This window comes from Glycine max, chromosome 6 (genome assembly GCF_000004515.6).
Source record: "Glycine max cultivar Williams 82 chromosome 6, Glycine_max_v4.0, whole genome shotgun sequence".
Lineage (NCBI taxonomy): Eukaryota > Viridiplantae > Streptophyta > Magnoliopsida > Fabales > Fabaceae > Glycine > Glycine max.
In genome coordinates, this window is record NC_038242.2 from 47,335,290 (window position 1) to 47,387,517 (window position 52,228).

At 32.4% G+C, this 52,228-nt stretch overlaps 5 protein-coding genes and 1 pseudogene across 8 annotated transcripts; 3 read left to right on the plus strand and 3 right to left on the minus strand.

Moving 5' to 3' along the window:
• The first annotated feature begins 463 nt into the window (after positions 1–463).
• Positions 464–4,578, plus strand: LOC100796596 (50S ribosomal protein L9). The gene is made up of 6 exons (XM_003527364.5): positions 464–740; positions 1,634–1,819; positions 1,907–2,041; positions 2,368–2,484; positions 2,846–2,950; positions 4,222–4,578. The coding sequence occupies exons 2-6, from the start codon at positions 1,673–1,675 to the stop codon at positions 4,384–4,386; spliced, it is 669 nt and encodes a 222-aa protein (XP_003527412.1). The 5' UTR covers positions 464–740; positions 1,634–1,672; the 3' UTR covers positions 4,387–4,578.
• A 4,722-nt stretch (positions 4,579–9,300) lies between these two features.
• Positions 9,301–10,043, plus strand: LOC100796945 (protein DMP7). The gene has a single exon (XM_003526214.5). It carries the CDS (start codon positions 9,373–9,375, stop codon positions 9,895–9,897), a length of 525 nt encoding a protein of 174 aa, XP_003526262.2. The 5' UTR covers positions 9,301–9,372; the 3' UTR covers positions 9,898–10,043.
• Positions 10,044–11,402: 1,359 nt separating this feature from the next.
• Positions 11,403–26,239, plus strand: LOC100797480 (homeobox-DDT domain protein RLT2). Of its 3 annotated transcripts, none has more exons than XM_006582238.4 (18): positions 11,403–12,267; positions 12,473–12,940; positions 15,606–15,679; positions 16,009–16,434; positions 16,506–16,595; positions 16,672–16,869; positions 16,948–17,170; positions 17,612–17,712; positions 18,221–18,307; positions 18,647–18,799; positions 18,898–19,053; positions 20,523–20,732; positions 20,813–21,490; positions 21,637–22,194; positions 22,586–23,221; positions 23,370–23,474; positions 24,284–24,547; positions 25,308–26,239. In XM_006582238.4, exons 1-18 carry the CDS (start codon positions 12,153–12,155, stop codon positions 26,106–26,108), a joined length of 5,343 nt encoding a protein of 1,780 aa, XP_006582301.1. In that variant the 5' UTR covers positions 11,403–12,152; the 3' UTR covers positions 26,109–26,239. The 3 variants fall into 3 exon arrangements, with proteins under 3 accessions (XP_006582301.1, XP_006582300.1, XP_006582302.1); XM_006582237.4 differs by having other exon boundaries at positions 11,405–12,267; positions 25,305–26,239; XM_006582239.3 differs by lacking the exon at positions 11,403–12,267 and having other exon boundaries at positions 12,802–12,940; positions 16,020–16,434; positions 25,305–26,239.
• A 1,664-nt stretch (positions 26,240–27,903) lies between these two features.
• Positions 27,904–29,088, minus strand: LOC121175023 (agamous-like MADS-box protein AGL82; annotated as a pseudogene).
• A 1,622-nt stretch (positions 29,089–30,710) lies between these two features.
• On the minus strand, positions 30,711–33,916 carry LOC100797487 (dnaJ protein homolog 1). Its single transcript, XM_003527366.5, has 3 exons — positions 33,378–33,916; positions 32,488–32,939; positions 30,711–31,356 (listed from the first exon to the last, which is right to left on the minus strand). The coding sequence occupies exons 1-3, from the start codon at positions 33,540–33,542 to the stop codon at positions 30,915–30,917; spliced, it is 1,059 nt and encodes a 352-aa protein (XP_003527414.1). The 5' UTR covers positions 33,543–33,916; the 3' UTR covers positions 30,711–30,914.
• Positions 33,917–42,817: 8,901 nt separating this feature from the next.
• Positions 42,818–44,038, minus strand: LOC106799179 (signaling peptide TAXIMIN 2). 2 transcript variants are annotated; one of them, XM_026128796.2, is made up of 3 exons: positions 43,885–44,038; positions 43,626–43,789; positions 42,818–43,235 (listed from the first exon to the last, which is right to left on the minus strand). In XM_026128796.2, the coding sequence occupies exons 2-3, from the start codon at positions 43,733–43,735 to the stop codon at positions 43,112–43,114; spliced, it is 234 nt and encodes a 77-aa protein (XP_025984581.1). In that variant the 5' UTR covers positions 43,736–43,789; positions 43,885–44,038; the 3' UTR covers positions 42,818–43,111. The 2 variants fall into 2 exon arrangements, with proteins under 2 accessions (XP_025984581.1, XP_025984580.1); XM_026128795.2 differs by having other exon boundaries at positions 43,626–44,026.
• Positions 44,039–52,228: the final 8,190 nt, after the last annotated feature.

Here is a 52,228-nt window from a genome sequence, read left to right on the forward strand (position 1 = left end):
ATTATCTATTTATATTGTATTTAAAATAATTTATTTAAAAAATTCACAATTTTTAAGATTTTTAATTTTTGTGTGTGAATGCAAGATTACCCGCAAAAACCCGCAAGCTATGCGGGACGGATGCGGATTAAAAAATACATAATCCATTTAAAACATAAATTTTGTGATTATGAGTTTCACGGGATGAACTTACCCACATGTCTAGTTTTACTTGTTAAGGAAAAAAAAATATTTTTATAAAATATCCAATTAACATACTAAAATTCATTCTGAAAACACATTAACATAACAAAGATGTAACAATAATGACATTGACATTCGACATTCCATTTGTGATGACAAACAAACACTACCAAAACCAAAAGATTAGAAATGTCGTAGAAAAAAAATTAATAAGTAACAATCTAAAAAATGGTCATATCTGAGGTATAAAAAAGATATTTATAGCTTTGTTTAATTTTGAAGAACTATTCTATCTCGATGAAAATTAATTTAACAATTTCTATTCAATTAAAATTATTAATAAATAAATATGTTTAAATTAAACATTTAGATTTATACTACTAAACAACTTGCAGTGGGATATAAAGTTACTGAAAAACCCAACCTTTTTAATGTCTTTATGAACCTAAAGTGCATTCTTTAAACTCTACAATTGTGCATTTTGATAGCAGCCCTGGTGAAGAAGGTTTCAAGTTTTGAAACCCCCATACATATCCTAACCCACTTCGTTGATTACGGTAAGTCCTAATTGATCTGAAGCTATTAACAATTAAACATGTATTAGTTGAATAGTTAAGTTCATCTTCGTTGGTTGCCATCGAAACCCAACACTGAATCAAGGTCTTAATATTAATAATAATTGTTTTTGTGAATGCCATGACCCGTAAATGCTACTATTATATAATTCGACTCACATTCTACGTGGCAAGGTTTGTTCTTAGCAATTCCTCTGTGTTCTCAAAGGCCGTTTTTTTTAGTGTGTGTGTTTCACTTTTATTTCCTTTTCGGTTCCAATCTATGTTTGAGTCGTATTGTAATCATGTTGAGTCTTGGTCGATGCCTTGTATAATGTGTATGGTGGGTTGTATCTTCCTTGGATTTTATTGAACATGCCTGCCTGCCCGCCACCTGTTTGATGAAATGCTTGAACTTTTCAGAAATGAACTAGTGTGTGATATATTGGCGCTTGAATTTGTGATGCTACACCTGTTGGCTTTCTTGTTTGCATCTGAAGTAATTTAACAAAAACATGAGTTTTTTTTTTGTTATTATTGTATTGATGTTGATGTTACGGCTGAGTTTTGGATACATGACTGTTTATGTGTTCTTAAAGTGCAAGGTTACCGTAATACTATCTTTGTTTTTAGACCTGAACCTGAAATCAAACCAATAAGGCCTCAAGGTTGTTGTTGGATTGGTTTAACCATAGGTTACCCAAGGCTTTTTGGCTTCGAATTTGGTTCTTATAACATTAATAATAATGTAATACATGGAATTGCACATCACAAGAAGATCTGTTGCTATTCTTAATTTCTTATTCTTAAGAAGCTTAACCACAGTGTTTATTTTTTAAAATAAAATGAAATTTGTTGGTTTGATATTGATGGTAATTTGTTCTGACTCTTAACAGTTACAAAAGAAGTGACTGTGAATCCGAATCCAAATCTGAATGGGTTATCTTCAATTTGGCAGACATGGTGTTAGGCAGGTCCTTAGATTTAGAGATGCTAGTTGTGATAATGTTGTGGTAAACCCACTCTTATATGCTTCCCAAGGACTTCGTTACAAGAGGAAGCTCCAAGTCATCCTTACAACTGTAATTATTTATCTTGAGTTGTGATGCTTTTTTTTCTGGAATTGCATTTAATTCAATTTTCTGAAAGTTCTAATTTCCTATTTATAGGACATAGATAAGCTGGGAAAGGCAGGTGACACTGTCAAAGTTGCCCCTGGATATTTTCGCAACCACCTAATGCCCAAGCTCCTTGCTTTCCCTAACATTGATAAGTTTGCTTATCTCCTCAATGAGCAGCGCAAGGTTTTTCTTTTCATTAATCTCTGTTTTATCCATTTATATATGCTACTTCTTGGTCAATGTCGTTATTAGGTAAATTATTTCCACTTACAGTTTTCTGCATCTTACTATCTTCTGGAATAAAATTTTAAATTCTTGATATGATAATTCTGTTAGATGTTTCATCCTAAGAACAACTGCATCCTATGTATTTATTTCTGTGGTTATGTGAATGTGTGTGCGATTCACACTGTCAACATTCTATGCTTGTATACTTGGCGCATAAGCAGTCTCCATAATATTCTTCTCTGTATTCACCATTTTCCAATGTTGTGTTTTAAATGCTTCAGATCTATCAACCAACTGAAGAAGAAAAACAAGAAGATGTCACTCTAGTTAAAGAGTCCAAGGAAGATATGATGAAAGAGTATGAAAAGGCAGCATTACGTCTTGATAAAGCTCAGCTGGTTTGTAGTTTAGTGTTCAAAGCTTTTCATTGTTGTTTTAGACTATTTCTGCTATTGTTTCTGGGATAATTATTTTCTTTTTCTGGTAGAGTATTGCTTTGTATTGATTATCACTCCTTGGGGAATTGGGTTCGGCTAAAGTATAGATGAACTATTCTGGGTTTTTTTATTTTTTAAATGTATTACTTATTAAAACTTCAATTTAGACTAAATGTTTGTGAAGATACTCCCATAGTTTGTAGCTGTTAAAGTTTTAAAATAGAAATATGCATTTGATAATTTGTAATTCGATAGAATATTTTATGTTAAAACCAAGTTAATATATAATTTTAATATGGGCTTGGATGTGATGATCTAATAGGTTTTGCGGAGGTTAATTAATGTTCAAAAAGCCAAGTCACGTGAATCAAAAGAAGACCCCTTGGAGTTACGTTATCCTGTGACAAAAGATACTCTTGTGGCTGAGGTAATATTTGTTCTTTGTAGTTTAAATGTTTTTTTGATATTAGCTAAGTAACAAATTAAGAAATAAGAATATAGTCTGTAATATATGCACCTTTCTTGACATTATTCTGAGCATGGAATAGAGAATGATTCATGTTAGAATACCTGGATAATATTTTATAATATTATTACTGTATCACTGTATCTTAAAATATTCTAGAGCATACTAGATGACCTCTTGTGAATGGTTTTCATATTTCATGATTTGTTTCCTTATTTAATTATAATTGGAAGTCTAAATAGGGGCTAATACTCTGCCTTTTATTTCATCAAATGAAATAGTCTTCTATTTTCTCATTTTCTTCTATTCCTTCACCTAATACTCTTTACATTATACCAACAAGTTGTTGTTCCGAGTGGCCTTGAGCTTGGTCCCCTTAAGTTAGGTCTCGGGTTCGAGTCTTGTGGATGAAAAAACATGGTTGGGAGAAACCCACTAAAGGTGGCTAGTCAGGTTCCCCAACAGAGATTACTCGACAGTAAAATTGGTGGATACTCTACACCAATGTCATGGTGATAAAAAAAAATACTCTTTACATTACGTCTTGGATTAACTTTAGTTTACATTTCGCCTTTGGTTATAGGGTATTTATCAGTACATGTCTGTTTTAAATGCTTTGTAACCTAGGGAGTTATTATGCACAGTGACTTCTAGTTCTAGGTACTTCTGATGCCAGTCATAAGAATTTGTTTGCATTCCAAAAAAAATTACAGTTGGTGTGATGTTACTGTTCACCCTACTACTTATCTTGACATGTTAGTAAAACTAGGGATAGCTCTATTTTTTTTTTTTTTTGTAATCAATGGAAAGAGAGTTGGATGATATATATGACAATGCTGGAAATAAAGAATTTCTGTGAAAATAATCCTTATTTGCCACCCAAATATTGCTATGAACAGATGATTGTTCTCGCAGGGTGCATTGTCTCTAACATCCTTTTTTTTTATTGTCAAACTAATGAATCCAAGTTTGTTACTTTGAGGTGTTAGTATTTCTGTTGCAAATCGTATTTAATTTAACATTGGTTTCTTATCAAAGAAAAATAGGATTTAATATTTTGTGTTGCTTCAAAGTAAATGAGTGAAAAATTACTTCTTGATAAATTGTCTGAAATTACCAAAATGTATGTGCCTAATGCTAATTTCATTCTAGAAGGGTGAGCTTCACTCTTCTTTTTTTTTTTTCCTCATTATTTCTCTGGTACTGACTTTTGTATGTTGTTCTAATTTAAGGTGGCAAGACAACTTTGTGTGAACGTTGCACCTGATAACCTGCATCTTCCATCACCTCTATCCACATTAGGAGAATATGAGGTGCCACTGCGTATACCAAGGTCCATCCCGTTGCCAGAGGGCAAGGTTAACTGGAGTTTGAAAGTTAAAGTCAGGAGTAAATAAATCACTCATCTTGTTGAATTCAAGTTCACAAGGGATGGAATAGTGGTTTTATGCTAATAAATCATTAAATTGAATCCGAGGATTATAAGATTTTGACATTGCTTTTATTTATAGAAACAGAAACGCCACTCATTTAACAATGTCTCTTGAATAGTCTGTTTTTATTGAGTGGAGTCTCATGTGTTATTGACATTCCTTTGTATAAAGTTGTCTAGGTGTCAAATATATATTTTTGGTAATGGGTGGGGCTTAAAGCCCGAAAAAAAAAAAGAAACTAAGAAATATGCGGAGTCTCAACTCCTAAAGAATCAAAAAGCAGTATCTGAGACAGAAACCCTGGTGGTTGCTCAAAAATCACCAAGTCCTCCTCCAGCTCTCGACATTGATTAGCTAGCAAATCAACATAGTGATTTGCTTCACGGAAAGTATGACTGAGCTTCACATGGCAATCCTTTGTCAACATGTTTCAAATGGCAACAATGATAGTCCTCCCAGATGCACACCCCTCATTAACTCCTTTCAACACAGAAGCAACAGCTTGAGAATCAACAATTATCTCAATAAACTCCCCTATGTCGAGTTATACTAATACCCTGATACACTCCCCATAACTATGCCACAAAGGCTGGAGTTATACCTAATTTCCTAGCATTTCTCACAATCCATCTCCCCTAATCATCCATGATTAAACCACTGCATCATGATATACCATTAGTGCCTTGGACCGATCCATCAGAATTAAGCTTGAACCATCCTGAGTCAGGGGGTTTCCATTTGACCATAATCTGCTTCTTAGAAAAAGTCATGAACATTAGCCATTTGAACCATTGAATTCTTATAATTTTTCCAACTCTACAGAATAATATCCCATCGTCTAAATGGCTTAATAGTGGAAGGGTTGTGAGTCTGTCGATTAAATCTACTTCTGTTAGCTGGGTCAAGCAAATGATACCACACCAATGATGCTAAGGGACAGTCCCTCAGAACATGGATGGATGGTGGTTTCCTTAGGAATCACACAATGATGGCACCTTGGGTGGCCAGAACTCCAGCGGGTAATACGACTATTAGTGGGAAGCCTATTATGAGTTGCCTTGCCTGCCAAATGAAAATTTTAACTCTCTCTGGTGACTGAGTTCTCCAAACTTTCTTTAACACATGATTTTGATTCAAATGAAAACTTTAACTCTATCTGGTGACTGAGGAGGAATGTCTTCATGACATTACTTAATTTGAGATCAGCATTAATCCACTTGTTACCCCCCTTTCCAACTGCCCAAAATTCACCGGCAACTAAATTTGTGCACTAAGGTGTCAAATATTTTATCCGAATTGCTATTGATTTTTGTTTATCTATTAACTTCCAATCTTGGACAAAATACTCATCTTATATATCTACCTCCTTGCCAGAAAAGATGGCTTCTGCAGATCCACCTTGCTCTCCCCTTGTGCTGCTATCTCAATCAACATGTATAGCTTCATGATAAGCATCTGAGAAAGAAAATTGAACACAAAATTACAGAGTCAGAATAAATAGTACCGATAACATCATGCAATCAATGTTCTTTGCCAACCATTTGGTTTCCAATTGAAAAAGAAAATCTGCAAGTTAAATTAATAATAGCCAAACAATCAATTCCCTGACAATAACTAAATTGGGCACCTTCATTTTGAAAGAGACGGACGAAAGTAAAAATAAAATAAATAAAACCTCATCTATAACATGAGAATTATAAATATGAGATAGTAGACCAACAACTATTCTACTAGTAGCTAGTTAGTAATGTGTAAATTATATATAAAATTAATAATGCTATCCGTCCCCATGTTGGCTACATATCAATTAGTTGGTTACTATATAAGATCGATATATAGCATTGTAAGACATTTTTTGGTGGTTATGAGGTACTACAAGTCTAAAGGAGAGAAGGCGGGTTTTTGATGAAAATGGGTCATTTTTGCTAACTAAATATCATTTTGAGTTGATCTCCAAAGTATTTATTAGAGTTAGTGATTCAAGTCACATAGGATTTTGGTGGCGTCATTCAAGGACTCTCCACTTGGGTGGCGTCATTCTGCAAAGTGTCTTTAGTTCAAGTGATTAAGTGACTTATTGGCGTCACCTTGGGTGACTTCACCTAGTTAGACACGCTTCTCCAAGATAGTGAAGTTTTCTTGACTGGTGGCACCACCTTGCATGATTTCACATAAGTGGTGTTGAACGGGGTGTTTCACCCAATTCCTATTTAATAATATTTCTATTAAATATTATTATAAAGCTATAACTTTACCTATTAAAATTTTTAATTAAAACTATTTTTTCTACAAAAATAAAAATAAAAATATTATTAAATAAGAACTGAGTGAAGTCATTCAGTTTGACATCACCTGTGTGAAACCATGTAGGATAGTACCACCAAGTCAACAAGACTACACTATTTTGAAGAAGTGTGTCTCACTAGGTGAAGCCATCCAGGGTGGCGCCACCAAGTCACTTAGTCACCTTAATCGATGACACTTTACAGAGTGGTGTCACCTAAATGGAGAGGAGTTGACTAACACACCAAAATCCTGAGTGACTTATATCATCCACTCTAAAAATACTTCGGAGACCAACCAAAATGATATTTAGTTAGCAAAAATTACTCATTTTGATAAAAAAAAAACCGGGAGAAGGCCACATGATGAGTTCGTGAAAACACATGGAGGCAATACAAGGGAGAGGAAGAATCTTTTTTTTTTACTAGTTTGTAATTTTGCTTATTCTCGTCGATTTTAATTACCACGAGTTGTTGATTTGTGTTGTTGATCATGATTTTGTGAGTTGTTGATTTGTTCATATCCTTCTTTGTGATTTATTGATTTTGTTTATTGGATCTCCTTCTTTGTTATTTATTCAAAATTTCAAACCTTTTTTTTCAATAGTTTTACACAATCTCGAAATTTGTAACACCTTAGAAAGTTAGAAAATATCTTAAATCAATAATATTATATTATGTGAATGTTAATTTATATTAATAATTCACATGTGCCAAGTCAAATAGTTGCACATCATTGCTTGATGGCATTATGAGAATGACTAAAAATAATGAGCAGCAAAAGTTGAGGCATTAAGATAAAAATTGTTGAGTAATTAATACCAATCAAAAAATTGTTAAAAGACTAAAATCACTCAAAAAATTAGTGAAGAACTAAAAGTGAATTTTATAAAAGATGAATAACTAAAACATAATTTATCTAGAAATTAATTTAACATGGGATTGCCACATTTGTTTAGTATGTCACATGGTTGTCATGTTATCATTTATCAAAGAAACTTAATGAGAGGGACTAAAAACATTAATAAATAAAAAATATAGAGACTAAGACTAGCTAGCTAAAATTTTGTTCAGAGACTAAAAACATAAATCACCAAAAGTTAAGATATTGAATGCTTCCCATAAATAAGACATTTGTAGTTATATAATCTTATAATCAGTTTTTATTTATATTTATAGAAAAATATATCACAATTTAAATTTAATTTATTTAATGAAGCATTAAATAATTTAATTTTTTTATAAAACCTTTTGAACTTGATTTATTCAATAAGAACATTTAACTTAAGTAATTTTAAAAATAAATTAGGGTACTTTCTTCCCTTTTAAATCTACTTCTATATATATTATAAATTTAAATCATTATCACGAATAAGAATATTGATTTTAGAAGTTATTCTTCAACAACAATGTTTTTAGAATTTTTTAAATGATGATATTGTTAGGAGCTTTTCTTATCCTTTTATTGTTTCAAATCTATATCCTTTTTATTTTTATTTTTAAATTAAATTTCAATGTTTTTTAAACAATAATTATCAATAATAATTATATAAATAAGCTTAATTACATTTTTTATCTCTATTTTTTTTACTTTTTCGTGAATTTTACTTCTAATAAATTAATTTGACACCTTTTATTTTCAATTTTTAAAAAACTTACAAATTTTATCTTATGTTGTTGACATGATGTGGTAACATAAAAGTTAAGAGTAAAATTCACTTAAAAGTGAAAAATTATGGGTAAAATTTGTCATAAAGTGAAAAATATAGGATTGAAATTCACCAAAAAGTATAGAATTGAAGATAAAAAATGTAATAATTTTAGTATGTCACGTAAGTTCAACGATGAAAGATAAAATTTGTATTTCTTTTATAAAAAAATTAAGGATAAGATACTACAAATTAATTGATTAGGAGAAAAATTTATCAAAAAGTAAAAAAAAAAGGAGTAAATAAAAAATGCAATTAAACATATAAAATAAAACCTACGCACTTAATAAAATTAAAAAATTTATAACTTAGCACGCAAGATATAATATCCTGACATTCAAGTATAACCAAAATCTTTTAACAACGTCCCCCAAAAGTAAGAGAATAATAAGGTAACTGTTTTCAGTTATCTGTTAAAAATCCTTACCAGGAACACAATCGCATGACACAAATTAATTAAAGCAAACCTGAAAACGCCCCTAATAAAAGCAAATGGCCCTTATACCAAAACGAAAAACAAAACCTTAATTAATATTCTTACTTATATGTGTAACCTCTTTTTCTTTCCATCACCAAACATATAGCATATTTCTTACCATAAATAGCTCAATAACAATATAATATATAGTTCCATTGCAGTAACTCAAACATACGTACATTTAAAACTTTGTATTGTTGAGGGGATAACAAAGTAACAAACCACGTAAATGCTTTTCAGTTTCTTGCATATGAATTTCCTACATATATATTTAACAAAGGCTTGATCAGCACACACACGTTTCAAATACAAAACTGACAAAACATTGGAACTATAGATTGAAGAAAAAACTAAAGATTATTATTCCCTCTTTGTTTATTTCATGGATGTTCATGTGACTACTCAAGAACCCCTTTTGGAAAACGCCCCTACACCACTACTACTACCTCAAAAAACGCCCAAAACCCCAACACAAAGAACCATGAGAAAGGCATTCAAAGGCACATCACATCTGGCCAAGCTTCTCCCAACAGGAACAGTGCTAATATTCCAAACCCTATCACCACTTTTCACACACCAAGGCCAATGCCAAACCCTAACAAGCAAAACCATGACCACATGTCTCTTAACCCTTTGCAGCATCTCGTGTTTTCTTCTGTCCTTCACTGACAGCTTCAGGGATGAGAGGGGAAAAGTGAGATATGGGGTGGCCTCATTGAAAGGTTTGTGGGTTTTGGATGCTTCAATTAGGGTTCCTGTTGATGAGGCTGAGAAGTATAGGCTGAGGTTCATTGATTTCTTCCATGCTTTCATGTCGATCTTGGTTTTCTTGGCGGTCGCGCTCTTGGATGGAAGTGTTGTTAGCTGTTTTTTTCCTAAGCCTTCTGAGGAGGCCAAGGAGCTTCTTGTGACTTTGCCTATTGGGATTGGAATTGTTTGCAGCGTTTTGTTTGTTGCATTCCCTAGCCAAAGACATGGGATTGGCTTCCCTCTCTCACGTAATTAGTTTCATTGATCTATCTTGTTCATTTTTTTCTTCTTCTATGGCATGCTTTGTGTAATTCTAATAGAAAGCCTAGGAATTTTTTATTTTTTTTTGCATTTTTTGCAACCAAGTGCTGAAAGATATACCAATAGCAACAACAAAAAGTGAGGTTGAGTGAACACATGAATCACACACCATGGCATTATGCCATTGAGTTTGGTAAAAATTAACCAAATTTATTAGAAGTGTAAATAAATGGAAAGACATGTGGCTTTATATAAGATTCAAGCATGGAATACTTAAATACCTCATTTGGGTGGCTGAAAATAATTAACAAAAATTCGGGTGGTTTAATTGGTCATTTATTTCGTTGATTCAATTGTCACACATTGATAAAATTAAGTAGATCACATTTCCAGGGCCTAACAGTAAATTAATCCTAAGATGGTCTCAGCCATTTGAGCACTTTTTGTGGAAAGATCACACTCATCTTATGGAATGGAGATTCCAACAAAAGGAAAAGTCGCCGCACGTTATTCATATATAAAGGGGTGATACAGATCACCACCAATTCATTGAAGATGTCTAGACAAAAATGGCATATGCATTAATGAAATGTTGTAGATCTGCATTTCTTGACAAAAGATCGAAGCATGGTTTTAAATTGCCACACCGTGATCTGATTGTGATAACTGAGATTGCAAGCAAATGGTAATCAAACCATGTCACAATAACATACATTTCCCACATTTTTTAATTAAAATTATAAAATCACGAGTTTATATTTATTAAGAAAAAATAAAATTCAGGTAATTTCATAAGAATAATGATATTTACACACTTAATTATTTTAAAAATTTTATCAATATTTTTTTAATTTCTCTTTTCATGCTACATCACATCCTTTATCATATATGTCTTTCTTTTCTCTCGTTTTTCAATCTCTCACTAGGTCTAAGTGTCGTTGGTTGTCAAAATATATTTATCTACTTCATAAAATTGTTAACAAGTTTTAATTAATAATATGTGTGTTTGAAATAAAAACAACTTTATAACGTTTCTACGTACGATAAATAATAAGCAAATGTAGTAGTAGAATAGTGGGCAAACCGCCAAAGCATTAATCATTCAACATATTCTTTTTCTGTTTTTTTTTTTTAATGAATTATTCATCATATTCTGAATCCTTACTGTTACCGCAGTTAATTAAAAGAAGCTTCATTGATCAGAATTGGTAAAAGTAAAACTTTAAAAGCATCCACCATTGTGGACGTGTGTTTTTACCGCGGTAACAAATAATCTTAAAAAGCACGCGCGGGGCAGGGGTAAAACGACAATGCCAGTGTCGTACCGACAATGAACACAAACCATTGAAAACAAGTAACGGGTTAAGATCAAAGGATCACCACGCCCAAAAAAAACAGCAACCCCAAAAAAACGTTAGAGAGAGAAACTCCTCTACGTATTTAGAGAGAGAAACAGTTCAAAATCAAATCATCAAATCATCAATCCATACCAAATCAAATCAAATGAACAAAATCAAATCAAATGAACCACATGACACGTACAATAATAATTTATAAAACCACTATCACACACATTTGTTCGTGAATCAAAGTCACTACTTACTCATTTCCTTTCAACAGAAAAAAAGGCAACAATAACAATTCCACTCTCTAATTAATTTACAATTTCTTTTGGGCATTTTATCGAACATTGTACGATAAAACTTAAAAACTACTCGAAAAAGAGAAAAAACAAAAACAAAAAACACAATTTCGATGGCAGCGATTGGGGATGTTGTTGTTCGTAGCTTCTATTATTTCTCTTTCATTAATCAACGATCATACAATTACAATTTACAAACACCTTTTCTATTATTATTATTATTACTATTATTGTTATCGTTGTTTTTGCATAATTTTATTCTTCTTCTTCATTTTCCTCCCTAATGTCTACTCCAATTGCATTAATTATTGCTTTTTGTTGTTCCCCAAATCTAACCGTTCATCTCAATCACAGACTCTCATTTCAAGAGTAAAATTGGAACACCTTCAATTATTTCCCCTAGAGAGAGAGTGGATGAAATGTTAGAGAGAGAAACTCTGAATTCACGCGTCCAGCTACCCCTTTTGGCTCTGATTTTGCTTTCCGTGTTCTTCGAGGGTTTTTGGTTTCTGGGTTGTTTCTGATTTTGGGGTTTTGGGTTTCTCTGGAACAAAAATAGTTCAATTTTGTTGTTGGGGTTTTGTGAGTAAAAAGCTTGATATTTGTGTATGGAGGGTGTTTCTGAAGGAGAGAAGAAGAAGGAGCCAGTGGAAGGAGAGAATAAGAGCAAGCGCAAAATGAAGACGGCTTCACAGTTGGAAGTTCTGGAAAAAGCCTATGCTGGTCAGTGAAAAAAATTCAGCCATTTTTTTTGTGCACCTCTTTTGTGTGTTGTTTGTTTAAATTGTGATTCGTGGTGTGAGTTTATGTTGAAATGTGAGATTGTGTGTGTGTGTGGGGGGGGGGGGGGGGGGGGTTTGATTTGTGGTGAGAATTTATACTGAAATGTGAGATTTTGTGTAATGCGGTTCTGCATTGTGTGGTTCAGCGGAGGCTTACCCTTCGGAGGCTTTGCGGGCTGAGCTATCCGTGAAGCTGAGTCTGTCTGATCGTCAATTGCAGATGTGGTTCTGTCACCGGAGACTGAAGGACCGAAATGCCAAGAAGCTGCAAAATGATTCATCCCTTGCGGGGGCTCCGGCGGTGGGTGAGGAGGGTGTTGAGCAAGTGACAGGGGCTGATGTTGGGCGTGATTGTGGTTTAGCTTCTGGGCCATTCGATCATCTGGATTCGCGGAAAATTGTTCCTCGGCCTGGGATGACGGCCTTTCCTAGTATGGGAGCTGGATTGCCAGCAGTGGTGGGCAGCAGTTACTATGAACCACCTCAGAACATGGATGTGCTGCAAGTTGTTGCATTTGTGGAAAGACAGTTGGGGGAGCCGATAAGAGAAGATGGACCCATCCTGGGGATGGAATTTGATTCTTTGCCGCCGGATGCATTTGGTGCACCAATAGGTAAACTTGACTTTCTAATTGCAGGACTTCTAAATTTTGCCATGCCATATGTAATGATATTGCAAAAGGGTGGGAATGAGGCTATTTTATACTGTAAAAAAATATTTGTATTTTCATGCTCCTGGCTTAGTCAGGTATGAATTCCAATGAGACTGAGAGATGGGCATCTTGTTGCTAGTGCTAGTAAACATAATATATACCAATTATATTCATATAATTCACGGCTATACATGTCAATGCATAGTAAGATAAATAAATAAAAAATATATCCATTTTAATGCAAGAAAACGCGATAGTGAAATAGAAATGCAGACATACAGGCGCTACCCCGCCTGTGTTTCCGCCAGTGTACTGTGTACTATGAAGTTGATATGGATACATCATACATGCATCACTGTGTCTGCCTATGGTGTGTTGCCAACAAGGGTCGCTCGTGCAATTGGGCAATTAGCAAAATCAGCTGGTACAGAAGGCCTTGTTGCAGGTTGGAAAATGTTGTTATATAATAATGCTCAATTAATTGTTAATAATAATAATTAACAATAATATACAATAGTGCTATGATGATGATAATAATAATAGTATAATCACAACATTAACTGAAAAGTGAGGGAAATCAAACAAAGTAGTGTTGGGGAATGAACGGGAAATAGATGAGAAGCTGATACATGTTCGCAAGGGTTATTTTAATATATAGTAAATAGATAATCTTTTATTAGTTACTGCTATGTTTTAGCTTGTTCTTCTCTCTCTTCTTTGCCAATAGTCGGATCTCGTCCATTATTCATAAGCATCAATGTCATGACCAAATTTGAATCAAGATATATCCATTTCAATCAGCATCAATAATTCAATATTGATGAATGGCAAGAAAGAAAAAAAGGACAGCTGTTTTATGTATTTGAAAATAAGGGTAATACATTGTTGATTATATTGTAACTCATGCCATTTTATCCACTTCCCAGACAATGGAATGGAAATTTCCATTCCATCATGAAGTATTCAAGTATCCAAACAATGGAACAATGGAGAGTTGTTTTTATTCTATTTTGTTCCATTCCATTCCACTTTGTTTTATTATGCATTGCTCCTTACACTTAGATATTCTAATGAACCACCCTAAGGATCTTACCTGATTGTGAGTTCAAGGTTGTCAGAAAGCGAGTAATGGGCCTAACTCAACCCTAAAAAACCGGCTTATAAGGTGAGGATTGATCTCCACTTATATAGATTATCTCGGCACTATCTTTAGTCAATGTAGGACTTCAACATGTCCCTGTTTGCCCATGGCTACCCGCCATGTGGGACTTTCAACACCCCCCCTCTATTTAGGGGTGACCACAATTTAGGTGGCTTTTTTCAACATCCCCCTCACGCTTAAGGCTACCTGCTTAGAGCGTGACAAACACAGGGACCCGTTTAGGATAGGCTCTGATGCCATTTTAGAGAGTGAGTAATGGGCCTAACTCAATCCTACAAAATCGGCTTATAAGGTGAAGATTGCTCCTCACTTATATAGTTAATCTTGCAATGTGGGACTTTCAACTCACCCCCTCTATCTAGGGGTGACCATAATTTAGGGGGCTTTTTCCAACAAAGGTCATACATGATATTTGCATTGTTAGACTAGTATAGGGTATGTATGAACTGAATGAATTAACTTATTTTTGTTGCTTTTAAGTGTATGATTCCTATGGATTAATGTGCATTTAAATGGATAATTTTCATAGCTTATTAGACCAAGCAAACCTACCAGCTTTATATAGGTGAAAATTTAAATTTAGTTGCTTATGAAAATGCTCTTGTCATGCAAGTAAACTTTAACAATGCATTTGAATGAGTCAGTCTTCATCTGGATTTGATTGGGTAATTGTTCATTTTAGTTGTGGCACATTTATTGGTTAATTTGAAGAGAATGATATCTATTTAAAAGTTTTCAAAGCATTATCTCCCTTTTGATAACAGGTATTTGGCATTTTTTTGTTGTAAGTAATAGAGTGCCATAACTCACTGCATTTTGGCCCTGAGAATATGATTTTTACGGTCAGTAATCACTCGAGCTCTTCAAAGGTTTAGAAACTGAATTTGGAAATTGGAAAGGGCGCATTAGAAGTAGAACACATTTTTGTCAATGTTGTACATGAGAGAACTTTGGTTAGTGCTTGTTTTGTATGGATTTGGTTAGTTGAAGTCTTTTTTGCAGCCAATAATCACTTTTAGGCTCTTAAAAGATTTAGTTCATGTTTGATTCAACTTATTTTCTAGAGATAATCACTTTTTTTTTTTGTTAGCTTTCCAAGAGAACTTTCAAAAAAGAAGTGAATATTTCCTGAAATTAATCTTTTCCAAACATGCACTTAAGGTGCATTTTGATAAGCTTTGAAAAAGTTCTCTTATATTACAACTATTTTCTAGATTTTTTTTCCTCCCAGAGGCTACTATTTTAGCTTTTAAGAGAAGCACTAGAACACTTGTTTTACTTTCTGAAATGCTTGTCCAATATCAAGTTTTCTTTACTAGAAAATGTTTTTCCTTTGCAAAAGCACAACATATATTCTTGTCAATGTTGTGCATGCCAGATGTTTGGTAAACTTGTTTCAGTTGGCATGACTTTGTGCTGTAATTACTACTGTTGAACCCTCAGCAATATTTTCTATTATTTCAGGGATAGTGACAATGGGGCAACACAGGCAATGTGGAGGTCCTTTTGAGGCGAAAATTTATGAACAACTGGACAAGGTTATATTTCTTTTATTCTTTTTCTCTTTCTGCAGTTTCACAGTTTTAAACAAATCTTTTTGAATAATGTAGCAGTAGTACTACTTTAAAAGTCATTAGGTTACAACTGTGGTTTGTACTAGTGCATGCTTGGTTCAGCTTACTATAGAGAAATAATCACTTTTTTTTGTTACTGGTTAAATATTGTACCAAGCATGCTACTAGTTAAATATTCTATTTCATTTGTATCTTGATTATCTCCTTCGTTTGTTGTAATTATATACCTTATCTAGGTGAAAAACATATTTTATATGCATATTTATGGCTTGGCTGAAAAGTTCATTATCTAGGATGTTTCAAGGACTCTGCACGAATACCAATTTATTCCAGAGAAGCCATCTGTTAGAAATGAGACATATGAGAGAGTTGCCCCCTCTATCCACTATAGTTCCCTTGATGGCATTCCACATTCTAGGACTTTATTATCTAGTGGACGATCTTTCCTCAATGGGAATGAATCTGCACCTTATGGATACGGAATTCAAGGTCATTTACCTGGTCTAAATCTTTTGTCTCGGCAAGGTAGGCAGAATCATCTTTTGCCATCTGCTTCAGGAGAAAATGATGGCATTCCACGAAAGAACCCATTTGTTGATGTAACAGCTGACATTCATAATGGGGCTCACCCAATAACTCTGATTGACAGCCCTCTAATGCCATCTGACGGGAGGGTTATCCACGTAGAGGAATTATCAAGGCTTCAAAGGAAGCGAAAGGTATCTAATGCTCGAATCCAACATGATTTATCACTAGACAATGGTTGCTCATTGATTTGTCTTCTTTGTAGAATGATGACACTAAAATGCAACAAGAACTTGAAGCACAAGAGAGAAAAAATAGAAAAGAGCTTGAAAAACAGGATATTCTAAGGCAAAAGGTTTGAGTCAGTCTATTTTTTCCCCTTTAATGAATATATTTGTTCTGTAGCTGATATTGTTTTGCCATACATCAAGAGAGAAGAACAAACAAAGAAAGAAATGGAGAGACATGAACGTGAAAGGCAGAAGGAAGAGGAAAGGTTATTGCGTGAAAGGCAGAAGGAAGAGGAAAGGCTATTGCGTGAGAGACAGCGAGAGGAGGAGAGGTACCAAAGAGAACAGAGGCGTGAACAGGAACGGCGGCAGAAGTTTTTACAGAAGGAATCAATCAGAGTATGTAAGATTGATCTGTCAATTTATTCTGATCTGTTATGTGAAAATTAGTAAAGCTTATGTTATTTGTTCTTGCAGGCTGAGAAACTGAGACAGAAGGAAGAACTACGCAGGGAGAAAGAGGCAGCCAGGATCAAAGCTGCCAATGAGAGAGCTATTGCTCGCAGAATTGCTAAAGAATCAATAGAACTTATTGAAGATGAACGCCTGGAACTCATGGAGTTAGCTGCATCAAAGAAGGAACTCTCTTCGATACTGGCTCTTGACTATGAAACTATTCAAAATCTTGAATTCTATCGAGGTAAATAATTTGCTTAAATTTTCTGCTTGCTTAAGATTGGGCAGTTTGGTAACTGAAGCGCTCAAATTAGAATCTGTTTTGTGCCATTTTTGTCATGCTGATCTGCTTAGCTTCTAACTCATTTTGAAAGCAGTTTTTTTTTTAGTCAGCAGTGAAATTGAAGTTTGTATATGCTGCAAATTGACTTGATACCTGAAAAAAATTGTGTGAAAAGGGAATAATATCAAAAGTATCTTCTTTCAGAGGGGGCATCTAATTCATTTTGAGTATATACATTAATATTTGTATTAAAAAGGGGATGCCTTTTGTTCACAAGGAGATTAAAGGTTATTGTGATCAAAACAGCTTATAATCAGAATCTTAATAGATGGGCTTTGGGGGCGCGGGGAGGGGAATTTTTTTTTATCATTAATTTAGACCAAACATGCACTGGTTTTTCAGATGGACGGGCATCCTTCCCACCCAAGTCTGTACAGTTGAAAAGAATATTTTCAATTAAACCTTGGTCAGATTCTGATGAGAACGTGGGTAATCTTCTGATGGTAAGATTTTTTTCTCATTTTTTTTTTGGATTTTCTTATTAGTAGATGAAATTTGTTGAGACTCTGATTTTATTACTGTCGGCGAGGCTAACCATAGTTGTGAAAAAAACTATCTCCCTTCACCAATATAAAATCTGCAACCTAGTTATGGTTGGTTCAAATTTATTGTATTTTGTGATAAATGACTCATTTTATTTTCTGCATGGTCTTGCTTTCTTGTAGATTGTATTGTTATTGAACAATGTGACCTGCTCACTCACCACTTGGGAAATTTTCTTTTGTCATTTGTGTTAGCTCTGCCTCACTGGTCCATCAAATACCTGGATTGAGCCTGTAATTGTGCTTAGTTTTTATTATGAAGATGTTTATTGTCCTCATTCATTAAAGCTATTAAACTATACCAATATTTTCAAAATATAAAATTAATTCTTTTTATTGCATTTAGTAACTATATGTGGTTTACTGAATTTTCTCTCAACTGTGATGAATATAAATGCTTTGTATTTAGGTTTGGAGGTTCTTGATTACCTTTGCTGATGTTCTTGGAATATGGCCATTTACCGTGGATGAACTTATACAAGCTTTTCATGACCATGTAAGTATACTTTTCTCCACCCGATTTTGCCAGGTTATCTCTTTCTTTAAGATCCCTATTCAAGGTCTTGTTTGTCCTAAAATTATTCCTTGAACTTATGATTTCTGATAGAGATAGAAAAGAGAAGCTAATGCTGAAAATCATGTCTCAACTCACCTACACCATGGATTCAATATTTATCTAATGAATGAATATATTAAATACGAAGATTCAGTTTTCCTGATTACCATATTTACTTGATGCACTGAACCTAGATATTACAATGAGCCTTGACATACTTACATGTTTCTAACAAAGCTTTGTGATGATGGATCTATATTTGCTCTCTTAATAATGCAGGACCCAAGGTTGTTAGGTGAGATTCATATTGCACTTCTGAAATCCATTATAAAAGATATTGAAGATGTTGCAAGAACACCCTCTACTGGGTTAGGATGCAACCAACACAGTGTTACAAACTCTGGTGGGGGGCATCCACAGGTAGTTGAAGGGGTGAGTAATTTTTTTTCATCCCTCCAGCTTTTAAATATATTATCTGTTTTGTTCTTCCCTTCTCAACCCAAAAAAACTTGTTTGGAATCTATTGTCAGGCCTATCTGTGGGGTTTTGATATAAGAAATTGGCAGCGGCATTTAAATCCCTTAACATGGCCAGAGATTTTGCGACAATTTGCTTTGTCAGCAGGATTTGGGCCCCAATTGAAGAAACTGAGTATTGAGCAGGTGCATCCTTGCAATAATAATGAGGTATTTTTTCCCCCACCATTCATCACTATTGCTTTCAATTAAAAATTTATTGTCAGCCATTGTATTTATGATATACCGAAGGGGACTGTTAAGGGTGATGACAGAGGCCGTTGAAGGTTTATGTTACAAAAAATGAAAGGCAGGCTTGATCTATTAGTAGCTTGTAAGCATAGGCAGTCATATTTTTCTCTTTGAGATGGTTATGTTTTTAGTAGGGTGTATACTGTATAGGAAGTTACTGAAAGATGTTTCTTGAAAAGTGTAGTTTGCAAATTTGTGTTTCTATTGAAGGAGGAGACTCTTGTTAGGGGGAAAACCTGTGTTTGTTGTATATACCTAAATCTGCCCTAAATAACACATTACATCAATTATTATTCAAAATTCAGTGTCTTCATTTCTTGAGTCGAACAATTTACCATCTGCAATGATTAACTTTTTTGTCACTTTTGAGAACTTGCATTTTACACATGTCATGAGGAAAAAGTCTTTTACAAACAGTTATGTGGTTCCTTTTTTATTTAAATCTATTAAACCAATGCCTTGTCCAAAAAATTGAACTTGCATAAAAAAAAAAGCATTGGAGGATGAGCCTTGGGGCAATGATAAGGTTACTGCCACCTTGTGACCGGGAAGTTCTTGGGTTTAAATCCTGAAAAAGTCTCCCTGTTTATGCTGCACATTTAGGTGGAAACCTTGAGCATCAAGTTGCCCTTTTTTGTCTGTGGTCCCTAACATTATAATTTGGAAAAATGCTAACCTGGTTAAGGAATCAAAAGTACAAAGTGTTTTTGTTAAAAAGTGTAATAGTACACTCATGATTTCCAATGCAACCATCCAATAAAAACTTTCTATTCATTGATTCCTTAACCATTGCCCTTAGGCACTGGTTAGTTGTACATTTATTAAATGTTAAATTGTAGTTTTTTAAGTATAAATAAAAGATTGGGCAGGTTGATCCAAATGTTGCTACTTTATAATTACTCATGAACATACATTTTCAAATATTTTCTCAATATAATCAATGTTGCTATGCTATGTGCACTGGTGCACCCTACTTTGGTTGCATCCGATTTGCGTCATCATCATCATGCAATAAAGTCGGTTATACATTTGCATTTATTACATATTTTTATTGATCAAATACAATGTCAAGAAACAGAAAAATGAAAGGTATTTAACTTGTTACTTCTGAATTGGGGGGAGGGGGGATCTGAATCACCTCTCTCCCATTCTGAAGCAGGAGAATTTTGAGGAAATTACTCTATAAATTTCAGAAGAATGATTGATGAAATATAGCACATATTTGCTTGTCATGTTTGTGAATTTGTAAATTGTGTTCATAATTGGTATTTGTGTTGTTTTTGAAAATAATTTTTCTAAGCATTCCATAACAAAAGGGATATTAATTTCATTTCTTTGGTTTTGTTGTTGGGTTTTTTTCTCAATCCCCTTCTGGGTTGCAAGTGCAGGGCAATGATGGTAGAGATATAATTTCTAATCTACGCAGTGGAGCAGCTGTTGAAAATGCTGTTGCTATTATGCAAGAGAAGGGATTATCTAACCCCAGAAGATCTAGGCATTGTTTGACACCTGGAACTGTTAAATTTGCTGCATTTCATGTCCTTTCTCTTGAAGGAAGCAAAGGCCTTAATATATTAGAAGTTGCAGACAAGATTCAGGTATAACTATTCTACTGGATGTCTTATTCATAATCTCATGTTAATGATTAAATTTTCTTCATTTTTTTTTGTTTATCTAGAAATCTGGACTTCGTGATCTTACAACAAGCAAAACACCAGAGGCTTCTATTTCTGCTGCTTTGTCTAGGGATACAAAACTATTTGAAAGGACAGCTCCTTCAACATATTGTGTACGTCCTGCATATAGAAAGGACCCAGCTGATTCTGAAGCAATTTATTCTGGTGCCAGGGAAAGAATCAGGATGTTCAAAAGTGGATTTGTGGAGGCAGAAGCTGCTGATAATGGTGAAAGGGATGAAGATTCTGAAAGCGATATGGAAGAAGATCCCGAGATTGATGATTTAGGAACTGAAACAAATGCAAAAAAGGAGAGTTCCAATTATGAGGGATTTAATGCAGACTCTGAGATGAGAAATAGAAAGGACAGCGTTGAGGTTTTGCAAACTCATGATACTAGCCTTGAGAAAGTGGGTGAGGATTTAGCTTCAATTGTTGCCAAAGACTTTAATGAACATAAAGATGTTAGTACCTCTAGTGGAATTGCTGTTTGCAACAATGATGTGGTTGATCCTAATGTCAAAGGAATAGCTGTTGATGAAAGCATTCCAGGTGAACCATGGATACAAGGGCTTACAGAGGGAGAGTACTCGGATCTTAGTGTAGTTGAGCGTCTTCATGCTCTTGTTGCTTTGATTGGTGTGGCAACTGAAGGAAATTCAATTCGTGTTGTACTTGAGGTATTTTCTTAGTTTTTTACTTTCTTTTATCTCCATTGTAGGTGGCCTTAAAACAACATATACAAGTGTGTGTGTGTGTGCGCGTGTGTGTGTGTGTGTGCGCGTGTGCACGCATGCGTGGGGTTTTCTGATGAGCAGTGTTTCAGGAACGTCTAGAAGCAGCAAATGCTTTAAAAAAGCAGATGTGGGCAGAAGCACAGCTTGATAAACGCCGTATCAAAGAGGATTACTTTGCTAAGATGCAGTCTGTCTCTTATTTGGACAAAACGAATGAGCTGACTGTTGTATTTCCCTCAGCAGATAGTAAACATAGCCCAGTGCTTATTGCTGATGATAAAAATAGTAAGGCTTTGCTCAATTCTCATGACCTGCATGAACAGAGCATTGAATTACAGGAAAATCAGAATCATCTTCAGAGTTCTCCATTAAAAGTCAATAAGCAGATGCAAGATTGTTCTACTGGCCCAGATAATTATTCTTTCCAACACTCAGGATATGTTGTTGAAAAATCAAGGTCAAATTTAAAGTCATACATTGGTCACTTGGCTGAGCAAACTTACATGTATAGGTCATTGCCTCTTGGTTTGGATCGAAGACGTAATCGATACTGGCAGTTCACAACATCTGCTCAAAATGATCCAGGTTGTGGCAGGATTTTTGTGGAGTTGAATGATGGTCGTTGGAAGTTGATTGATTCTGAAGAGGTATTGCTTCTATGAGGCTGAGTTGATCTTATACAATTTTCCAGTTGTCTTTGCATTTTCTTAGTAGCATCTTTTATGTTCTATCTTTACTCTGTGAAGCTTGATGTAGCTAATGCAGAAAATGTCTATTACTAATTACTAATGATTTGCATGTGGAAGTGGAAGCCATCACTTTTAATGCTACCAACTGCATAGATTATTAGCAAAGTTTTGTGATATCATTATTTCCTGTGTATCTATATATAAATCTTATTTTCATAGATGCTTAAAACTAGTTTTTCATTTCTTTTTTCGCCTCCTTGTATAAAATCTTATATATAAAGTCTTATTTCTGTTTATCCTCGATATTCTGTTGTGTTTGTTTTCTTCATTATTTTCCTTTTACATGCAGGGTTTTGATGCTTTATTGGCTTCTTTGGATGTACGTGGGATTAGGGAGTCCCACTTGCATATGATGTTGCAAAGAATTGAGACGTACTTCAAAGAATTTGTTAGAAAGAATGCCCAAAATGTTAACATGAGAATGCAAAATGGAGACCCTGTCGAGAGACTCAAGACAGAATCTGTTGAAATGGCTTCAAACCAAGATTGCAGTGCTAATATTCATGGTTCTTCCTCTGTATGCATTGATAATCTGGATGCATCAGAGACCTCAACATCTTTTGTGGTTCAGCTTGGAAGAAATGAAGCTGATAACAAAGATGCTTGTATGAGATATTGGGACTTTGAGAAATGGATGCGAAAGGAATGTCTAAATTTCTCAGTACTTTCTGCAATGAAGTTTGGGAAGAAGTGGTGCCACCAACTGCAGTCCATATGTGATTTGTGCCTTCATGCCTATTTCTCTGGGGGAGCTCCATGCTCTTCCTGCTGTAGAACCTTCAGTGCTTGTAAGAGCAACCCTAGTTCTTCCAAACATATTGTTCATTCTGAAGGCAAAGTGAAGATTGACATTGATTGTTTTCATGCTTCGTCCTCATTGTCTTTGAGGATCAGATTGCTCAAAATCTTATTGTCAATTGTTGAGGTGATAACCTTATATTATTTTTTCTTGACTGTGATTTGTGGATTAGTTAGATATATTTTCTTAATAGTTGTTTAGAATTTAGATAAGGTCTCTGTTTATTGTTTGTTTGAATTCACTGGAGCTGATAGTGTTTGGTTATGGGTTTTAGGTAACCCTTCCCCTAGAAGCTCTGCAACCTCTTTGGAGAGACAGCTGCAGGAAATCTTGGAGTACAAAGCTGGATGCTTCCTCATCAAGCGAAGACCTTCTTCAGGTTATAATCTGGTTCATCTTGATAGATCATGCTTTGGAACTTCCAGTTGGTTGCTAATGGTCTCAAGTTAAGCTCATCTTTGATCTTCCCATGTCTGTTGCAGACAGAAAGACTAACTAATGCTGTATCAATACCCTGTTTCCAATAGTGGGGTAGTGGTAATAATTCAATAAGGAGCTGGAAAATATTTAGATAATTAAGACCAAGAAAAATTTAGGGTCGTTGTTCTGGTTGAAAAATTACATTGTCATTTGATAAAACGGATAATGAGGAAGGACAATGCTGCTGGTAATTGTGGATAATAGCCTTCCCTTCAAGTCTTTGCAATTGAACTTCTAAGGAATAGAAGTTACTTCAACAGTATTCTTTTACCAAATTCAATGTTTTAAAAACTAAGCATGGGATTGAACTGGTGTGACCTTTGGGTCATGATTTGATTGATTCAACTGTTTGATTTTGTGGTTGAACTGGATAATGTTCAAACTGGATAGCCAGATCACATCTGGACTGTTCTTCCAGCCAGCTGGTGTGATCCAGTTGAAGATATGCCTAGTTGGCTAGTTATTGTGTTAGTCTAAACATTTTAAAATTTAATGTTGATGCTTTGTAGTGCTTCTTTTCTCAACACATTGTTTCATACAATCATACCTTATTGCTGACCATTTAAGGTTTTTGTTGTTCATCTTAATGTGTTTTCTTGTTTACTCCTTCATTTCTACCATGAAGTGGAATATGCATAGTTTATCTTGAGCTTTTTCATTTATTTGTTTACCCTGATACTGATGTGTAGGATATCATTTCTTTCTCAGATATTGACGGCATTGGAAGGTGCTATAAAGAGGGAGTATTTGGATTCAAACTATGAAACTACTTTTGAGCTGTTGGGTTTGTTTAGTGCTTCTGGATGTCACACTAAGGATTCCATTGATGGTGAAAGGATGTCTGTACTTCCATGGGTTCCATATACATCAGCTGCTGTAGCTCTAAGGCTCCTGCAACTTGATGCATGTATCTTTTACACCTCACAGCAGAAGCTGGAGTCTGAGAAGGATAAGAAAATTGGAATTGTGATGGTGAGTATTCTTCCTTTTCCTACTTTGATTGTGAACTATTGTGAAAATGTTAAAAGGGTTTGAGGAAAATAAACAAATATAACGTTGTTGTGCTCATACATCATTTAAAATGAAAAAAATTTGAAAGGCCTTCCAAAAGCCCTTAGGTGAGGGGGGTGAGGATAAAGAAAATGTTGCACTCCTCTCAGAAGGGTACAGTGGTACACTACTACTAATGTACTAGGTTTGGGAATATGTTTTTGTGCAGTCCAATCATTTTGACTTTGACCCAACACAATCTGATCTTTACCCAAATAATAGGCCAGTTTAAGATTTTGGACCATCCTCCTATTTAAAATTATGGCAAGGGGAACATGGTTGGTGAATGGAGGAAAAATAACTGAATGTAGTATTAAAAAACTGATTCAAAAGAAAAAGACAACTTTAAACTTATTATCTGTTCACTTGATGGAACTTTTGTAATATTCTGTGAAATTATGGTAGGACAATGTTCAGTTTAGCAAAATAAAGAGTGTAGGGTGTGTTATATCATTCTTTTTTTAGAGCAAGGAGAGGAATCTGAATTTCAGTAGGTTTGCCTTGCAAATGGATTTCTCTAGCATGACAACACTTGTAATCTTTGTATGCTTCTATAAGAAATTTAAGAAAAGAAGACAATAATTTGGCTGCAATTTTGTGGGAATCAGCCTATCATAATTTGCATATGTATTTTTAGTTTGAAGTTTGAATTTCCCTGACTTTTTGTTTCTCACTTCAGAAGCTTCCATCAAAACATGCTTCTGCCAGAAAATCTTACAATGCTGGTGCAATTGAAACTTCACATCAGGCTGAACGTGCTGTAGAGAACTGGGTTGATCTTGGAGCTGGTCTTACGAGCTGCAGCAGAGGACAAAGGACCCAACAGGGCCGTGGCCGTTCTCATGGTGGAAGAACATCATCAAAAAGGAGGGTGGTTAGTTCAAGATCCGGTTCTAAAAAGAGAAGTACTACCTCTAGAAGCAGGAAAATGGGAAAATTACTTGAATGGAAAGGGAGACCATGCAGACAAGGAGGAAATGCCCGTGGTCCTCGTAGCATTAGAAGCTGGCAGAAATCAGAAGCCAAGGTGGATGTGATCACTGGTGAGAGGGATACCCCAAAAGATGTCATGGAGGAAGCAGCTGGTATCTTTGTCCAAGAGGAGATTAATGAAGGTGAAATGGAAGCCGCTGCACTAAATGCTAGTAGTTCAGAGAGATCAGGCTATGAAGATGATGTTTATCAAGAAATAGGTGATGAGTATGATTATCTGGTGGACAATAATGATGGATATCAGGGTGTATTTAGTGGGAAGTCTGAGAACTTATTACATGGAAGCCACTATAATGTGGTTGGTAAGGAAGATATGGATATTGATGACAATGTTGACGATGATGATGACGACAACGGGAAAATTGATCTTGATGTTGAAGGTTACATAATTGGGGGCAACTCAGATGCAAGGGACAGGAAAGAAGAAAATGCAGAACAAAACATGGATCTGGATGGAGTTGGTTCTACATCATCAGACTATAGTGATTAATAGTATCAGTCATTGCAAGTGACTCCACAAGAGTATGTAGTTAAATTTTGAAGGTTTGTTTAGTAATGTAGGCCAGTGATTTGTGATATACTTTGTAGATTGCAAAATTATGAAAGAAAATGTTTCTCGTATTTTGAAAGAGAATATCCATCATCTGTGGTTCTCTCGGCTGTAGGTTGCATTCCACTGAGATTTAATTAAATTATTAATCTTTAGGTGGGTTCTTTTATGCTACGGAAAATCATAAACACAAAAAAGCGAGCCTAGTCTAACTATTCCTGTAACTAACAATTGGTATTAAATTTTCGATAATTTTTATATTTTTAGAATTATCCTTAAAATCAATAACATTTCATTCTTTTTACTTAATTATTACATCTTTACTTAAAAGATATTTGTGTAAAAACAAAAACAATTAATGCAGTAAATATTTAAGGAAAATATAAACAAAATTAAGACACTTTCCAAAAATTATAAAAATAAAATAAAAACTGGAAGGGACCGAAAAAGTTTTTAAGGCTATTAAGGTACAAATTTAGTGTTTTAAACCATAAAAAATTACTGTAAAAAAGCCATAATTTTTCTTTTTTGAAAAAATTAGCAGAGGCACCATTGAGATATTTGAAGTGGAAATAATTGGTTTTGTATTTTGTAGTCAAACAAAAATTTTCTTTTTATTTGATAATCGAAATCATAAGATCAATCTTTTCTTTTTGTCTCTTATTGAGTCAATTTTCCTTGATGAAGTGAAGAGATTGGTGATTACTATATATCACAAGGTAAGATCAATGTGGTGGTCGATGCTCTTTCGATGAGATACTCTTTACTAACCATGCTTGAAATTAAAATGCTTGGGTTTGATCACATAAAGGGGTTGTATGCTTGTGATGATGACTTTAGGTTGTTTGAATCGTGTGAGAAAATTGCTCAATGGATTCTTTAGGCATGAAGATTTTCATTTTCTATTTAAAGACAAAAGGTTGTGTGTGCCTAAGGGTTCTTTGTGTGAGTTGTTGATTAGAGAAGTTCATGAGGAAGGATTGGTGAGTCACTTTGGGGTTGACAAGACTTTGGACATTTTTCACCTGCATTTCTTTTGGTCTAAAATGAAACATGATGTTAATAATAATAAATATTGTTTCAAATGCATTGTATGTCATTAAGCTAAATCTAAGGTCTTAAATCATGCATTGTATACCCCTTTGTCTAATCCCACCTTTCCTTAAACCAACATATCCATAGATTTTGTACTTGGTCTTCCAATGTACGAGGGAGGCAAGGACTCTATTTTTGTTCTAGTTGATAGGTTCTCAAAGATGATTCACTTCATTCTTTGCCACAAAGTGAATGATGCTTGTGTGATAACAAACTTGTTCTTTAGAGTGGTGGTGTGCCTACATGGACTGACTACTAAGAAGAATTGCATTAGATAGAGATTTTGAGTTCCCAAGGTATTTTAGGATGATCTTATTGTAAAAAAAATTGTAAAAAATTATATTGAAAATATGATTTTAAAAAAATTGATTGTTACACATTTATTTTTAACTACTTGTATTTGCAGCGCATTTGTCTACAAAAATCATCAAGAAAAGAATATTAAATTATGTAAAAATTATAAAAAAAAATTAACAAGTAATTAATAAAATTTAAATAATTTCATCATCAGAATGGGTACGGGAATAGGTATGGGATGAGTAGTGACATCCCCGTCCTCGACCCTGATCCCAACCCTGATTAAAAAAGTCGGGTAATCCCCGAATCCGAACCCGTATCCGGTCAACTCGGGTATTTCTTGTCAAAATCGGGACGAGTTTGGGCGGATACCCACAGGTACGGGCTTCATTGCCATGCCTACCCATGCCATGTTTTCCATGAAATTTGCTTCACTTATATGCTTGATTTTCAACATATGATGACAAACCCTAATCTAAGCTTGGCATCCACTTAAGCAATGAAAGCCCTTAATTGCTCCTTTTCCATGTTTGTGATACTTGGATCCCAAGTTGAATACTTGATGTTTGTTATCTGTTTTCTCGACTTTGATCATGTTCTTCCTGTTCTCAATAAATTCATGAATATGAAACTTCTTGGAAGGTATCTCATTCCTTTGACGCTCATATTTCTCAATGATGGAGCATACCACTCTGGGATCTTGGGGCCAAGGGTTGGAAATGAGTCACGTTGAGTGAGTTCGGTTCAGCTTGACTTGATTTATTAATATTTAGTTCAATTTGAAGCTTGATTCAATCTCGACATGAATTTTTTTTGGCTCAAACTTGATTTAGTTCAAGCTTGCGAATTGTTCAGTCAACCCATTAGCTCAAGTCACATGAATCAAGATTCAATTTTTTAAAATCCTATACATTTCAGTTTTCAATTTATTAGTAGATTTTAGATTAAAAAAAATGATTGTTTAACTTTTTAAAAAAGATCAAACTAAATTTATTCTATTAGTTTTGTAAGGGCATAAGGTATGACAAAAAAACATAATTACAACCAAAGTGCATAAATAATAACTATCCCACCTTGCATATATAAAATAATAGAAAACTCAATTATAATTATATAAATTTAATATATATATATATATATAATATATATATATATATATATATATGTCAAGACAATTTATGAATCTAACAAGTCAAATTATATTTACAGTTTAAGTTCAATTAATTTATTTAACTAGCTCAATTTTTAATTCAAATTCAATTCATTTGATTCATAAATTAAATTCAACGATCTGGATATCAAATCAAGTTTTTAACTATTTTTAAATTTCTTTGGTTGATTATCACCCTAGGGTCAAGTCACTATTTCAACATTGCCATCATCATGCACAATCAAGCAGGCTTCAACTCCACACAACTTGGAAAGTTCAGAAGTTTTTTTTTTTAAGTACTTTCCTTCTGTGCATGAAAGTTGTCTTGCGAGATCTCTAATTTGAATTATATTTTAAGGCTATTCTTGCACGACCCATTTTCTACAAAACAACCACGTACATACAAAAATTGTCAACAATAAGATATATTATATATAGAACTTGGACTATATAGTATATAATTAAATTAACAAGACAAGATTTCAACAGTAATAATTTAAAAATTACATGGCAGAAGGAAGTAGAAACGAGGAGAACTTGAAAGAGGAGATCAAAGCCTAGGCAAGAAAGAGAGTGAGGAAAGAAGCAGAGGCGTGAGAAGCTGAGGTATGTTCTTAATGTTACCATTGGAAGCTGTTCTGTCTCCCAGCTTGCCCTCAGTGATATATATTTAACACAACCAAATCTATTCTCCAAGAAATCAAATGGTTTAGTGATATAATTGATTGATAACAACATCTATAAGATTTGTAAAATTTCAATACAATTATATCATGAAAACCAATCATTCAAGTAAATTTTCTTATCGTTCATTTAATTGGTAAATATTGTTGAAACGTAATTAATTTTCTCTCTATCTATTACATTGATTATTTCTGTCCCTTTTTACCACATCGTATATTTTATCTAATAAATTCTCTCTCTAGTGTTTCTTTATTTTTTTCCCGTATAAATTAAATCATTATTTCTTTGTTTTTCCTATTACATCTATCCCTTCTCTCTCTTCTTGTCAACTTATAAAACCTATTACGCCAACACAATTTTCTCAACTCTATTTCTTTTTGTCTACCCATCTAAATCTTTATATAAAGTAGACAGTACCTAATAAACCACAACACTAAATTCTCTCTAGGTTTTATAGTGAGTGATAAAAACACTCATACTGAAAAATAAGTATATGTATATTAGCAAGGTATATAACTAAAAATTCTTTTAAAGTATACCAATGCTATAATTTATTAACTCACTTATACTAAAAATAAAAGATCATGTACGTTAGCAAATTCATATATATATATATATATATATACTATTTATCAAATGAAAAGAATTGATTTTAATTATTAGATTATAATTAAAAAAATAATGACTAAGATTAAAATCCTAATTTTTAATACATTATTTTTATACTATTAAGAATTTTTACATTGATTATAAGGTTGATGTCTATGCCAAAAAATATAAAAAGTCAAATTTTTTAAATTTGCTAATGGATCTTAAAATTTAACTTTTTATCGATATTTAAGTAACCAATCATAAAAGTTTACTTTTTATTTATTTTTTAAGTGACCAATCAAAAAAATAATTATTTAAATCATTAAGAAAAAAACATAATATATTAAAATTTAGGATTTTAATCTCGACCATCAATTTTTAAAATTATAATCTAACATACGCGCGGGCTAAACATCGATCATTAATTCTCTTATAGACAATTAAACAATTCACTTCAAGTAATTTTCTCATCATTAACCAAACAATTTACTTAAAAGGAACCGAATCTAAATTTGGACTCCGCATCAGGTTGTAAATGTAATCTAAAATAGTACCTTTTATGAGTTTAATTTACATTAATTTTGATTACTATCGCACCCTTACAAGAATGAACTATATGCAAAGTTACTAGGTGCTGAAAACATTGCCTTGTGATTTAAACATTTTGAGCAATTTTTGTTTTTTTGAGAAGCAAACATTTTGAGCATGTTATCCTACCGATAGTTGATCCCATGCTATAATATAACAAGGATTTAAAAGCTTTGCACATTATTAACTGATAAACAACACAAAAGAATCAAATCAAAATTTTTTCGCTAAGTTTACAATCCATATGGAAACATCCAAAGTTTAATGGTATATCTTACATCTTCATAATTTAAAAAGTAATTCCCAGAGGGAAATCTGACAAATACTATACTATCTCAAGCTTAGGCATTGTTGAAGAGTTTCCTGATTCCTGCTTTTTGCTCATCAGTGAGCCTAGTTGGGAACTTGATGTTAAACTTTATCCTCAAGTTCCCCTTCTTTGATGGATCTTTTGGAAGTGGCATTCCTTCTCTTGGAACAACCTCTTCATAATTGGGATGAATAACATTGTTGATTGGTATGGTTAGGTTTCTACCATCTAGGGTAGTGAGGTGCACTGTGTAACCAGTTAATGCCTCTGCAAGAGAAATCTTCTGGGTTACAACAAGGTCGTTTCCATCGCGGGCGAAGACACTGTGCGGTTTCTCATCTATAATGAAAACAAGGTCTGCAGGTGTCACGTTTGGCTGTTCATTTCCCTTCTCGGGGAATGTGATCTTTGTTCCTTTCTTCCAGCCAGGCTTGACATTAATGGTCAAGATTTCCTCTACTGGCATGGTTTTTCTGCACCACAAGGAAAGAGGAAGCGTCAATAATCGGTTTGAGACAGAATGAAAATTAGCAAGTAATTACAAAAGAAAGTGCAAGTACATTCTGAATGTACATTAAAATAATCCTTGAACATCACAATTTCATTCAAAAAGATTATGTGTACAAAAAAACATTAAAGGCCTAAAGGGGCATTGCTCATAAGATGGTAGAAAAAGAACACTTTTCCAGCTCAAGGGTTTATACATTAATGCATTTTTGTCATGTTAGCATAACAAAACTATGATTATAGAGTAGAAGTTCTTGATGCAGCAATTTGCCAAGTACTTACTGACTTGTTAGATCAATAAACCTTATTATTTCAAGCTTAAATTCCATAAAATTTATTAATGGTAACAACAATAAGTACCAAAAATATGTAATGAATTGAAATAAAACACTAAAAGAACACCCATGATCACCATTCGTCAAATGCCTCACAGACAAACTAAAGTAATTTTTGTATACTTAGATTTAGAAGTTTAAACCTGGAAAGGTTTTTATATAAAGAATACCAAGGCAAAACTATCGCAATTAATACAGTGTTTCAATTCAATTCGAAACTATAGTAAACACTTATAGAATGTCTTGAACACAAAGATGAGAGGCATACAGACTTGGTATAATTACTAGAGAGTAGCATGCAATTTTCTTCTTCAAACAATAAAGCAAATGACACTAACAAAAAATCAGTTTATGCATTAACCAATGTGTAAAATAAAACACCATCAATCAAGGCTTGAACATTGCCCACAAAAGATGAAATAGATGCACCAAAAAACAAAGCAAATCACTCAATTGCTAAAAGAGCATTCACAAAGGACAGCCAATGAGCAAGCGTTAGTTCTCAAGGGTAACTTTTCAGGCCAAGCAATCAACATAAGTGAAAATAGCAGATTGCAATCATGAAAATTGGGATCAATTAGTTTCTCCTTAGTGGAAGCATATATACTTTTTCTTGGCCCAAATTGAAAGTTCAACCATTTTCAGTCATACACAAAATTAACTTCCTAGATATCGTATCACATACACAACAACAAAAACTAAGAAAGCTAGAAGATCCTCAAACATAGAAGAAGAAATAGCAAGGCAATAACTTCTACTCACCCACTGGCATCTGCAATTTCTCTAGAGATCTTCATCTTCTTTGTAGTCCCTTTATATATCTCCTCAAGAGTGCAGGGCAATTTGTTCTCAATGGGAGCAGCTTTCCGAGGTGCACCTTGACTCATATGTATTCCTCCTCCTTCCCCAAAAGATGCAAACATATCATCACCAAACATCCCACCAGGGAACCTTGATCTCATGCCACCGCCGCCACCGCCACCACCACCACCTCTCCCACCCATTCCACCAAATGGGCTTGAGAACCCAAAGAACTCAGCAAAAATATCATCAGCATTCCTCGGATTGAACCGAAACGATCCCGGCATATCTCCTGTGGAGAAGAAAGTAGTTCCAGTTCCAGCACCACCAGCATCAGGAGGAGGAACTTGACCCTTCAGACCCTCTTCCCCATATTGATCATAGATAGCTTTCTTTTGAGGATCACTAAGTACCTTCAATAATCACAACAGAAAACAAAGTAAGCACCACCCCCAGATCAACCTCTCTATTAGATTTCACTGTTTCACTCCTAATTTCAGAAGGAAAAAAAAAACCCCAAAATTTTGCAAAACCCTAATGGGAAAACATTAGAAATCACAATAGCAGATGAATTGATTCACTCCTGATTTCAGAAAATGAAAATAAAAAAGCTTGAAGTTTTGCAATACCCTTATGGAATACTCTATCGAGTTTCACTATTTCACCCCCTAATTTCAGAAGAAAAAAAATGCTACAAATTGCAACACACCTATTGAAAAACACATCATAAATCACAACAGAAGAAAAAGAAATAAGCAACACCCAGATGAAACATTTGATCGGGTTTCACGATTCAACCCCCAAATCCACAAAAGGATAAGAAATTTGCGACACCCTTATGAAAAACATACCTCATATGCTTCGGAAATTTGCTTAAACTTAGCTTCAGCTTCTTTCTTGTTGTTGGGGTTCTTATCAGGGTGCCATTTCATAGCAAGTTTCCTATAAGCCTTCTTCAAGTCATCGTCTTTGGCGCTCCTATCAACCTGCAAGATCTTGTAGTAATCCACACCCATCGTTGGTGTTTCTTCTTCTGCTGCTCTTTTTCTCTTCAGGTTTGCGGTTGTTAATACTCCTTCCCTTGTTATGCTATGTGCTATTATCTCACAAAACAACTCAGAGAAATTGTGCTTAGAATTTTGAGGTAGTTGATGATGATGGTGCCGAATGAATAAGGTGTTTAAATCATTCGGGTTATTGAAGTTAGAGTTCTACAGGTGTAGGATCTAGATCCTGGTGGAAAGTTCCAGAAATGGTTGCCGTTGGTTTTCAATAGTTTTGGAAAATCATTGATCGATTGTAGACTGTTATCTAGTTGAAAATATATTTTTTTCTCGGTAAATATTTGTTTTCTCTAAAATATTTCTGAGAGAGAAATATTAATTATAAAAATTAATTTGATCTATCTCGAACACTTACAACATAATATAATCTAGTTTTGCTATCTAACGTGTATCAAATTATCAATTCAAGTGAATAAAAAATCTAATGTGTAAACAACATAAATTACACATAAAAGTTATATATATATATATATATATATATATATATATATATATGGAATTTACTAAGATACTCATAATCATAAATATAAACATAAAATTATCATATTATTTTAAAATGAATTTATTATTAAAAAAAGTAATTAAATTTTTTATCCCACAAATAATTTGATATAAATTACAAAAATATTCGAGAATATGTTAACAAAATATATATATATATATATATATATATATATATATATATATATATATTAATTTATAATATTTTTTTATAATTTCAGGAACACGTAAATTTTTTTAAAAAATGGTTTTTTAGAGGGTTTACTTCTTTTTAACAAAGTAATAAAAAATAACTGCTTCGTTAACATCTTAACATTACAAAACGTTCTTCATAAAAAATAATTTGAGAGAAGAAAGTTAAAAATTGTTTCATATATCAATATTACGAAAACAACATAATGTATCATTATTATTTACCTTTCTAAAATTTTTTTTACTATCAATTGTTTTTGAAAAAATAGTTATTTTTCAAATTCATTTAAATAGAACAAATATTATTAATTTTTAAAATAAATCACAATCAATCACATTTATTATTTTTTAAATAAATATTTAATATAATTTAATGTTTACAAGAAATGGTTAATAATTTAATGCTGAGAAGAAAAGATATTGTTTGGAAATTTAATGATGATAGAGATGAGAGATGAGATAGAAATAATTATTTTCAAATTAAATAATAAATTACTATAATATCCTTAAATTAAACTTATTAGCACAAAAGGAGTTTATTGGTTTTTTTGTTTAAATATTTATGTTGTTTAACCATATATGAAGGGTTGAGATTTAATGTTAAAAAGTCACATGCTTTTTTAAAAATTCTCATAACATTAAATTTTGATAGTTCATGTTTGGTTATAGGTTCATATTTAATCACCTCACACTTAAATAAGATAGTTTCATATATATATATGATATCATAGATCAACGGAGAGGGATCAAACAAACAAATGAGAAGTAAGACTACAAACAAAATATATGATGAATGATGAACAAAAGAAAGACCATAAATCTCTTTTAGTTTGGGCTTTCTCCTTGGCTAGTTATCTTTGGATTTTGTCATCCTGACATATTTTTAAAACTACTTTCTAGACATACGAAATTAATTGACCATAACATAAACTCTCATATGGAATGTCTTCATTGACTGATAGGTTACGGATTTTACCTCTAACCTTATCTCCTAATGATCTTGGAAGACTGGTTAGAAATTTTTTTTTTCAGAAAGATTGTTGACTATCTTCTCTGGTGTAAACTCTAGTCAAGAAGGTGTCTTTATACCACCTAAAGTTTGCTAAAGTTCTGCACTTAAGATTGGATAATAATTCTGCTGACCTATCTTTCTAGAGTGACGGGTCACCAATAAAGTGTTGAGCTATTGTGAAAATAAGGGTATTAACAGCGTCAGGGATCTCCCTATTATCATTATTTGTAATGATTTTTCCATTAAGATCTATTTTGACAGCGATGTAAATTTTTTATTTTTCATCGTTAGTGAGATAATTATCCCACCATCCTTTTAATTGGCCTGAAAATCCTGCAACTAGGATATTTATGATTGTTTCCTCCGAACACTTTCATGGGATGCCTGGTATGCCTGGCTACCATGGTCATGTGTTGGAGTGTATTCATAATATTGTATTTTGTTTGGGCATCTGTATTCCACTCATAGATATTATTTGCACTAAAGCTTTTAAAATTACGTTTGCCTCTTTCTTCCAGTAAAAGATCAAGGGTAGTTGGTCTTTGGTAATAAAGTTTGGAAGATGTTTTCCAATGTTTGGTGTTTATTGGATTAATATCTTTTCCAGATACTGAACCTTCTTCATTTGTTTGTTCTGAGTTTTGGTCATTGTCATCATTGATAACATTGATTAGTTTGGAGGTGCTTCTGGTCCTCATTTTGGATTATTCCTCCGAATGTTGAGGTGTCTCATGGATGACTTTAAGTAAACTATCAATCTTGTTTAATAATTCACTATTGTTATCACATATCCCTTCTGTAAGGGTTTTGTGCTTCCTAAGTTCCCTAATTTTTTGTTTTGCCTTTTCATTAACTTTGAATGGTTTGAATAAAGGTTTTTCTATCTGAACGTTTGATGCAGATCCTTCATGGGTTTTGTGTTTAAGAGATACCTTTTCTCTACTAATGGATTCTCCTAATACATGAAGATATTTGTTGGTGTAATTAGTCTGTTCCATTAGGCTTTTGATGTATTTTGAAGTGACTTCTTTGTTGATATCTTTTGTCTTAAAGGGTGTGGCCATGACAGGTTTATCATCATTACTGTCTTTGACCTTTGCCAGTTGGTACTGTGTTGTTAGAGGTAATTCCGATTGGATTAACTCTCCATCTTTAATTTTCCAATTGGTAATGGCATTAGTTGTCGGATCCCCTATAATGTCTTGTTTCCAAGGGTAATCTAAATTTTCTCGAATGGTATAAGCATGAAACCAATCAAAGAAAGAAATGTTGATTTTGACTCTTTCGACAAACTCATAGAATTTGTCTTGGATTTGTTTTCTTTTTGTACCCTTAAAATGTTGAAAAATACATCTCCTTTGAGGTTCATTCTCTGGAGAATAAAAGTCTTTTCTAAGGGTTTCCTTATTAATGCTAAATTTATCAGATAACATCATAAGGTTCATGCATAGAAGAATATGTTGGGGATTGGATTGACTTTTGGTCATCCTCTTGTTCCTGATTATATGTGGTTCTAGGTATACTAGAAGTTGTATCTAATCCTTGGAGGTTTATACTAGGAAACTGGTTTTGTGACTCAGATCTAGATAACCCCACTGGAATTGACCGGGTTCTTACCGAGAAAGACCTTCTTGCCAATTTATACTCGGATCTTGAGGCTTCTATCCTAGATGAGAAAGAATTTCTCCTATTGAAGGTTATTTCTACCTTACTAAATTTATCTTGCTTGATTTGTTCTATTGTTGGAGCGGGTCTGGGGACTGACGATGTGGCTTTGTCCATGACCCATTTTTCAGAAAGAGTTACCTCATCCCACTTTATGGTTCTTGGGAGAGAAACATTAGCCTTTGTCATATCAATGATAAACAAAGTTGTCTCTCCTTTTTGAGATTTTAGAAGGACTCTTGATGCACAAGTGTTCATGACCTTATACTGGATCCTATAAATTAAGGCTGATGGAATTGATCCTTCTCTCATGTCAAGTCCATGAAAGTGGATGTTTAAGAACAGGGAGTCAAGAATGTTTTTATCCATCAGACTCACTGTTTTGTTTGGGTAACAGTTGAAATAAATTGGTCCTTGTCCTAGACTTGTTTCTACTGTTCCTATTAAGGAATCTTCAAATTTGTTGTACCTAATATCTCAAAGACACATTAAGACGACGACATCTATACCCATGTCTATTAATGGTTTGATTGCTACCTGGACACATCATATGTGTAGGTATTTGTATTTTCTACTATGTTCAAAAATGGAATTTTTTTAGAGTAAATGAAATTCTTTCCCTGTGTCTTGCCCTAGAGGAATATTATTTTCTACAGTCTTAATTACATAATCAAAACTGTGTTTATCTTTGATTGTCTCAGGAATATACAGTGTGTCCTGAGGGATTTCTGGGATACTCTAGTCATCCATATTTTGATTTATCTCCTCGAATCGAACTTCTTCATCAAAGAGATTATGTTTCGGGGTGACCTCGTGGGTCTGATTGTCTTGCTCAGTGAGCAAATTTAAGTTTCTTGAGCTAGAATTTAAGGATGAAGATGATGAATTTGTTCAGAAAGAAATGCGAGAAAATGATCTTAATAAGCGAAACATATTGATATTCATCCTCTAGTATTTCTGCCATCGCTTCAGTTTCTTCTCTTCTCTCCCCTCACAGATTCTGTTCGGCTCTGTCGTTGTTTCTATTTTCTTTAATGTAGCTTTCATTTTAATTTCTTGTATATTTAATTGTTTTCTTATTTTTAATTTCTTTTGTTCATCATTCATCATATATTTTGTTTGTAGTCTTACTTCTCATTTATTTGACAAGAAAACAGACCTTATCCCAAAAGACAACACCGACCCCAAAGCAAACTAACAGTTACATTTATAAAAATAAATTTTCAACTATTTTGCAGATGGAACTTGAATTCTAAGACAAAAATCCTTTCAAAGCCACGACTAGGGTGTTTCCTCCAGGATTCAATTTCAAACCAACCGCAATTAACAAGACAAGAACATTTTATGAGTTCATCCTAATAGATACAAACTCAGTATCTATTAAGCACTTCAAAGGTCCAAATGATCCATCACTAAACACCCATTCAACAATTCAGATCTTAAAGGTTTTACAACCAAGACACTTTGGTCAAAATCTTAATGAAGTTAACAAATTCTTAGTTCCTTTTGATCCAAGAGGATATACATACTGGGATTATATCGATGCCTGGAACAAAGTATTTTGGCATCACAACAATAAGTTCAAACATTCATGGCTCATCTATTTCAAGACCAACACGATCTATAATTTTCCAAATTGGTTTCTCCAGTGGTGGGACTTTTTTGGTCTGATACTCGAGATCTTTCCGGAGCAAGTACAAAAAGGATTTGCCCAATTCAAAAAAATGTATAACTCTCAAGAATCACAAATTCCAGTGGACTTAAAATATTTCTCGAGTTTTGCTTTATCCTGGATTTTCTCTTGGCAATACAAGTACAGTAAGACTGAAGGCAACAAGTAATTCCCATCACTTCAGCGACATGCTTTTGTCAAGTGATGGAATCAATTTGACTCATCCAAGGCTGAACCAGAGCAAGTTAAACTTTGGTTCAAATCCTACCCAGAGTTATTAAAAGAAGTTGATCCTAAGACTTCTTTATTCCTCAACCAGAAGTCCCAATTAGCTGCCTTTCTGGCAAGTTCCAGCTCCAAAGAAAATTTGACTAAAAACTTGAAAGAAGTTTTACAATTACTCCAACAAAATGAAGAAGAAGGATCTTCCTCAAAGAAAGAAGACACCAATTCTTTAGAAGATGATGATGTTTTTTACCAAAATGAGGATGATTGTTTTGGTATTTCTTTAAATTATGATTAATTTGAAATTATTGTTTTTGTATAAATAGTTCCAGTCACATAACTGATATTGTAGCTACTGTAAAATTTTACGTCTATATAAGGAGTCCTCGAATCCATTGTGAGACACCATTTTCAGACACAATCTTAGTCACGTTTAAGAAAGAGAAGCTCTACTCTAAAACTCTTTGTAAGATTTTCTTTCATCAATAAAATTTCAAGTTTTTCCTTCCATTTCTCTTCTCCCTCTTGACTGATCCTGTGCGGCTCTGTCGCCGCTTCAATTTCTTCTCTTCTCCCCCTTCACATATTTGTTTGTCTCTATCATCGTTTATGTTTTCTTTAATGTTGCTTTCATTTTAATTTCTTGTATATTTAACTATTTTCTTGTTTTAATTTCTTTTGTTCATCATTCATCATATATTTTATTTGTAGTCTTACTTCTCATTTTTCTGTTTGATCCCTCTCCACTGATCTCTCTCTCTCTCTCTCTCTATATATATATATATATATATATATATATATATATATATATATAAGGATATATATATATATATATATAAGGATGTCATTTAATTTGATACCACATATGAAACAAACAAGTATTTATGATTTTTTGCATCATTTACCGGCTTAAACAAACTACCATAGACATCGTGTTGCTTTTGGAGTTGCCTTCTTAGTCGATGAGCTGATTCGTTTATTTGGTTGTTTGAAAAAATTCATGGAAGCAATGAGGGGACGTAAACCAAATCTCATAGTGACAAATCAAGATCTTGTCATGAAGATTGTGATAAAGAAAAATTTTTGTTCATCCTCTTATAAATTATGCTTGTGGCATATTATGAAAAAGGTTTTAGGAAAGTTGGGTGTTTCTTCTTTGAATTCCAACAATGAGTTCAACAAAAGTTTCAAATCATGTGTTTGGAGTTCAAAGACGCCAGATGAATTTGAAGCAACATGGAATTCCATGATGATTAAGTTTGATTTGAAAAAAAGAAATGATTGGCTCTCATATATTTGACATTAGAAGTATATGGATCCCAACTTACTTCAAAGACATATTTTTTGTCGAGATATTGAGAATAACATCTATATTATTAATTCCTTTTACAATAATTTTATTAATTCCAATTTTTTTCTTTGGTTGAATTTTGGACAAGGTTTGAGTATGCAATAGAAGCATAGAGGCATAAGAAGTTACTTGTTGATGATGTTTCACTTCATTCTGTACAAATACTTAAGAGGGATAGTAGCTCAAAGAATCAAGGGAAGAGATGTTTATACTCATGAGAATCTTGAAAATTAAAAAAAAAAAGAATTATGGAGTGCATGTCCATAGTGTGGAGTGACAAGAAGATAGGGAGGAAATAATAAATATAGTTGATCACAATGTAGATCATAATATTTCATGCATTCCATGTAGACATATACTTTGTATTCTAAAGGAAAAATACTTAAATGGAATACTAGGTAATTACATTGGCAATTGGTGGACAAAGTTGGCTACTAGTAAGCCTATTTCTGATGTCGATGGAAAGATCTTAGAAGGATGTTCTAAATCAAAAAATGAGAGTCAACTTAGGCATGTAATCACTTATTTTCTTGTATGTATGAGGTCAGACAGTCCAAGCAAAAAATTGCTTCTTCTAGTAAATGGAGCTACTAACATTTAAAAAAAAAACAATTGATTGAATTTAAGGGAGATTGTATGCATGACAAGACAAAAGAAGTAGAGACTTTCATTGGATGCAATCTTCCTAAAGAGGTGCAAATTCATCCACCAAAGATTTGAAAGACAAAAGGAAGTGGTAGACAAATTAAAGAAGGAAAAGAGAAGGCCATTGAACAACAACAAAAAAGAATAAGGCTTTGTAAAGCATGTGGCCAATATGGAAATCATGACTTGTCCCACAAAATTATGTCCCTAATGTGGGTAAGAAGCCTCCTTCTCATGTACATAACTGATACTTATCATTTTTATAATGTACAAAATTATGTCCATATTTTATTTTGTATGCATGGCGGGATCGAGGAACATGTATAAGTTGAATGAAAACCTCATATTTGAAACCACTTGGTTGAAATTGGTTATGACTTCACAAGGATTTTTTTTTGTATTGGTTGGAATATTTTATTTGCAATTGACTAGTAGTTTGTTTTACAAATAAGTCAGTTTAGAACATATTATAATGGTTGTAATGACAATCATGTAAAATATTTCCCTAGGGGCAAGAAAAGGAATGTAAAGATGCACAAGCATTTGGCATGAGTTATGCATAAATGAATGAAGGTTTATATATAACATCAAAGCAAAAATGGTGTTTAATTGTTTATCATAATTTTTAGTATGAATCATACTCTCATGTAAAATGCATTTGATATGGTTGTGACATTACAACTCATATTACATTTATTTTCAGCATGAAGGGACAAAGAAAAAAGGAAACACAATGTAGTGTATGGTAATTTGGAATAAATTATGTACAAACTTTATTCATCAAATATAGGTTTAGATCATATACATCATGTACAATGATAACAGGCAACAATAAAATACAAGTTAAGGTACAAGTTTAAGCTACAATTTGTTGTTCATCCTATACAATTTTGTGTCCATTCTAGATGTTTTTATTTGCTGAGAATACAAGTTGTGTAGACTTCAATCAAGCTTCTTTTGTTGCTGTTCATGTTAGTCATTTTCTGGCTTGGGACATTGACATGTGTGGCCGCGAACAATTTCTTTATCTTTTGCTCAATAAGGGATAAATTTGCAACAGGTTGAATCCAATATTTTTATATGCCAAGAGTTGTTCATGTGTTAAAAGCTCTGGGTTAAGCCAAAGAGGAGACAAATCCAGTAGCTCATTCTTCTTGGCTTGCAAAAGTTGAAAGGCAAGAAAATAAGATTTAACCAAATGTACTTAGCAATGATCTTGACTATGAATGCAGGGATATTCAAATTAGGTAGACCCTCTAGCCTAATGATGGTTCTATTCTCAAATTTTATTGCCAACACTCAATTTTCATGTCCAAAATACACAAAAAAATATTGTGCTATGGATAAAATATTTTGATAGAATGAAGACGACATGAAGTACAATGTACATGGGCTAATGCAAGTTAACTAGCTATTCGTTTGGGTGCTTTTGACATAGGGATGAAAATGAGCCGAACAACTTGTTAAGGGCCTTTGACTCAACCTATTTAAGGTTCGGCTCGGCTTAACTTGTTTATTATAAAGGTTAAGCTCAAGCTTTATAAAATATTTTTTTAAATAAAAAGGTCAAACTCAAATTATAAAAAAAACTTGTTAACCATGACAAGTCGGTCTGTTTAAGTAATAATAATAATAATAACTATTATTAATATTAAATAAAAAACGAAGCTTATCTTTACATAAGGATAAAATGAAACTAGCTACGTTGTTGTCCTCCATAAGTTTGAATTAGAGTATTAGTACACTTTTTTTATAAGTGATATATTTTTTGTAATACACTTTTTCTTATTGATTGAATATCAATTCAGTTAATTTAGAGAAATAAAATTCACCAAAAAGAAAAAAAAAATGAGATCTATATATTTAACAAAACTTAAATAAAACTTCATGCACTCTGGTACATTCCAAAAACTATATATGTTACACTACTCCTAAAATCTACAATTAAAGTTACATAGAAAAGCTAACAAAAATAAACTTCACATTCCATGGAGTGTAAATATTACATTAAATAATAATCCTAATGGAAAACAGTTGACAATATTAAAAGGATAATATCTTAATCATCTACTCTATAAAATTCACATATTAAACCTTTCTAGGCCAATCCTATCACACTCAATAAAAAATAATGTGTCAAAAAAATATTTAAGAATTATAACTAACATTCCTCTAGAAAGAATGAAACAAATATAACAAAGCAGTCCCTGAAAAAGTGAAGTACACCAAACTAATTACTATGAAAAGACCCCTAGGCCCTAGCAAGGAATTTGGTCAATGAACCATCTAAGAACTCGAATTGGAAGCTTTACAAGATTCACACCCACTTTGGCCAATTCTCCGCAGCCTTTGAAACATGAACACAAGCAACTCAATATTGACCTGCATTGCCATCACCAAAATTCATGTTCAAAAAATGGGAAGAAAAAAAAAAGAAAAGGAGGAATTCATAGTACGAAAAATTTTATGCGAGAAACTAACAACAAATTATAGTAAAAATGATTATGAAGATAGTTATTAATAAATTTATTATATGTGATAATTTGTGATATCTCTTTAGGCCGTTTATAGATGAAAAAACTTCTCTTAAATGAATATATGGTATATATCAACCAATCAGCCAAAGAATGAAAAAATAGAGACAAACGGTCAAGGAATGGATTAATTAATGATTAATGAACACAAGTAATGATGTAAACAAAGGAAAATGAAACTTAGAAAAAGAACACAGAAGCATAGAAAATTGGATAGAAATTAGAAAATTTTACATACCCAATAAGCCACATGATTGCACCCACAGGACAAAAGACCAAAGAAACAAGAGCGAAGGGTAATCCAATCACGAAACCCAATGGCCTGCACTCGCAAAATTCACCTTCCATATTGATTTTCTTATCGTTGTGTCAAAGTGGAATGTGTTTCTCTGCGATCTGAATCTGAAGAAGAAGAAGAAGAATGAAGAGAAGTGGAATTGGTTTTTGTAGTATATAATAGTGTTTTGATTTCGATGTAATTTCGTTGGAAGACCCACCGTGAAGAGAACTCCGATGACTTGCTTTTATTCTCACGTTGACCTTCGGTTGGTATTTTTTTTTTCTTTTTAAACTTATGTGATTCATTTAGCGTGCCGTGCATGATATGATAATAATATAAGACCCGAGAATATAAATTCTAGCAGCATAAATTATTATTATTATTGCTATTTCATAAAAAAGTAGCATATATTATTCAAATAAAAGGTAATCGATAATTAATCAATCAAGAATCATCAATAATAATAAAAAATAGACATAAAAAATCAATAATCAATCAATCACTAATAACAATATATTATAAAATAAGATTTACTATGTAGTCACATGTCACGTAAAAACACCAATAGTATCTTCAGGGAAAAAATCAATTATATATTTTGTTTTAATATTTAATTTATAAATATGCATATTTTTGGAAATTAATGTAATTATAATGAATATATATTTTGATCAAACCAATCAATCATATTATTAAATTTTATAAACTATGGTAAGTGATTTATTAAAGTATATGGAATTTTATTTTATAATTATCGTTGTATATTTTATGAGAATTATAATTTTTTTATAATTACAGTAATATTATATGAATTATTTTATATATTTAAAAATTTATTAATTAAAAAATACATAATTATATTAATTAAAATAATTATTTACATATAAAATAGTTGAATTAATACATATATTAATTAAGGATGTCACTTTGTTTTTTTCTTCTTTTCTCATGTGGCAGACTAAGCAGATGATATTTGTTTCTTAAAAAAACTAAAAAGTATTATTTTTAATTAAAAATCGTTTAGAAAAACACATAAAAAAACATAAATCTATTTATTTTTATTATAATATATTTAAAAAAATCATACAAATTGGCCCTTAAACTTAAAAAATGAAATAAGAAGATTTTTAAAAATAAAAAAAAAATCATCTCTGAAAATAAATATTAGATTTTACATTTTATTTAAAAAAATTCTAAATAAATAAATTTAAACAAGCGGATCCATATCACTTTGAATATTTACTAAAACAACTGTAAATTCAGATTTGGATTAAAGAATCAAGATTATTGTTAAATTAAAATAATCATATATCAATTGATCCACATGATTCTCATTGACATTTAAACAATAAAATTCTATTTCCATTCATTTCCTTATTTTCGATCGATTAAAAAAAACATAGTGAATCAGAAACAAATATTCATTCTTATACATAGTTGGATTTGGACACCTTGGTCTTGGGCCTCTCCCTGAATTCCTATGGTTCACTTACAGCTTGGCCCATTTCGAAAGCTTTCTTACTAAGTCTACCATCCACATCTATATGAAAGATGTAGCACTTGCACCACTTCAACCTCTTCCACCACTGTCCATGTCTTGTGTTGCAGGACCAATTCTCTTCTGTTGTCCGTGAAGAACCCTTCAACCTTTCCTTTTCCTTTTTTTGTTCCAATCTTTTATTTTTATTATTATTATTAAGAATCCAAATTAGGCCAGTTTGTTGATTTGGACGGGATGTGATATAGGTTCGAAAAGTCAATTAAGTTGGTGTTACAATATGGACCAAAAAACAGGTTAATAATGTTATAACAGGTGGTTGTTTTCACTGGAGGATGATGGAAAGATATTTCTCACAAATAAGGAGGAGGCAATATAAGGTTGGTGGGTTGGTTAAGAAAAAATATCGTGAGTTTAATCCCTCTTACTAATAAAGACTAACAATTAATATTTGTCTTTTAAAAAAAAAATTAAAACCTTATAAAATGTTATAATAAGGTTTTAGTTATCATAAAATGACTTTGGTTTTTAGTCCCAACAATATGACATTTTGATTTTAGTCTACAATTAATTTTTTTATCTTGTTTTTATTCATTTTTTAAATATCTAAATCTTTTTTTGTTCAATTTTATGTTCACCTTACTAACAACATCACATAATATTGTTCAAAAACCTATTAGGAATTAATCGCGAAGGCGAAAGTAAAATCATATGATACGCTCTAACAACAAACAAGTGACTTAAATCCAAGTAGGATGTCAAAAACACTAATTCTCCTTTATGATGTGATGTCATGCATGACCCATTTTTCCTTACCACTTTCATGTAATGAGTTCTACACCATTTTTGTCTTTCTTACCATTTCCCAAATTTAACGGGTAGTAACTTCTAGTAATTAAGTGTGGCTTAGAGCGTGTTTGTTTTGTCATTTTAAATGCGGCGACATGAAGCCTAATGCAATTTCACCATAGAAGTAAGGAAGAGATCGAATGCTTTAGGAAACATACGTTGGATTTATCGAATTGGCAATCCAAACACACACTTAGTATGATGGCTTTAATTTGTGAGGCATGTCCTTATGGGTGGTGTTTGAGTCTCACTAATTGGACATTTAAGGGTGATATCATGAGTTGAGTCTATGGTGGGGGTGAAAAGCTTGATGGAAGAAAGTTAGTACATCCCTGTTCAATATTTCTCACCAAAATTGTTAGGTGCGAGAGTGAGTCAGTTTTCATGGTATAAATTTATAGAAGCTTAAGGATGTCACAATATTGAGAATATATATTGAGACAAAAATGATGAGTATTTTAATATTTTCAAGTTATTGTTTTATTTTAACACTAATTAAAGACTTCAATATCTTTTTTGTTTATGCAAATATGACCATGTTTTGTTTTATTTATTTTTGTGTGACAATAGTAAGGATATGATGTAAAGGAAATTTAGTTCCCTTAATTGAGCAGGTGGGTTATTATAAATTCTTAATAGTATTTTTTTTATTCTTACGAATAAAAAAAATATTAATTGCGTGATAACCTGATAACTTGACATTATTAGAATTATGTGATATTTTACGTTATCAAAGTTAACATGACATTAGACTCAATAACTATATTACTGTTTTTGAAACGAAAACTAATAATAAAAACAAAAGAAGGATTTGAATATAGAAAAACAAATAAGTCATCACATCATTTGTGACAAACTTTAATTGTGACCGTACTCTCCATTTTGTTAGTGTCATTTTTTCAAACTTATTTTCTGTTACAAGGAGGACAAAGATTCTATCTAACCACACAGTAGAGGAAAACACCCCATTCAGTCATCAAATTCACAACAATGTATAATTAAAACTTGTGAATTGAACACGTACATCAAATTGTTCATATAGCAATCAATGTCTTATCATTCATTGCTATAAGTATCTTTCGTCCCTTCTTGCATCAATATCATGTCTCATCGTTATTATAGTATCTTACGATCCTTGCTTGACTCCTCGATATATATTAATTGAGCTTGAGTTAAATTTGACGTGTTTGGTTCTGAATAATCCAATATTCCCCACGAGATTTGTGGCCTAATTAAAGGTAAGACATGATCATTATTCATTTTAACATTAAGAATATTGAATAAAGAAAATATTTAGATTGTAGTAAAAGATTTATACGTACAGAATTCAAAGCTGATACTGTAATTTCAAAAATAAACTTTAATATTAATGAAGCAAATGTACAATTAATTGAATGCTATAATGATAAATGGAGAAAATGACGAGTTTCTTTTTTAATGATAAACAGAAAAAGAAATGTAGATATAATAAATAATAAGATCGGATAAGAGAAGAGAAATAAAGAAAAATTAATATAAGTGTTACAATGGTGTGTTTGAAATGGTTACATATCAAATATCACTACTAATGTAAATGTAAGACAAATTGTTTGTTGGCATTCATTCGAAGCTCAGGTCCAGAACCATTGTTATAATTGATGGAAATTTTATGTAACTTGAGAATCAATATTCATTATTAGCGGATTTTTTTGGATGAATTAAAGCATGCCGTATCTGTCTAAGATTTTTTTTATAAAGATTAATCTCCTTCAGTCCTTCTAAGCGTAGATATCACCAAAATGCACTTTACCATTTTCAACAAAATCTTTTTCTTACACACAGTCAAAGATGAATTTTAATCAATATATTAACAGATTCAGTAATCTATAAATTATGTTGAGTTCTATTGATATATTACTATTAGGCGTACAGGTTTCTGAAGGTGTTATCCTAATAATTAAGAAATAATTTATTACAGTAATTACAAATCCTTTAATTAGCTTAAAACGCATAATTTAGAATGAACATTTGAGTTTTTCTTTTTACCCAAAAAGAAATTAATATGAGACTATATATCATTTCGCTAGGACAAAATTTAAATGGTTATGTTGTTCTTGTTAATAGAAAAAAGTGTTAGCCAAGAAAACAAATTAGAAAAATAACCTTAATTTGCCAGTAACAGCCATCATAAAATGAAACATTGATGCTATACAAGTCCGTTTGGTTCCTCCTCTTTCCTCTCATACTTGCGTTGTCGACGTAAATTTTGAAAGCGACAAAAGTAACATTGTCTCATACGTAGTTTGATCTAGACATATGTACGATTCAAAATTTTAACCAAACACACCCTATGTTACATACATGGTATTGTTGTTAATACAGGTTTTACACTCTTCGGTAGAATACAAGAAAGAGGTAAGAAATTATTGGAAGGGATAGAAGTTGACAAGAAAAAGGGAATAAACCAAGTTGGTATAACACCAAAATTGTTGAGAGAAAAAACAAAAGAGCCCTACAACTTTTATTCAGGTCTTCCCACTCGAATCTAGAGAGAAAAAAAATAGTGTCACTTTATTCATCTATACTTGTATTTTAGTTTCACAAGGCTACCCCAAATCTCGTGCCCTATTTAAGTCCGTGGCTTCTAACTTGGTTAAATAATATCATATTTTAATAGTTTAAAATAATATCTAAAGTACTTGAACTAACATTCTAAAAAATAACGAAGTAAATTAGTAAAATATAGAATAACATTAATAGGATATATAAAATATGTTTTTGCCACTATTTTTTTTTTCAAATTCAGTTTTAGTCCACAAAAAAATTCTTATTTTCGATCTTCTTCTTCTTGTCCTCAAAGTGTATTTTATAGCAATTTAGACCAAAAATAAATATTTCCAAATTAGAAGCAAGACAATAGGATTTTTTTTTAGCAAACTAAAACTGAATTTAGAAAATTTTAGACAAGGGACAAAAACATATTTTTATCCATACTAATACTATATTATAAAATTATATTCCTTACTTTTTACTTAACTAAACAAGTAAAAATAAAATTTTACTGTTCTCTCACTTTTTTTTCATACTAAACAACTTAAAAATCTACTTAGTTTCTCATCATTTTCTATCTACCTATTTTTTTTCTTTCTATTTTATTTTTATATAAAACAATGTGCAAGTATATTTCCACATCGTTATGAACTTTATAAACGATAATTATCAAATTTGCCCTTTGAGCCATCGTAAGCCTTTAACAACAGGTTTTGTGGCAAACGACGGGTGTCGACTCGTGAAGTGGATTTCAGTCCTTTTTTGTTTTAAATTTTTGGTGCAGTGGTTTTCAGTTGTAGAGTGGCATTTAGCAAAACCAGGATTAGTTTCTTCTCTACAAGTACTGGTGGGCCAGGTGGCCCAATTATCCACGGAACATTTTCTGTCCTTGTCTTGTGCCCCCACAAATTAACAAGAATCGGTGCTGCAATAACTCTAATGGTGCCACTGTGTCCTTCTTCTTGTATACACATATCTATACGGATTTTTATACAACCAAACAAACCGAAATTTGTATACGAATTCAATGTCCAAACAAAATATTTGTCACCACAAAAAAACTCTATTATAAAATAGAATACTTCCATTCATGAAAGACAAAATGTTCTTCTCCACACACACATATATATATATATATACACACCTACCGAGATGATTACACGAGACTAGTTTAAAATATCATTTCCAATGATTTTTCCATAGATGGTCAGCATATTAGACTGTGCCCCTCCATATCTGGTATCATTTCGGCTTTTAAAATAATTGCTAATCTTTACACGCAATTTATGAAGCACGGACACCGTAGTTTCTTATCATGTTCGACACGCGTTTGTGTCAGTATCCGACACAAGCACGACACCCATACTACGTTCTATATTTTTGAACATTACAAGTGTTCACATGTTCGTGTCTATGTCGTGTCTGATATCCGTATCGGTGTTTATGTTTCATAGCACGCAACTTTGTTCTCAGAACCCGAGTCTTCAATCATTTGGGTGTTCAACTAATTTGATCATGTTTGAGTGTGGATTTGTCTATTATGAGAGAAAGGTTACTAATAAGACAGTCTATCATGCATTTTCTCTTTTTGACATGTGAAAGCCGAAATGATCCATGAGATTGCTGAAGTTGAAGAAAACATGTTGCTAGAAAAGGTTCAGGATATGTTCTAAGGAGATGATGTTATATGATTCTACTTCCCGTCCGTTCTGTATATAAAAAACAAATATCAAATTTATTAACGTCAATAAAATATCAAGTCCCACCTAAAAATATCCATTTTTCTTAATTCATATCCTATTAAATCTTTCAAATTTTATCAAATCTTTTACTAAACTTTTAACTTCTAAACTTTTTAAAATTCTTTCATAATGGGTTAAATTAATTTTTATATTCTCTAATTTATTATTTAAATTCAATCTGTAAGTTTTTTTTTATCTAATTTAATCCTCTAATTTTAAAATTAATTTAATTTAGTCTTCTAATTTTTTTTAGTTCAGTTGAGTCTTCTAATTTTTAAAATTGATTCATTTTTTTTTGCAAAATATGAATTTTTTGACAATTTAAAATCATTTAGTAACGATTTTGAATTGTTAAAAAGTTTAATTTCTTACCATTTAAATTGAAAGATTAAATTAAATTGATTTAAAAAATTAAAGGATCATATTAAAACCAAAAAAAATAGATGATCAAATTAAATCTAAAAAATATTATAGGACTAAAAAATTAATTTAATATTGATAATATTCTTAATTCATCTTAAATTCTCAAACATATTTAAATAAAAACAAGACTTTAAAATCTTTAAATTAAAAAATAAAAGAATCAGATTTATTTAATTTAAAATGGAAGAAAAATTACTTGAAAAAGTTCGAAAGACAAAACAAAAATACAAAATTTAAATTACAATCAAACCTAAATTTAACTGAACTGTTACAAATGCCCTCTAAATAATACAACTTTTTATTCTTATTCTAGCCATTCTAAGTATCCTAAATGCAGGGAAATATTCTTATTCTAGCCATTCTAAGTATCCTAAATGCAGGGAAATTGTATCGAGTAATTAAGACTTACGAGGATATCTTGGTTGAATTATTGAGCTTGGATGACTCAGTCACATAGTGGATGACAAACTATGGGGTCATTGGGGCATTGAGAATGACACACCCATAGTTGATAGAGAAATCTAGATTCCTGTTTACAACAAGTAAAATCACCCGCAACAATAATTGTTGTTGCTATTTTCAGGACCCTTTCTAAAAGGAAAAACATGTATATAAGGTCATTGTTAGGACCATTGATCAATAGAGATACTTTTGTGTCATTTTTTATGTAGTAGTAAGAAAGCATGCCGTTTAGCTCAAAAAAATTAATGCTATCCCCCTTGTGATCCCATCATCCACATGGATTGAGTACGAGTTGAAAGACCCATTGCCTACTTAGGAATTAAACTAATTTTCCTATGCATATTTGGGCAAATTATGATTCTTTTCTTCTTCTCTCTTTCTTTTTTAAGCTGAAATTGTTTATCAGTCCTTCGTGAGAAAATTATAAAGACATTTTCTTATTTGCTTAGAAATTTAAAAAACTTGTAAAAGAACTCATGTGAAAAGAATACATTACAAATACTTTTATTCTCCGATTACAATAATCTTCAAGCATTTCTCAACATTCCCCTATAAAAATATGATTCACCAGGGTCAGTCAATAGATTTTTTGTCCCTAGGCGAAGCGAGAAAACTCTACGTACCCTTGTAATTAATGAATTTTTTATTTCTTAATTTTTTTTTTTGCAAAATTATAGTCAAGATTTTAAAAAAAATCATGTTCAGTATAAATTAAAGCAAGATTATTTAATCTACCTTGTGCATAGTGAATTTCAAATAAGATTTTAACAAATTCAAATTTTATAAACTTCTTTTAGTATATGAGTAGTAGCAAGAATAATCAATATTATTTTATAAGTTTTATATGCTTTTGAAAAACAATTAAATGTCTTTAAATAACTCTATATGATAAAGCTTGATTTTGATTCAGTTGTTGAAGTTGGAATAATAAAGATTGTAATTTTTTTTAAAGATTTTTATCTACGTGATTATGTTAACGCTAATATAAATGAAAGGAAAATATATATCATATTCTTGGCTTTAAGTGAAAACATTATTAGTTGACTAATTAGTAATGC

What these genes read in the sequence shown, in the direction of transcription:
- LOC106799179 (XM_026128796.2), bottom strand. Translation starts at nt 43,735, where the DNA reads ATGGAAGGTGAATTTTGCGAGTGCAGGCCATTGGGTTTCGTGATTGGA. An exon ending in GCAATCATGTGGCTTATTGG is followed by an intron (nt 43,236 to 43,625) that starts GTATGTAAAATT and finishes ATGGCAATGCAG; the next exon opens with GTCAATATTGAGTTGCTTGT.
- LOC100797487 (XM_003527366.5), bottom strand. Translation starts at nt 33,542, where the DNA reads ATGGGTGTGGATTACTACAAGATCTTGCAGGTTGATAGGAGCGCCAAA. An exon ending in AAATTTCCGAAGCATATGAG is followed by an intron (nt 32,940 to 33,377) that starts GTATGTTTTTCA and finishes TGATTATTGAAG; the next exon opens with GTACTTAGTGATCCTCAAAA. An exon ending in GAAATTGCAGATGCCAGTGG is followed by an intron (nt 31,357 to 32,487) that starts GTGAGTAGAAGT and finishes CTTGTGGTGCAG; the next exon opens with AAAAACCATGCCAGTAGAGG.
- LOC100796945 (XM_003526214.5), top strand. Translation starts at nt 9,373, where the DNA reads ATGAGAAAGGCATTCAAAGGCACATCACATCTGGCCAAGCTTCTCCCA.
- LOC100797480 (XM_006582237.4), top strand. Translation starts at nt 12,153, where the DNA reads ATGGAGGGTGTTTCTGAAGGAGAGAAGAAGAAGGAGCCAGTGGAAGGA. An exon ending in TGCATTTGGTGCACCAATAG is followed by an intron (nt 12,941 to 15,605) that starts GTAAACTTGACT and finishes CTATTATTTCAG; the next exon opens with GGATAGTGACAATGGGGCAA. An exon ending in CAAGCGAAGACCTTCTTCAG is followed by an intron (nt 23,475 to 24,283) that starts GTTATAATCTGG and finishes TTTCTTTCTCAG; the next exon opens with ATATTGACGGCATTGGAAGG.
- LOC100796596 (XM_003527364.5), top strand. Translation starts at nt 1,673, where the DNA reads ATGGGTTATCTTCAATTTGGCAGACATGGTGTTAGGCAGGTCCTTAGA. An exon ending in TCCAAGTCATCCTTACAACT is followed by an intron (nt 1,820 to 1,906) that starts GTAATTATTTAT and finishes TCCTATTTATAG; the next exon opens with GACATAGATAAGCTGGGAAA. An exon ending in GTCTTGATAAAGCTCAGCTG is followed by an intron (nt 2,485 to 2,845) that starts GTTTGTAGTTTA and finishes ATGATCTAATAG; the next exon opens with GTTTTGCGGAGGTTAATTAA.